Source organism: Tachyglossus aculeatus, chromosome 14, assembly GCF_015852505.1.
Source record: "Tachyglossus aculeatus isolate mTacAcu1 chromosome 14, mTacAcu1.pri, whole genome shotgun sequence".
NCBI classification, from domain to species: domain Eukaryota; kingdom Metazoa; phylum Chordata; class Mammalia; order Monotremata; family Tachyglossidae; genus Tachyglossus; species Tachyglossus aculeatus.
The window spans coordinates 53,732,326-53,789,860 of NC_052079.1; the positions used below are offsets into that span (position 1 = coordinate 53,732,326).

At 47.3% G+C, this 57,535-nt stretch overlaps 1 protein-coding gene across 1 annotated transcript; it reads right to left on the reverse strand.

Moving 5' to 3' along the window:
• Positions 1-896: 896 nt before the first annotated feature.
• Positions 897-18,232, reverse strand: LOC119936630. Its single transcript, XM_038756087.1, has 5 exons — positions 17,545-18,232; positions 16,399-16,523; positions 16,210-16,299; positions 13,784-13,858; positions 897-1,088 (listed from the first exon to the last, which is right to left on the reverse strand). Exons 1-5 carry the CDS (start codon positions 18,230-18,232, stop codon positions 897-899), a joined length of 1,170 nt encoding a protein of 389 aa, XP_038612015.1.
• Between the last annotated feature and the right edge of the window lie 39,303 nt (positions 18,233-57,535).

Sequence of the window (57,535 nt, forward strand, 5' to 3'; positions counted from 1 at the left end):
CAAGGCCACACAGCAGACAAGTGGTGGAGCCGGGATTAGAACCCATGACTTTCTGATTCCCAGGCCCGTGCCCTGCCCATTATGCCATGCTGTTTCCCCTATACTATGCATAGCACCACACTAGGCTCTTGGGAGGGTGCAATATAACAATAAACCAATGTATTCCCTGTCCACAATGAGCTTACGCTCTAGAGTAATAATAATTATGGTATTTGTTAAGCGCTTACTATGTGCCAAGCACTGTTCTAAGCGCTGGGGGAGATTCAAGGTGATCAGTTGGTCCCACTTGGGGCTCACAGTCTTCATCCCCATTTTACAGATGAGGTAACTGACGCACAGAGAAGTGAAGTGACTTACCCAAGGTCACACAGCAGACAAGTGATGGAGCCGGGATTCGAACCCACGACCTCTGACTCCCAAGCCCGGGCTCTTTCCACTAAGTCATGCTGCTTCTCAAGTAGCAGTAGAAGGATAATAATAATAATAAAATAATAATAATAATGGCATTTGTTAAGCGCTTACTGTGTGCTAAGCACTGTTCTAAGCGCTGGGGGAGATACAAGGTGACAAATTGGTCCCACTTGGGGCTCACAGTCTTAATCCCCATTTTCCAAAGGAGGTCACTGAGGCCCAGAGAAGTTAAGTGACTTACCCAAGGTCACACAGCAGACCAGTGATGGAGGCGGGATTAGAACCCACGACCTCTGACTCCCAAGCCCGGGCTCTTTCCACTAAGCCACGCTGCTTCTCAAGTAGCAGTAGAAGGATAACAATAATAATAATAAAATGATAATAATAATGGCATCTGTTAAGCGCTTACTGTGTGCCAAGCACTGTTCTAAGAGCTGGGCACTGATCTAGAGTATCCAGAATGCAGAATTTCAGAATGCAAAGTTTCAGAACGCGAAATTCAGCCTGCAGAACTGCAGACTGCAAACCCGCGGAGGGCAGGGCCCATCCGCAATTTTTTCTCTCCCTTTTCCGATCGCCTCCGCTTCCCGCTTCCTGCACTTCAAGTGCAAGACCACCCCCCGAAATGCCACGGAGCGCGACACCGGAGATGCTGGGTTTGATGGCTGAATTTTTTTCTACTGGAAATCTAGAATTGAATCATGGACATAACCGTCGATTTAAGTCAGAGATAAGCGTCGATCTGAGCCCGATCTCCGCCAAGTCAGGTATTTCTGAGATATCGATCTGGAAGGGAAATTCCGAGATATTCAAGTAGCAGCAAAAACCACACGTTTTGCACAAGCTGAAAGTGAGGGGACCCTGGGTGGAGGATTTGTGGGTTTTCCCTCTGCTAGTGTCTCAACCGGGCCGGGGCTCTTGGGGTGCGGAAGTGCTGTTGGAAGTCGGGGTGCCTGGTAGTAATAATAATAATAATAATAATGGTATTTGTTAAGCGTTTACTATGTGCCAAGCACTGTTCTAAACGCTGGGGGAGATTCAAGGTGATCAGTTGGTCCCACTTGGGGCTCACAGTCTTCATCCCCATTTTACAGATGAGGTAACTGAGGCACAGAGAAGTGAAGTGACTTACCCAAGGTCACACAGCAGACCAGTGATGGAGCCGGGATTAGAACCCACGACCTCTGACTCCCAAGCCTGGGCTCTTTCCACTAAGCCACGCTGCTCCTCAAGTAGCAGTAGAAGGATAATAATAATAATAAAATAAAAATAATAATGGCATTTGTTAAGCGCTTACCAAGCACTGTTCTAAGCGCTGGGGGAGATGCAAGGTGATAAATTGGTCCCACTTGGGGCTCACAGTCTTCATCCCCATTTTACAGATGAGGTCACTGAGGCACAGAGAAGTGAAGTGACTTACCCAAAGTCACACAGCAGACCAGTGATGGAGGTGGGATTAGAACCCACAACCTCTGACTCCCAAGCCCGGGCTCTTTCCACTAAGCCACGCTGCTTCTCAAGTAGCAGTAGAAGGATAATAATAATAATAAAATAATAATAATAATGATGGCATTTGTTAAGCGCTTACTGTGTGCCAAGCACGGTTCTAAGTGCTGGGGGAGATACAAGGAGATAAATTGGTCCCACCTGGGGCTCACAGTCTTCATCCCCATTTTACAGATGAGGTAACTGAGGCACAGAGAAGTGAAGTGACTTACCCAAAGTCACACAGCCGACCAGTGATGGAGGTGGGATTAGAACCCACGACCTCTGACTCCCAAGCCCGGGCTCTTTCCACTAAGCCACGCTGCTTCTCAAGTAGCAGTAGAAGGATAATAATAATAATAAAATAATAATAATAATGGCATTTGTTAAGTGTTTACTTGGTGCCAAACACTGTTCTAAGCGCTGGGGGAGATTCAACTTGATCAGTTGGTCCCACTTGGGGCTCACAGTCTTCATCCCCATTTTACAGATGAGGTAACTGACGCACAGAGAAGTGAAGTGACTTACCCAAGGTCACACAGCAGACCAGTGATGGAGGCGGGATTAGAACCCACGACCTCTGACTCCCAAGCCCGGGCTCTTTCCACTAAGCCACGCTGCTTCTCAAGTAGCAGTAGAAGGATAATAATAATAATAATAATAAAATAATAATGGCATTTGTTAAGCGCTTACTGTGTGCCAAGCACGGTTCTAAGTGCTGGGGGAGATACAAGGAGATAAATTGGTCCCACCTGGGGCTCACAGTCTTAATCCCCATTTTCCAGATGAGGTCACTGAGGCCCAGAGAAGATAAGTGACTTGCCCAGTCACACAGCTGACAAGTGGCAGAGCCAGGATTAGAGCCCATGACCTATGCCTCCCAAGCCCGGGCTCTTTCATTCATTCATTCATTCATTCATTCAATCGTATTTATTGAGCGCTTACTGTGTGCAGAGCACTGTACTAAGCGCTGGGGAAGTCCAAGTTGGCAACATGTAGAGACGGTCCCTACCCAACAGCGGGCTCACAGTCTAGAAGGGGGAGATAGACGACAAAACAAGACATAGTAACAAAAGAAAATCAATAGAATAAATATGTGGAAATAAAATAAATATAAATAAATAGAGTATTTAGTCTACTGAGTCTCTATTCACTGAGCCACGCTGCTTCTCTAAGCAGGATGCTCCTGGAGGGTGGGGAAAAGGTCAAGTGTCCCTCCCGTCATGGACCATGGCACAGTCCCAACCTGGTTCCTAAGAAAGTGGGAAGGGGAGGGGAGATAATAATAATAATAATAATAATGGCATTTATTAAGCGCTTACTATGAGCAAAGCACTGTTCTAAGCGCTGGGGAGGTTACAAGGTGATCAGGTTGTCCCACACGGGGCTCACAGTCTTAGTCCCCATTTTACAGATGAGGTAACTGAGGAGAAGGAGAACAGGGATTTGGGGACTGGGAGGGTGGAGAAGGTTGCCCCGTGTGAATGTGTGGGAATAGCTCAGCGCTTAGAACGGTGCTTGGCACATAGTAAATGCTTAACAAATACCATTATTATTAATAGTTGTACTCTCAATCCATCGATCAAATATTTACATACCTCTCTTCAAGGCCCTACTGAGAGCTCACCTCCTCCAGGAGGCCTTCCCAGACTGAGCCCCTTCCTTCCTCTCCCCCTCGTGCCCCTCTCCATCCCCCCTATCTTACCTCCTTCCCTTCCCCACAGCACCTATATATATGTATATATGTTTGTACGTATTTGTTACTCTATTTATTTATTTTACTTGTACATATCTATTCTATTTATTTTATTTCGTTAGTATGTTTGGTTTTGTTCTCCGTCTCCCCCTTTTAGACTGTGAGCCCACTGTTGGGTAGGGACTGTCTCTATATGTTGCCAACTTGGACTTCCCAAGCACTTAGTAAAGTGCTCTGCAATCGCTCAATAAATACGACTGATTGATTGATTAATATCTGCAATTTACTGCTTTTTATTAATGTCTGTCTCCCCCTGAAGACTGTAAGCTCATTGTGGGCAGGGGATGGGTCTTCTTATTGTTGGATTGTACTCTCCCAAGCGCTTAGTACAATGCTCTGCACACGGTAAGTGCCCAATAAATATGATTGAATGAATGAATGAATGTTACTTTGTATTCTCCCAATGCTTAGTACAGTGCTCTGCGCATAGTAAGCGCTCAATAAATATTATTGAATGAATGATTCCTTCACTGTATTCTCCCAAGCACTTAGTACAGTGCTCTGCACACAGTAAGTGCTCAATAAATACATTTCAATGAATGAATATTATATTGTACTCATCCAAGCACTTCGTAAAGTCCTCTGCACACACTAAATGCTCAATAAATACGATTGAATGAATGAATAATAATAATAATGATGGCATTTATTAAGCGCTTACTATGGGCAAAGCACTGTTCTAAGCGCTGGGGAGGTTACAAGGTGATCAGGTTGTCCCACAGGGGGCTCACAGTCTTAATCCCCATTTTACAGATGAGGTCACTGAGGTACAGAGAAGTGCCCAAAGTCAAGTGGCAGAGCCGGTATTTCAACCCATGAACTCTGACTCCAAAGCCTGGGCTCTTTCCACTGAGCCACGCTGCTTCTCTAATGAATAGTTATTGAGCACTTACTGTGTACAGAGCACTGCACGAAGCGCTTGGGAGAGCACACGGACCCGGGGGAGGAGTCGCAACGGCTCCAACCAGGTGTGGGGGCCACGGAGGAAATTCAGAGAAACCCAGAGGGAGAGTCTGGGTGGGGACAGATTGGGCTGGAGTTTGGCATCGGGTGACATCGTCATGATACCCCTCATGGAGGGTGAACCTCAGGGTCCCGCCGACCATCGCTGACCACCCTAACGTCGAGCAGAGGCCGGCTCCGGCCTGGGTGGCTGGATCGTACCCGCCACGGCCTGGAGGTCCTACGTGACCGTTCTCCATCGTCTGCAGCCTTCAGAAATCACGCGTTTCCTCTAAAATACCGAAGTAATTTCATCCTCTTCTCCTCAGACCTCGACCGGTTCCATGAATAGCTCGAGCTTGACTTCCTTTCACCATAAGGTCACAGGAAGTGAGCGCAGAGGAATAGGTAACCGAAGCCAAGTCAGCGTTCTCTTAATTCTCTGCTTAAAACCACAGCCTCGGCTGATTTCCCCGCCTCCTTCGGGCAGGAAGGGGCACGGAGGAGGCCAAGGTAGGAGAACCTGGTTCTCGATGCCCAGTTCAGATCGATCCGAGGGAAACAACTGATTTAGCCTGATCCTCTAGCAATCTTTTCGGTCCATTCGGTCACTCGCTACCATGTCTGCAGATGCATCCTCTCCATCATTCCAGCCTTTTCACGCCCTTCAGCTCCCGGAGCTTTATTTGCCAATAAAGCTGTCGCTTGGTATCGCTGAGAGGAGAAATCATTTTATCAATCAATCAATCAATCAATCAATCGTATTTATTGAGCGCTTACTATGTGCAGAGCACTGTACTAAGCGCTTGGGAAGTACAAATTGGCAACACATAGAGACAGTCCCTACCCAACAGAGGGCTCACAGTCTAAAAGGGGGCCGAACACTTATCTGCTGGCCGAACACTAATTGGCCTTTTCTCAGTTTCATCGCGGCTCAGGATTCCTGGATTTTTTCTCTTCCCCGCCTTGGGTCTACGTGATTATGAACAATCAACCAATGGCATTTCTTGAGTACCTACTGAGTGCCGGGCACTGTAGTACGCGCTTGGGAGAGTATGACAGCAGCGTGTTCCCCGCCCTCAGGGAGTTTACAGTCTAATGGAGCTGACGGTTAAAAATGATTTACAGACAGTGAAAGATAGAGGAAGGACCAGTATGAAGCAGGAAGCAGGAGGAATACATCAGGGGGAAATAGCTGAACGGATAATTGAATTGTCAGATGAAGAGACAAATAATCTTGGCAATGAGAGGGAAAGAGGGAAATCCAATCGGAGAAGGAGAGTGGTGGCCTAGTGGAAAGAGCGTGGGCCTGGGAATCAGAGGACCTGGGTTCTAATTCCAGTTCCACCTCTTGTCTGCAGTGTGACCTTGAACAAGTCACTTCACTTCTCTGGGCCTCAGTTACCTCATCTGTAGAGAAGCAGTGTGGCTCAATGGAAAGAGCCCGGGCTTTGGAGTCAGGGGTCACGGGTTCAAGTCCCGGCTCCGCCAATTGTGTGACTCTAGGCAAGTCACTTAACTTCTCTGTGCCTCAGTGACCTCATCTGTAAAATGGGAATTAAGACTGTGAGCCCCCGTGGGACAACCTGATCACCTTGTAACCTCCCGAGCGCTTAGAACAGTGCTTTGCACATAGTAAGCACTTAATAAATGCCCTTATTATTATTAGTCTTCTAGACTGTGAGCCCACTGTTGGGTAGGGACCGTCTCTATATGTTGCCAACTTGTACTTCCCAAGCGCTTAGTACAATACTCTGCACACAGTAAGCACTCAATAAATATGATTGAATGAATGAATGAATGAATTATTATTCTCTGGGCCTCACTTACCGCATCTGTAAAATGGGGATTAAGATTGTGACCCCATGTGGGACATGGACTAGGCCCACTCTGAGTGGTTGTGAGCCCACTGTTGGGTAGGGACTGTCTCTATGTGTTGCCAACTTGTACTTCCCAAGCGCTTAGTACAGTGCTCTGCACACAGTAAGCGCTCAATAAATACGATTGATTGATTGATTGTATCTAACCCAGTGCTTAGTACAGTGCTTAGCATATAGTAAGTGCTTAACGAATATCATAAAAAAATCAGAGACCTAAGATAGGAGGGAGTTAAGATATTGAGGGCTTTAAAGCCAATGGCAAGCAGTTTCTGTCTGATGCAGAGGTGGATGGGCAACCACTAGAGTTTCTTGAGGAGCGGGGAAAAATGGGCTGAATATTTTGTTAGAAAAATGATCCAGGCAGCAGAGCGAAGCATGGACTGGAGTGGGGAGAGACAGGAGGCTGGGAGGTCAGTGAGGAGGCTGATGCAATAATCAAGGCGGGATAGGATACATGCTTGGATCGGTGTGGTAGCAGTGTGAATGGAGAGGAAAAGGCGGATTTTAGCGATGCTGTGGAGATAGAACCGACGGGATTTTGTGCCAGGTGGAATATGTGGGTTGAATGAGAGAGACGAGTGGAGGATGATGCCACGTTTACGGGCTTGTGAAACAGGGAGGTTGGTGGTGTGGTCTACAGTGATGGGAAAGTCAAGGAGAGGACAGGGTTTGGGTGGGAAGATGAGGGGTTCTGTTTTGGATGTGTTGAGTTTTGAGGTGACAGCAGGACATTTAAACAGAGATATCCTGAAGGCAGGGGAAGATATGACACTATGGAGACAAAGCGAGATGGAGCACCTTAATAATAATAATAATAATAATAATGATGGCATTTGTTAAGTGCTTATTATGTGCAAAGCACTGTTCTAAGTGCTGGGGAGGTTACAAGGTGATCAGGTTGTCCCAGGGGGGTGGGTGGGTGCTCACAGTTTTAATCCTTAGTTTACAGATGAGGTAACTGAGGCCCAGAGAAGTTAAGTGACTTGCTCAAAGCCACACAGCTGATAATTGGCAAAACCAGGATTCGAACCCAGGACCTCTGACTCCAAAGCCCGGGCTCTTTCCACTAAGCCACGCTGCTTCTCTGCACCTTGAAGTGACCGCCTCACTCATTTGACATCTGGAGCTGCCCCTCTTACTACAGTGATCTGATGATCTTGTATCTACCCCAACGCTTAACACAGCACTCGGCACATAAGAAATGCTTAACAAATACCACAGTTGCAGTGTTTTGCTCTCAGAAGTTGCTCATTAAATACTACCGGTTGGGCGAGAAGCAGCATGACTTAGTGGAAAGAGCACGGGGCTTGGGAATCAGAGGACGTGGATTCTAATCCCAGCTCCACCACTTGTCTGCTGTGTGACCTTGGGCAAGCCACCTAACTTCTCTGTGCCCCAGTTTGTTCATCTGTAAAATGGGGATTGAGACTGTGAGCCCCACGTGGGACAACCTTGAATCTACCCCAGTGCTTAGGACAGTGCTTGGCTTAACAAATACAACAGTTATTATTATTATATTAACCCCTTCCTTCCTCTCCCCTTCGTCCCCCTCTCCTTCCCCCCCATTTTACCCCCTTCCCTTCCCCACAGCCCCTGTATATATGTATATATGTTTGTACATATTTATTACTCTATTTATTATTTATTTATTTTACTTGTACATACCTATTCTATTTATTTTATTTTGTTAGTGTGTTTGGTTTTGTTCTCTGTCTCCCCCTTTTAGACTGTGAGCCCACTGTTGGGTAGGGACTGTCTCTATATGTTGCCAATTTGTACTTCCCAAGCACTTAGTACAGTGCTCTGCACATAGTAAGCGCTCAATAAATACGATTGATGATGATGATGATGATGATTATTAAGAGGTCTCCTCTTGGTTCCGAGGTTGTGGTTTCAAGCAGGCACTGTGGGTCACCCCTCTCCCACCCTGCCCCGATTTCTTCTTCTTGGGGGATAGGGGACGGGGCCTTCATGGGGGACTTTGTCCAAGGTGCCTGGCAGAGGGATGGCGGCCAAAGTGGCCGCAGCTGTCACATTTATTAATGATAATAATAATAATGTTGGTATTTGTTAAGCGCTTACCATGTGCCAAGCACTGTCCTAAGCACTGGGGCGATTACAAGGTAATCAAGGTTGGCCCACGCAGGGATCACAGTCTTTATCCCCATTTTGCAGATGAGGGAACTGAGGCACAGAGAAGTTGATGGCTTGCCCAAAGTCACACAGCTGACAAGTGGCGGAGGTGGGATTAGAACCCATGACCTCTGACTCCCAAGCCTGGGCTCTTACCACTGAGCCATGCTGCCAAGCAAATGATGTGTCTATAACTATAATTCTATTTATTCTGATGGTAATGTCACCTGTCTTCTTGTTTTGTTGTCCGTCTCCCCCTTCTAGACTGTGAGCCCATTGTTGAGTAGGGACCATCTCTATATGTGGCTGACTTGTACTTCCCAAGTGCTTAGTACAGTGTTCTGCACACAGTAAGCGCTCAATAAATACGATTGAAGGAATGAATGAATGAATGAATGAATGTGTGAATGTTGTGGTCACCTGTCCGGCACCCCCGATTTCCTACCTTCCTGTGTCTGCCAGAGCAAATGATCGTCTTAACGCCTTGATGAAACAGTGTCCATACTCCAGTTTATTATTATTAATAATAATGAAAATAATAATAATAGTGGTATTTGTTAAGTGCTTACTCTATGCCAGGCACTGTACTAAGTGCCGGTGTGGATACAAGCAAGTCAGTTTGGACACAGTCCATGTTCCCCATGGGGCTCACAGTCTTCATCCCCATTTTATAGATGAGGGAACTGAGGCCCAGAGAAGTAAAGTGATGATGATGATGACTATGGTATTTGTTAAGTGCTTACTATGTGTCAAGCACTGTTCTAACTTCCGGGGTAGATACAAGCTAATCAGGTTGTCCCACACGGGGCTCACAGTCTTAATCCCCATTTTCCAGATGAGGGAGCTGAGGCCCAGAGAAGTGAAGTGATGATGATGATGACGATGGTATTTGTTAAGCGCTTACTATGTGCCAAGCACTGTTCTAAGTGCTGGGGTAGATACAAAATAATCAGATTGTCCCACGCAGGGCTCACAGTCTTAATCCCCATTTTCCAGATGAGGTAACTGAGGCTCAGAAAAGTGAAGAGACTTGCTCAAGGTCACACAACAGACAAGTGGTGGAGCAGGGATTAGAACCCATGACCGTCTGACTCCCAGGTGACAGGCATTCTCCCTCGCCCGGAGCCGGCCTCTGTCTAAGCCTGGCCTGATTTCTTTAATAACAATAATAATGGCATTTAGAGCAGTGCTTTGCACATAGTAAGCGCTTAATAAATGCCATCATTATTATTCATTCATTCAATCGCATTTATTGAGCGCTTACTGTGTGCAGAGCACTGTACTAAGCGCTTCACTGTACTATTATTATTATTTCTTTCCTACCCAGGGACGTCGGGCTAAGGGGGCTAGCTGATGAACGTCCCTCCTGGCCCGTCAGTCTCTCCGAGAGTGTGTGGGGCCTGCTTGGCTCACCTTGGCTCGGCTCTGAGTTCCTCCTCACGCCCGGTGCCTTTGGGGTCCCTGCCCGTTTGTGGTTTGACCATTGTTTGAGTCCTTTCTAGGAACAGATAAGGATCTCAGTTACCCAGAATCTAAAACCTCAAGTACAGAAGCTTGAAGTGTGGTCAGGGTCTGCCCTAATTTCATTGACTCAAAATGAAAGCGAAGCCCGGAGGAGTGGGATGCGAAGGAGAAGGTGGCAGGCCAGCAGGCTGAACGGCCCCCACCGAGGCCCTTCCTCAGACAGATGCCCAGCCCGTTCTCAGCCTGCCGCCGAACAGCACTTTCAATCAATCAATCGTATTTATTGAGCGCTTACTGTGTGCAGAGCACTGTACTAAGTGCTTGGGACGTACAAGCTGGCAACATATAGAGACAGTCCCTACCCAACAGTGGGCTCACAGTCTAAAAGGGGGAGACAGAGAACAAAACCAAACATACTAACAAAATAAAATAAATAGAATAGATATGTACAAGTAAAATAAATAAATAAATAGAGTAATAAATACGTACAAACATATATACATGTATGCAGGTGCTGTGGGGAAGGGAAGGAGGTAAGATGAGGGGGATGGAGAGGGGGACGAGGGGGAGAGGAAGGAAGGGGCTGAGTGTGGGAAGGCCTCCTGGAAGAGGTGAGCTCTCAGTAGGGCCTTGAAGGGAGGAAGAGAGCTAGCTTGGCAGGTGGGCAGAGGGAGGGCATTCCGGGCCCGGGGGATGACGTGGGCCGGGGGTCGACGGCGGGACGGGTGAGAACAAGGCAGAGGAGCGGAGGGTGCGGGCTGGGCTGGAGAAGGAGAGAAGGGAGGTGAGGTAGGAGGGGGCGAGGTGATGGACAGCCTTTCAGTCGTATTTATTGAGCACTTACTGTGTGCGGAGCATTGCACTGAGCGCTTGGGAGAGTACAATATAGCGCTAACAATAACTGTGCCATTTGTTAAGCACTTACTATGTGCCAGGCACTATATTAAGGCGTTGGGAGAGTACAATACAACAATAATCACATATTCCCTGCCCACGACGAGTTTACGGTCTAGAGGGAGCTTGTCTGTTTTCCCGCCTACACTGGAAGGTCTTTGTGGGCAGGACTTGTGTCTACCACCTCTGTTGTATTGCACTTTCCCAACCGCTTAGTACAGTGCTCTGCACACAGTCGTTGCTCAATAAATGTCATTGATTGACTGATGAAAAGCTGCCTGCCGAATGGCACAGAAATCCCTTTAACTTTAGTTAAGCTGGGAATGAGATTCTAGAAAATGCAGCATGAATTTAAGGTTTGAGGACAGAGTATAAAATGGGAGGGCAGGGGATTAAGAGACCTAGTAAGACAGCCTCCTTCTCCCATCCCTTGCGAGCCAAGAACATCCAGGATTTGGGACTAAATCTTAAATTGTCTGCTCCATCTCTGGGCCCTTATGCTCGTTATGGGCAGGGAATGTTTCCACAAATCCTGTTGTAGCGTACTCTCCCAAACATTCAGTACAGAGTTCTGCACACAGTAAGCACTCAATAAATACCACTGATTGATTGACTGAGGGACTAATAATTCTGTTTTCCACAGCCATCCTTTTATGATTTTGTAGATTTCAACTGTGTTCCCTCTCAGCCTTTGCCTTTCTAGAATGAAAGATGGACTCTTTTAAGTCCATCCTTATTCAAGGACTTCTCTGTCCCCTGATCATCATCCCTAGCTTCAGGAGACAGTGTTTTAGGACAACTGGCTACCTTGCAATCTTTTTTGGGCAGCATGTGGCAGCAGGAGCAGTAGTGGTAGTAGTAGTGATAATGATGGCATTTGTTAAGCGCTTACTACATGCCAAGCACTGTTCTAAGCACTGGGGTAGATACAAGTTAAGCAAGCCGGACACAATCATCTGGGTCTCACAGTCTAAAGAGGAGGGAGACCAGGTATTGGATCCTCATTTTCCAATTGAGGAAACTGAGGCACTGAGAAGTGACTTGACCAAGGTCACACAGCAGACCAGTGGTAGAGCTGGGATTGGAACCCAGGTCCACTGATTCCCAGGCCCAGACTCTTTCCACTAGGCCAGGTTGCTTCTCTAGCAGTAGCACTACTAGTAATGAGAGTTCACTGAGTACGTATGCCTGTACTAAATGCTTAGGAAAGTTTAACAGAGGCACAAATTCCCTACCCACAAGGACCTTGTAGTCTAACGGGAGAGGCGGCTGTAATAATATTTGCAAACAGTAGAACCGGACTAATTGTATGTCAAAGTGCTACTGAATAGACCTAGCATTCTCTCTAGAGAACAAGTACTGAAGACAGATCTTGATGAATGTGTTGCTTCTATCTGGGGCTGGTAGGTTGTTACAACTGGGAATGTTGGGAATGAATTAGGAAAGGCTTGTTGGAGCAAGGCGGGATTTTAGGAAGGCTTTGAAGGAGGAGAGGGGCTGAGGTCCGGCAGATCTGGGGGCAGGGGAGCAGTTCAGAACTGGGGGGAATCGTGGGAACGAGGGGTCGGAGGCGGCTGAGACAACGGCTGTCTCCCCCTCTAGACTGGAAGCTCACTGAGGGCTGGGGATGTGTCTGTTTATTGTTCTGTTGTACTCTCCCAAGCGCTTAGTACAATGCTCTGCACACGGTAAACGATCCAGAAATACAACTGAGTGAATGAATGAATTGAATGAGATCTGGGTCCGTGAAGAGGTGAGTTCGGGAGGAGTGGGTGGAATCTGCAAAATGGAGGGAGCAGGTGAAGAGTGAGTAAGTCAGCTGCATAAAGAATTCATACCTCCATGTATAAGTCACTAATTTCCTTAGTAGGCGGGTGGAAACCTAGAGTATTCAACCCTCGCCAGAAGCATGATTTTCTCCTCCCCACGAATGTGGTGCCTCAAGAGTAGGAGGGAAGGAAACGGATTTGACAAGCACCAGCCATGCGAGAGGCCCTTGGGAGCATTCTGGGAAAGGCCTCTCCCTCCCCACAGGGCCGGTGAAGTATGTTCAAAATGTCTCTGGTTTCCCATCACGCTTCCACTGAAAAGTGGTAAAGAGAAGTCCCTTTGCCGAGGGCAGAAAAGAAAGTCATCACACTTCTAGCCCCAGAACCCCACGCCCTTTCATTTCATTTCACAGCTTAGCCAGTATGCAAAGTTTGCTTTCTGCTGAAGGAGAGAGAAAGAAAGTGCTCATGTTCAAATGATATCCTAAAAGGCGGTGTGGCCTTAGTGGAAAGAGCACTGACTTCGGAGTCAGAGGAGCTGGATTCTCATTCTGGCTCTGCCAATTGTTTGGGCAAGTCACTTCACTTCTCTGTGCCTCTGTTTCCTCAACTGAAAATGGGGATTCAATCCCATTCCCTCCTATGAAGACTATGAGCCCTATGTGGGACAGGGACCGAATCTACCCCAGTGCTTAGAACAGTGCTTGACACACAGTGAGTGGTTAACAAGTATAATGAAAATAATAATAATAATAATAATAATGATGATCTCTCCTACTTAGAGTGAGAGTCCCATGTGGGACAGGGACTGTGTCCAACTTGATAAAACTTGTATCTACCCCAGTGTACAGAACAGTGCCTTGAGATAGCAAGTGCTCAACAAAATTTCATGAATAAAAAAACCTCAAGGCCATTTTCACGATAAATCGTGCCTATCTCTGTTCTTTGGAAAGGCCTGAGACCCTCCTTAGACACCCAAAGTGAGGCAGGAGGGCATCGGGATTGGGGGTTGTTTTCCTTGGGGAAAACCTCGACTGTTCCACTCTGACCCAGGAGCTGCAGACCGGCTGGGTCGGAATGCCGAACCAAGTCCGCCGGTGGCAGTCCTGGATCTGTTTGTCTCCCTGGTTTACAAACTCACCACCGGTAATAAAGCCAGGGAGTCCAGGAACGATGCCTGCTTCTGTCCAAGCCTTAGGATAACTCCTTATGATGTTTACTATGCTTATTAAGCACTTCCTACTGGCGCAAGCACTGTGTTGAGCGCTGGGGTAGATACAGATATTCAGATCGGACGCAGTCCCTGCTCCATTCGGGGCTTACAGTCTATGAGGCTGGAAGAATAGGTATCTTAGCTCCATTATCCAGATGAGGAATCTGAAGCTCAGAGAGGTTAATTGACTTACCCAGGGTCATGCGGCAGGTCGGTGAGAGCTGCGATTTGAACCCAGGTCTCCTGACTCTCAGGCCTGTATTCTTTCCTTTAGGCCTCCCCGCCTCCCCAGATGGAGAATCAATCAATCAAGAGTATGGATTGAACGCTTACTCCATGCACAACACTGTTCTACGAGCTAGGGAGAGTACAACAGAGGTGTTAGACCAACATAGAAGACACTTATTTGTTTTAAACAAAGGCCTGACACGCAGCTACAAGAATTATTTTTATTGAAATCCAGCGTCTTTCCTTCTTTCTATCAGAATGATTTCCAAAATATGACAGTACGAGGAAGATCAGAATGAAATTAGTGCCAACACTTTAGGGAGGAGTGGGGGAGTTTTGTTGCAGGGAACCTGGCTTTTCTCCCACTGCCCGGGCTGGTCGGGGGTGCGGGAGGCAGGGAGGATGTTTTCCCCCAATTTTTGCTCTGAGCTTTTCCCATCCCCGTTGCCCACCCACCCCGTTTCTGGAGGGTGGGCTGACCAGGGATGGTGGGCAGAGGAGAGGAGCATGTGCCAAGTACCAAGTGCTAAGTGCGGTCCTCCCCGGATGGGAGGATGGAGAAATGGGAAACAGGTTGGGAGGATGGGGAGACCAGCTCCCGCTGAAGGAAGACCCTGTTTTTCTCGGTTTCATAGCCGGGAAAATGAAAAAGAAGCGGGTGTGACAAAGAGTGCAGGGAAGGGGGCTCTGGAAACAAGAGTGCCCTTTTCCAGCCGGAAAAACTGAGTCCTCTTTTTCATCAAAGCCCTCTCGGGTTGGGGCTTTCGGTCTGTGCCTCCGAGAGGAGCTGGGCAGCACCGTTTTGCTGATGCAAAATTAACCTTCCACCCCCGGGCTGGCCCTCACCAAAACCCAGGGGCGCCCCAGGGCTCCCCACTATGAATACCGTGCAAAATGTATCTGCTAACCACAGCTGAGGGAAAATCCCAAATCCCCAGGCACATTGAGTCAGAAACAAACAACCTATTCTGTACACGTGGGCTTTAAATACTCACTCACACTCACTCACTCCCTCTCTTTCTCACACACACACTCAAACACACATGTGCACATTTGTACACACGCCCAACCCCACATGAGTGCATATGCATGTGTGCACATACATACACTCACAAACGTCCCATTCCCCTCTCCCCACAGAACACACACATTTTCCAAAGTTCATTTCCTCTCTGTCATGACAAGGCAGGGTTGTGGCCTGACAGCTTTCAACAGCATAAGAGTCTAGGCTAGAGCTGGGCCTGAGCTTCCATAGTCAACTGAAACTCTGGCTTAATAATGAAGGGATGGTTCTTGCCCCACTGAGCTTAGCAGGGTTACAGGCTGGATGTGCGGAGCTTGGAAAATAGGTATCCACCCTCCCAGGAGTCCTGAAATGCTCCTGCTAACCAAGGGGGGAAGGAAGAGGGGCAGATGGACACTGAAGCCCCACCCCACGCAGGCCTTGGGAGCGCCCAGATCAGGACCTGTGAGCTCTTTCTTCCCTGCCCCCAGCCTTGGGGTCAGTGGGTCAATCGTATTTATGGAGCACTTACTGTGTGCAGAGCACTGTACCAAGCGCTTGGGAGAATACAGTAAACAGACATATCCCTTTCCCACAATGAACTTGCAAGCTCACTACCTCCCTGGGTACCCACGCACCTGACTTCGAGGTGCAAATGCTTTCAATCCCCCCCTACACACATACATGTTCTCCTGACACCGTCCTTCTCCCCATCTAGACCAGGAGCTTGCTGTGGGCAGGGAATGTGTCTACCAACTCTGTTACGCTGTCCTCTCCCGAGTGCTTAGTATGTGCTCTGCACCCAGTAAGCGCTCATTAAGTACCCCCGACTGAATGAACGCGGCGAGATGTCGGAGTAAGCTCCTTGTGGGCAGGGAATGTGTTTGTTTATTGTGCACTGCACTGGACTCCCCCAAGCTCTCGGTCCAGTGCTTTGTGCACAGTAAGCGCTCAATAAATACGACAGAATGAATGAAAGAGTCGGCTGTGCATGCCCAGGGTTGGCTGGGTTTAGCCACGTGGACTGTCACCACAAAGGGCATCCCGGGCATAAACCTCGAGGCCCAAGAGGGCCGGGTGTCACCAACGACGGCAGCTTCTTCTGGGGGGAAGTAGCAAAACTGAAATGCGATGGAAAGGAAAATTGCCCTTTTTCCCCCGACCCGATGACTGTCTGGTTTGTTTACATCGGGCATTTCTGTCGGTGAAACCAACCGCACCGGTTTCGCTTTTGGTTTGCCGGAAGCCTCGTCTCGCGGGATTCTGCTGGCAGCGGCGTCCCCAGGCCCGGCCTTGCTGTGGTTGGCACCTCTCCAGCGGGTGAGGGGGGTTTGGGGGAAGGGGGCTGTTGAGTGCATTCAAAGCTACAATCTGAGCTCGCTTTTGCTCGCCTTCCATGTGCTTTCCCCACCTTTCCTGAGCTGTTCGTCCTGGCTGTCAATTCCTCTGGGGGCCCGATGGTCTCTCGCAGAGGCCGCTCAGCTTGGCCAGAGATGGAGGGAAGGAGGGAGAGGGTGAGAGAGAGATTGAGATGGAGAGTGAGAGGGCTGGGAGCAGCTGTAGTGCTAGCTAAGCCGGAGAGGGATGGCCCCACTTCAGTCGGTCAGTCAGTCCATCATATTTATTGAGCGCTCACTGTGGGCAGGGCACTGTACTAAGTGCTTGGCCTCCGCTGACCCCACAGGACCAATGGAAAACTGATGCTCTGGCAAAGAGCCGGCCGTCGAGCCATCACCTGGTTTGTTCTGGTTACCCAGACAAGCGTAAAGTGGTAGCTGAATGCCTCGAGAAGCTGTCTTTATTCCTGGCGCGGGTGACCGACGGTCACCCGTGTCTTGGGGTGGTGGGAATCTCCCAATTCATTTAGCGATACCCCTATTGGTGGGGTGGGGAGGGGGCGGTAGGGTGGGCTGGAAACGGGCTCCCACCCACGGAAATCTCAAACGCTATCTCCCCCGTGCCGCCACCGCTCGAGTTGGGTGGGCTGGACAAAGCCCACCCTCCGACTACACACAAGCGATTTACCCAAGGTCATAGGGCAGGCAAAGTGGAGGAGCCAGAATTAGAAACCAGGTCCTTCTGATTCCCAGGCCCCTGCTCTCTCCCCTCTGCCACGTGTGGAACCGGAATCCATTTCCGAAAATGGCCTTTCAGAAGGCCCCCTGTCCACCTGGGGCCTTCGGGGTGGGGCTGGACAGGAAGGGCAGAAATGGGGGGGTGTCTTCTCCTCTGCTTTCCCAAACACTGCAGTGGTCACCACCCTACACCCCGGGACCCAGAAGCCCAGGGCGAGATGGCAAGCCACGGCCCAGGGTCCGAGGGGGAACGGCCAGGCCTGGGGGGAAGAGGGGGCGGCGAGGCTGTGCGGTCTCGGGTCCGGGACGGCTCAAGCTGTCGGTGGGGAAGCGAGTCCTGGGCAGGGGGAGGCGGTCCCCCTCCCTGCTCTGGCCGAAAGACAACTCTGCTGTCCTCGGTTGGGTCCTCGACCCTGAGCCCCGTCCCCGGCCTAGCACCCTGGGGCCAGTCCAGGCCCGGCAGGCGAGGCGGGTGGCCACCGGTCCTCCTGAGGGGCGAGGAGAAGACCAGGGCGAAGCCTCCATCGCAGCGGAAGGAGCCGGCCCGGGTGGCCTCCACCACCATGTCCAGCAGGCCGACCACACAGTCCGAGCACCAACTCCCCAGCCAGAAGCGGCCCTTCTGGAAGGCGATCCGGAGGCTGACGGGGCCCGGGGGGGCCCGGACGCTCAGGCTGAACAGGCAGTTGACCTGGCAGCTGTCGCGCAGCAGGTAGGTGCCCACGGGCTCGGCCTCCAGCCGGGCGTGCGCCTCGCCAACGGGCAGAGGGCCCCAGTAGAAGTCGACGGTCCGCAGGAGGCTCAGCGACCGCTCCACCGCCTTCCACTCGCGGGACCGGAAGGCCCGGTAGTGAGTCGGGGCCGAGCGGGGGGCTGGCTGCCGTGGAGGAAGAGGAGGAGGAGGAAGAGGAGGAAGAGGAGGAGGAGGGAGGCTCTCGGGGACGTGATGAGGTGCCTCACCTGCCCTCCCTCCGACCATCTCTCACAGGGCCCATGAGTCCGAAAAAGAAGCCATCCTCAGCCCATGGCCTTGCTGACCCTTGACCTGCGGGAGAGATGGAGGGACAGACCTAGCTCAATAACTCATTCATTCATTAGGTCGTACTTATTGAGCGTTTACTGTGTGCAGAGCACTGTACGATGTGTTTGGAAAGTACAATTCAGCAATAAAGAGAGACAATCCCTGCCCACAACAGACTTACGGCCTAGAAGAGGCAGCAGCCTAGTCCCGGCACCACCGCTTGTCTGCTGGGTCACCTTGGGCAAGTCACTTCGCTTCTCTGGGCCTCAGTTCCCTCATCTGGAAAATGGGGATTGAGACCCGGAGCCCCACGTGGGACAGGGGCTGTGTTCGACCGGATTAGCTTATATCTACCCCACTGCTTAGATCAGTGCTTGGCACACAGTAAATGCTCAACAAGTACCATAATAACAATTATTATTATTATTACTATTTTCACTCAGACTCTACCGCTTGCAGCTCCGAGCAGGGAACACAAAGCAAGTGTTAGATAAGGCCCATTCATTCATTCAATCATATTTATTGAGCGCTTACTGTGTGCAGAGCACTGGACTAAGCGTTTGGGAAGTACAGGTCGGCAACATATAGAGACGGTCCCTATCCAACAAAGGGCTCACCGTCTAGAAGGGGAAGATGGACAACAAAACAAAACATGTGGACAGGTGTTAAAATCGTCAGAACAAATAGAATTAAAGCCATATGCATATCATTAATAAAATAAATAGTAAATATGTACAAGTAAAATAGAGTAATAAATCTGTACAAATATATATACGGGTGCTGTGGGGAGGGAAAGGAGGTAGGGAGGAGTGGGTGGGGAGGAGGAGAGGAAAAAGGGGGCTGAGTGTGGGAAGGCCTCCTGGAGGAGGTGAGGTCTCAGTAGGGTTTTGAAGGGAGGAAGAGAGCTAGCTTGGCGGGTGTGTGGAGGGAGGGCATTCCAGGCCAGGGGAAGGACGTGGGCCCATTCATTCACTGAGTGATTTCAGCCCTTCCCACTCACCCTGGTTCTACCTACGCTCCTCAGAAAACATCACCCGTCCTGGCCCCACCACCCCCAATGTTCACTCCCTGCAACTCCTCCCACAACACCCCCATCCCGGCCCTGGAGCCGTGGGGGGAGGGTGGGAAAAGGGGGTGGTCACCATCTCAGCAACCAAAAATAAAACCTACTTAACCGGGGTTCAACCACTTTAGTGATCCCTGTAGGAGAGGAGGCCCCAAGCCAGAGAGAGGGAATAATAATAATGTTGGTACATGTTAAGCGCTTACTATATGCCAAGCAATGTTCTAAGCACTGGTGTAGATACAAGGTAATCAGATTGTTCCACGTAGGGCTCACAGTCTTTATCCCCGTTTTACAGATGAGGTAACTGAGGCCAAGGGAAGTTAAGTGATTTGCCTAAAGTCACACAGCTGATAAGCAGCAGAGTTGGGATTCGAACCCATGGCTTCTAACTCCCAAGCCTGTGCTCTTTCCACTAAGCCATGCTGCTTCCCAAGCTTCCCTTCCCAGGGAAGGGGAGGAAGGGATGGGAAAGAGTTTTTTTTAAATCTCCCTTACCACTACTGTCCTGCACCTGGGCTTTGGGGTTCCCCTTCTTAACAATAATAATAATAATGGTATTTGTTAAGAGCTTAACTATGTGCTAGGCACTGTACTAAGTGCTATAGTGGATACAAGCAGATCAGGTTGGACATAGTCCCTGTCCCCCATAGGGCTCACAGTCTCAATCCCCATTTTGCAGATGAGGTAACTGAGGCCCAGAGAAGTGAAGTGACTTGCCCAAGGTCACACAGCAGACAAGTGGTGGAGGCAGAATTAGAATCCGTGACCTTCTAACTCCCAGGCTTGTGATCTATCCACTAGGCCATGTTGATCTGTCAAGTCCTGGTCCACCACTGGCTAGTCAACCTCTCATTTTCTAGCCAGAGTGACTATCCAGTGGCTTCCAAATTCCTCCCACCACTGACTGTCTATGGTAACGGGAAGAGTCGCCAACAATGCGGCCCCGACGCCGGATACAAAGTCAAGCTGGGCTACGACCAGTAACCGCTTGGACAGACATTGTGATTTGGGATGGTGGGTAGATGGCGGAGGAGGAACTGGCGGGGTGGAGCGACGGACTGGATGTGGGAGTTGAAAGAGAGGGAGAAGTCAAGACTGATGCCAAGGTTATGAGCTTGGGAGACGTCGGCGGCGGCGAGCGTAGCAGCAAAGTTCGGCAGAGGGAGAGATTTGGGAGGGAAGATGAGGGGATCCGTTTGGGATGCGGTGAACTGGAGGTGCTGGCGGGGCATCCACGTAAATATGCCCCGGACGCAGGAGGAAATGGGAGATTGCGGAGAAAGAGAGAGACGGAGGTCGTTGGAGCAATGTACGTGGGGAGAGTCGTCCTCCCCCTCTAGACTGGAAGCTTGTTATGGGCAGGGAATGGTTCTGCTAATTCTGTTGGATTGGAGTCTCCCGAGTGCTTAGTACAGTGCTCTGTGCAGAGTAAGCGCTCAATAAATACGATCGAGTGTTAGAGGGGCTAGTTAAAGCCAGGGACAAGGGTAGGCTCCCCGAGGGAGTTACTGTAAACTTAGAAGGGAAGAGGTCTCCTAAAAGAGTCCTGAGGGTTAACCTGATGACTTTGTAAATTCCCCAGCACTTAGAACAGTGCTTTGCTCATAGTAACCGCTTAATAAATGCCATCATCATCATCATCATCACCACTGCAGACTGAAAGGCAGCAGAAGAGCCAGGGCAGATGAAGGGTAAATTCCCGCTGCCCACGTTCTGCCTCTGGCCTAGACTACACACTCTCTCCTAGTCCTGGCTCCACCACTTGTCTGCTGTGGGACCTCGGGCAAGTCACTTAACTTCTCTGTGCCTCAATTCCTTATCTGTAAAATAGAGATTAAGACTGTGGGCCCTACACGGGATGGGACTGTGTCCAAACTGATTTGCTTGTATTCACCCCAGGGCTTCGAACAGTGTCTGGCAAATAGTAAGCGCCTAACAAATTCCACAATTATTATTATTATTATATCCTACAGACCACTGCTGTCCTCCACCTTCGAAGTTTTATTAAAATCCCATCCCCTTCTAGAGTCCTTCCCCGACTAAGCCCTTATTTCCCCTACTCCCTCTCCCTTCTGCATTGCCAATGTACTTGTATCTGTACAATATAAGCAACTGATATTCACCGCACTCTCAGCCCCACAGCCTACATGTACATACCCATAAATGATTTAAATGTCTGTCTCCCCCTCTAGACTGTTAGCTCCTGGAGGACAGGGAATGTATCTACCAACTCTGCTGCATTGCACTCTCCCAAGCGCTTAGTTCAGTGCTCTGTACAAAGAAAACATTCCAAAAATTTCATCGAATGACTGATGGATTCCCAGGAAACAGTATTCTTTTGGCAGGAATTCTGAGGATAAGCAGTCAGAAAGCAACATGCCCTAGTGGGAAAGAACCCAGGACTGGGAAACAGGAGACCTGGATCTAGTCCAGCTCTTCAGGGGCCTGTTTGCCAGAGAAGCAGCGTGGCTCAGTGAAAAGAGCACGGGCTTTGGAGTCAGAGGTCATGGGCTTGAATCCCGCTCTGCCAATTGTCAGCTGGGTGACTTTGGGCAAGTCACTTCACTTCTCTGGGCCTCAGTTCCCTCATCGGTAAAATGGGGATTAAGACTGTGAGCCCCACGTTGGGCAACCTGATCACCTTGTAACCTCCCCAGTGCTTAGAACAGTGCTTTGCACATAGTAAGTACTTAATAAATGCCATCATTATTTTTATTATTATTTTTTTATTTGTGACTTTGGGCAAGTCACTTAACCACTCTGGAAAATGGCGATAAGATACCCGCCTCTTCCTTATCAATCCTGGCCCCACCACTTGTCTGCTGTGTGACCTTGGGCAAGTCTCTTTGCTTCTCTGGGCCGCAGCTACCTCATCCGTCAAATGGGGATTAAGACTGTGAGCTCCACGTGGGACATGGCCTGTGTCCAACTTTGTATTTACCTCAGCGCTTGGTACAGTGCCTGGCACAAAGTAACCACTTAACAAATGCCATAAAAAAAATGGAGCAATCCTCAATACAGAGGAAGACAAGGATCTGGGACACCTATATTGTCATGGGGTTCGAATCCTGGCTCAGCCACTTGTCAGCTGTGTGACCTATTTTACTTCTCTGTGCCTCAGTTACCTCATCTGTAAAATGGGGATTAAGACTGTGAGCCCCACGTGGAACAACCTGATCATCTTGTATTCCCCCCAGTGCTTAGAACAGTGCTTCACACATAGTAAGCGCTTAACAAATTCCAACACTATTATTATTATTATATTCTTGGATTGGTGAGGACTGCCAAGCAAGCCCCTGCTCTCTCCTCGCCCTCCCTGCCAGAGGGGTGGCTGGGATGGCCCTTTAGAAAGGCAGTGTGGCCAAATGGCGAGAGCATGGGCCGGGAGTTAGAAAGACCTGGGTTCTAACCCTGGCTCTGCCACCTGTCTGCTGTGTGACCTTCGGCAATTCACTTCACTTCTCTAGGCCTCCATGATCTCATCTGTAAAATGGGGATTAAGACTGTGAGCCTTATGTGGGACAGGACTGTGTCCGATCTGACCAACATGTATCTACTGTAGCGCCTGCCACATAGTAAGTGCTTAACAAATATCATTTTTTAAAAAATTGGTGGGCCACTCTTGTTCACAGCCAACTGGACAGGCCAGTAGAACCCTAGCCTTGGGCCCTCGTGGCCTTTAGGAATCCCAGCTGGGCAGCAGCGCCCTGCTGACCCTCCTGGAAATTACCTGATCGAGAATCCTCTCTCACTGAGAAAAGATGATCAAGGTCTTCGGGGAAGCCTAGTTCAGAGGGTTGGAGCAGGTGAGAATCTCCCCGTCAGTGGCCTTTTGCGGTCTGGCTCTCTCCCCCGAGCCCCCGCCGGGCCGGCCTGGAGTTCTGTTGGCAAAAGGAAACAAAGACCCCCACTTAGACGGGATGTCTGACCCCCGGAAGATCCCCAAAAAATCCCACGGCATGGGACGCGTTCCCTGACCCTTACACCCCCAGATTGGATGAAGGCGGTTGCTTCTAGAGAAGAAGGAGGCAGCTACCAGAAAGCTTCCCAGCCCCATAGCTGGCCAGGATTACCAGGAGCAGATCCCAGAACAGCCCTTCTGCACAAGGGGGGCTGGCGTGGGGTTAGCCCACCCCCTAAGAAAACAGCTTGAAATGCAAATTGGCAGTGGATCGGGTCACCTTATCCGCATCTATGAAAAGGCCGGGTCGATGTATCCCGGGGGGTTCACTTTCTTTCCTTCGAGCGACAGAAGAGGATGAATACACAGTGCTGAGAGAAGCCAACTTTATAAAAGAAGCCAATGCTCTGAGCTCTGGCAAAACTCTGGCTCGTCCCGCCTCGGCTAGAAGCCCGGACCTTGGAGCGTGGTGGTTGACAGAGAAAAAAGGGAAAGAAAGGAAAGGCGAAAGCTTTCTCGTTTGGGTTTATCTCTACTTATGTGTGGATGTAAATTATGCGTGCGTCAGTGAAAGAGTGAGAGCCAGAGAGACTAGAGAGGCTAGAAGCAGGGGGAGGGAGACTAGAGAGGCTAGAAGCAGGGGCAGGTGAGCGAGACCCATTTATGTGACCAAAATATCTTGAGAACAGTTCTTGGAAATGTGCAGTCTGCGCCCTTGTATTAAACACTAACTTCCTGTGAAGTACATAAAGACCGTTTCATCTCCTCGCCCAGAGGAAGGAAAATTTACTCACATAAGTCTCAAACTTCTGGGGACAGAATCGATTTTGCTTTTAAAATAAACGCGCCCAATATTTTTTGTTATCAAATGGGCCTCTCGCTCACTGTCAGGATACTTTGCAGGTGAAAAAAACCCATCATAATCCTGACCCAAAACTGGCCATCACTTCAGCCTCATCAGAGTTAATACACTGTGCATCCTGGCAGGGACCTCTGAAAAGTTTGGAGTCAAACCTGCTTGAATTTTCAAGGATAAATACTTCTAAAGGTATATAGACGTCATCCAACTTAGTCACTCCTGAACTAATGCAGAACACAGAACTAGTAGGAAAAAAAATGACCCAGCTGAAAGTTTCAAATCAAGCAGAACCCGATCTCAGAAGAGACTGAAAACAAATCCAGATGGCCATCTTGTCTGAGCCAAGCCGCGGCCCATCTTCTAGAAAGAGACAAGATTTTCCCTCTCTGTCCGGGACCCTGCTTAAATCAGTGGCAGGGACATAAATAGACTAAGGAGAACTTAGTGACTGTCTTCTAGGTTAGAATGCAAGCTGTTTGTGGGCAGGGAGCATGTCTTGCTAGTGTTTCACTATAGACAATCAATCAGTGGTATTTACGGAACGCCTACTGTGTGTAGACTACTTCGCTAAGCGCTAGGGAGAGAAGCAGCGTGGCTCAGTGGAAAGAGCCCGGGCTTTGGAGTCAGAGGTCATGGGTTCAAACCCCGGCTCGGCCACTTGTCAGCTGGGTGACTTTGGGCAAGTCACTTAACTTCCCTGTGCCTCAGTTCCCTCATCCGTAAAATGGGGATTAAGACTGTGAGCCCTCCGTGGGACAACCTGATCTCCTTGTAACTTCCCCAGTGCAGTGCTTTGAACATAGTAAGCGCTTAATAAATGCCATCCTTACAATACAGCAGAGTGGATCGACGTGTTCCCTGCCCCCAGCAAGCATACAGTCTGGAGAAGGAGTCAGGCATTGTTTCAACTACCATTAGTGCTACTCAAATTCAGCAATATAGGAAGCGGGTAGGCAGGTCTTTCCACTGCAAGTTGTATCTTAAGAAATGATCTCTCAGAAACGATAGCAACCAGACAATCTGCCGACCTTTACAGGAGTTTGCAAAAAATCATGCACCTAATTTCAACGGACTCTTCATCCAAATAAACCTAGCAGCAAGAGAGAATTCAGTTAGGCAGCAGGAAGAACATCCTGACACGTAGGGTGATTAAGTTCTGCAATGTCACTCTTTATTGTTGTACGGTACTTTCCCAAGCATTTAGTACAGTGTTCCGCACACAGTAAGCGCTCAATAAATATGGCTGAATGAATGAATGTTGGAGAGATTAGAATTTCCATCCCTGGAGAGCGTTATAAAGAGAAGTGGCAGACAGCAGGGGGGTTGGTCAGTTGGCCTCTTGTGAGGCTGAACTAATAGTAATAGTGATATTAATTAACTAGTGATATTAATCATGGTAGTTTGTTAAACATTATGTGCCAAGCGTTGTTCTCAACACTAGGTAGATATAAGAGCCCACATGGGGCTCACACTTGAAGTAGGAGGAAGAACTGGCACTGAATCCACATTTGGCAGATGAGGGAACTGAGGCCCAGAGAAGTGAAGCGACTTGCCCAAGGTCACCCAGCAGACAGCTGGCGAGTCCAGGATCGGAACCCAGGTCCTTCTGACTCCTGGGCCTGTGCTCTTTCCACTCTTTCCAGGTGATTCTGTAAAAGGTTCGTAAAGTTAAAAGGATTTGTGAGCCCACTGTTGGGTAGGGACCGTCTCTATATGTTGCCAACTTGTACTTCCCAAGCGCTTAGTACAGTGGTCTGCACACAGTAAGCACTCAATAAATATGATTGAATGAATTTAATGCCAAGATTTGGAGATTAAATTTTAAACCAGGAAATTCCTAATTAGTGGTAGCAATAGTATTTATTGAGCACTGACTAGATGCAGCAAGGGTTTGGGAAGTACCAAACAAAGAATAATAATAATAATAATGATGGCATTTGTTAAGTGCTTACTATGTGCAAAGCACTGTTCTAAGTGCTGGGGAGGTTACAAGGTGATCAGGTTGTCCCACGGGGGGCTCACAGCTTTAATCCCCATTTTACAGATGAGGTAACTGAGGCACAGAGAAGTTAAGTGGCTGGCCCAAAGTCACACAGCTGAAAGTGGGCAGAGCCGGGATTTGAACCCATGACCTCTGACTCCAAAGCTCGGGCTCTTTCCACTGAGCCACACTGCTTCTCGAAGTCACCTGTTTTCCTGCCCAGCCGGAGCTTACACTGTAGCAGGGGAGACTGCCCCAAAAACATTTATATTTTGCGTCTGGCAGAAGAATTTGTGTACACAAATCCCCCCAAGTAAGACATCTGTGAAATCAATGTGAAGTGATGGCATTACAAGAATAATCCTAACAATGATGTTTATAAATCACTTACTGTGTGTCAAAGCACTGGGCCAAGCTAAATCAGATGGGACACAGACCCTGACCCATACTGGGCTCATGATCCCTACTCACCCTCCCCTCTGCATCAACTAGGCACTTTTTTAAAAATGGTATTTGTTAAACGCTTACTTAACAGGCACTGTACGAAGTGTTGGGGTAGATACAGGATAATCATGTTGAACCCCATCTCTGTCCCACGTGGGGCTCACCGTCTTAATCCTCATTTTCTCCTATCTATAATTTATTTCAATGTTCGTCTCCCCTCGTACACTGGAAGTTCCTTGTGGGCAGGAATCACCTCTACCAACTCTCTTACAGTGTAACTTTCCCAACGACTTAATAATAATAATAATAATAATCTTGGCATTTGTTAAGCGCTTACTATGTGCAAAGCACTGTTCTAAGCACTGGGGGGGATACAAAGTGATCAGGTTGTCCCATGTGGGGTTCACAGTCTTAATCCCCATTTTACAGATGAGGTAACTGGCTCAGAGAAGTTAAGTGACTTGCCCAAGGTCACACAGCAGACATGTGGCGGAGCTAGGATTCGAACCCATGACCTCTGACTCCAAAGCCCGTGCTCTTTCCACTGAGCCACGCTGCTTCTCTAATACTTAATACAGCGTGGCCTAGTGGATAGTGCACAGGCCCGGGAGTCCAGAGGACCTAAGTTCTAATTCTGGCTCCTCCATTTATCTGCTGTGTGACCTTGGCCATGTCACTTCACTTCTCTGTGTCTCATTTGCCTCATCTGTAAAATGGGGATTAAGACTACGAGCCCCACGTGGGACAGAGACTCTGTCTCATCTGACTAACCTTAGAACGTAGAACGGTGCTTGGCATATAGTAAGAACTTAACAAGTACCATTATTATTATTATTATTTATAGTGCACTGCACACAGTAAGTGCTTAATAAATGCCATTGATTGATTGACTGCTCTATCTTATCCCTATTTTACAGATGAGGAAACTAAGACCCACTGAATAGTAAGTAGCCTGCCCAGAGTCACCCAAAAGGCCTGAGAAAGAGAGAGTCAGTGAGTCAATTGTATTTACTGGCTGCTTACTGTGTGCAGAGCAGCATGCTAAGTGCTTGGGAGAGTACATTATAACAATAAACAGACACAATCCCTGCCCACAATGAGCTCACAATCTAGATAAGCAGCGTGGCTCAGTGGAAAGAGCACAGGCTTTGGAGTCAGAGGTCATGGGTTCAAACCCCGGCTCCGCCAATCATCAGCTGTGTGACTTTGGGGAAGTCACTTAACTTCTCTGGGCCTCAGTTACCTCATCTGTAAAATGGAGATTAAGACTGTGAGCCCCCCGCATGGGACAACCTGATCACCTTGTAACCTCCCCAGCCTTTAGAATAGTGCTTTGTACATAGTAAGCACTTAATAAATGCCATCATTATTTATTATTATTATTAGAGGGGTAGAGGGGATTAGAACCCAGGTCGTTTGCCTTTACATATTGACAGAAGTTTTTCGGTTGTTTTCATTTTGGGGTTTTTTTGCAGAGCGGCGTGGTGGGGGTTGTTTTTTTGTTTGTAACCATGAGCAGAGAAGAGATTTAGCAGATGGGAACAATTCTGAAGTTTAACTGGGTTCCCAGTCTATACCTAGTTTCTCAACTCACTTTGGAACAAACTGTGCTCTAACCGCCCCGAAACCTCCCTCTCCTGAAATCTGCTTCATTTCAGAACGCTTCTGGGAAAGAAACGCATTCTTCCGAATTATAAACAGCTGAGACCACCCCCGCCCCCTAATCAGGCCGATACCCAATTTGATCAGCCAGGACCTGGCGGAGGAGGTGGTTTCAAGAAATGATTTCATTCCAGCCAGGAGAGTTCCAGAGAGTGACTGCTGGAAAAGGAATGGAGAGGTTCATTCAATCGTATTTATTATGCGCTTACTGGAGCGCTGTATTAAGCGCTTGGGAAAATGCAAGGCAACAATAAAGAGTGACAATCCCTGCCCACCACGAGCTCACAGTCAGAGAACCCCTACCCCCATCCCCGAAAGAGGAAAATGACCCATCACCCTGTTTACTTGAGGCTGTCAATAGTAAGTTCAAGCTATCTATGATTCATTGCATTTTAAATATCAAATCAAAATGATCAATTGCTAGCACAATTAGCCCATCCCTCGGGATCACCGTCTAAGTAATAGTAATAAAATAATGATGGTGTTTTTTAAGCACTTACTATGTGTCAAGCACCGTTCTAAGCGCTGGGGTAGGTATAAGCTAATCGGGTTGCACACAGCCCCGTCCCACATGGGGCTCACAGTTTTAGTCCCATTTTACAGATGAGGCAATTGAAGCACGGAGCAGCTTGTCCAAGATCGCACAGCAGGCAATGGGCGGAGCCAGGATTAGAACCCAGGTCCCTCTGACTCCCAGTTCTGGGCTCTATCCACTAGGCCACACCGCCTCTTTAAAGCGGAAAAGGCTGGTCATTATTCCAGCGGAGACCTCAGCCCGTCCCGCCGGTTAAGGAGATGAACTTTTACTTGTACATATCTATTCTATTTATTTTATTTTGTCAGTATGTTTGGTTTTGTTCTCTGTCTCCCCCTTTTAGACTGTGAGCCCACTATTGGGTAGGGACTGTCTCTGTATGTTGCCAACTTGTACTTCCCAAGCACTTAGTACAGTGCTCTGCACACAGTAAGCGCTCAATAAATACGATTGATGATGATGATGTACAAAATGAACACAACCACCTGGGAACACTTTAACTTCACAAACGCTATATGGAAAAGCATCCCCAGGGATGGTTATAAACACGCTAACTTGGGAATCTAAGGGCTCAGGCGTTTCTGAGTAACTGACTGCCGGCAAACGGCAAGAAGTGTTTGAAGGGAAGTACTGCTCCCGGCCTCACACCTTGGTGCCTTTCCCATAACTGGCATGGAGAGAGGCATTTTCCTCTGATTTACTCCTAAAAGGGCAGCGCTTGGCTGATGCGAAGCATGGAAAACCTTATCCAAAGAGGAGATCGCGAGCAAGTTATGATAAAAAGGCTATCTGTTCAGCCACCCGTCTGTGACTTGCGGCAGACAGGGAAGAGGAGACACCCTGTGAGAGGCTTCCCACACCATCATCATCATAGCATTTGTTAAGCTCTCGCTATGTGCCAGGCACTGTTCTAAGCGCTGGGATGAATGCAAGAAAATCGTGTTGGACACCGTCCATGCCCCCCATGGGGGTCATTCATTCATCTATTCAATCATATTTATTGAGCACAGAGCACTGTACTAAGCACTTGGGAGGTACAAGTCGGCAACATGTGGAGACTGTCCCTCTCCAACAACGGGCTCACAGTCTTAAGACACGGTCTTAACCCGCATTTTACAGCTGCGGTAACTGAGGCAGAGGATCAAAGTGATTCGTCCAAAATCGCACAGCAGACATGAGGCAGAGCTGGGATTCGAACCTAGGTCCTTCTGATTCCCAGGCCTGTGGTTTTATCCACTAGGCCGCACAGCTTCTCGTTATGTTTACATGTGTATATGCTGGGCTCCAGGCTGTGATTGAGATTTGGGCCCCGGTGGCCCCCCTGACACTGAAAAACCACTTCAGCCTGGCCCTACTTTGAGAAAATCCAAGGTTCCTTACAGTCTGCCAGTTTGGGAATTTTTTTTTATGGTATTTTGTTAAGTGTTTACTATGTGCCAGCCACTGTACTAAGCATTGAGGTAGATAATTGAGTTGGACACAGTCCCTGTCCCACAGTTATAATGATTATTATTATCATATTATTATTAATTATTCTAATATACAAGCTTACATAATTGATATTATATATTTATGTATTGATAAGTAATTCTATAATTGTATATTAATATCGTGGTCATTATTATTAATAATGATAATAATAATGGTATTTGTTAAGCAATTACTATGTGCCAAGCACTGTTCTAAGCACTGAGGTGGGTGCAAGATAATCAGGTTGTCTCACGTGGGGCTCACAGTGTTCATCCCCATTTTACAGATGAGGGAACTGAGGCGCAGAGAAGCTAAGTGACTTGCCCAGAGTCACACGGCTGACAGTGGCGGAGGCGGGATTAGAACCCACAACCTCAGACTCCCAAGCCCGGGCTCTTTCCACTAAACCATGCTGCTTCTCTATCCCCATTTTACAGATGAGGGAACTGAGATCCAGAGAAGTGACTGGTCCAAGGTCCCACAGCAGGCAAGTATAGGAGTCAGGATTAGAACCCAGGTCCTCTGTCTCCTAAGCCCATACTCTTTCCAGGAGGCCATGCTGCTTCATTCCAGGTATTACAAAGCATCCAAAACCCCAACTGACAACCTTGCCAGAGCCAAATGGGGCTCTGAGTTCTTACATGAGGAAAATAACAATAATAATAATAATAAGTATGGTATTTGTTAAGCGCTTTCTATGTGTCAGGCACTGTTCTAAGCGCTGAGGTGGGGCCCCAGATGGGGAAAACAGTAAAACCAGGGGGGCCAGAGGGAATCAGGGAGGAACTGGAGGACCCCAGTCACGCCTCAATTAATCAATCAATCAATCAGTGGTATTTACTAAGCCTGGGTTGTTTTTGGAGCACTATACTAAGCGCTTGGGAGAGTACAACAGAGTCATTTGACAGGATTCCTTCCCATAAGGAGTTTACCATCCTGCTACCTCCCTCTGTATTCCCCAGGACCCACACCTGAGAGACCCAGAGACAATCACCTGGCCTACCCTCCTACCATTTCCGCAGTGAACAGCGCAACTTGAAAGCAGAGTGGCCTAGTGGATACAGCCCAGGTTCTAATCCCAGCTCCGCCACTTGTCTGCTGTGTGACCTTGGGCCAGTCACTTCACTTCTCTGGGCCTCGGTTGCCTCACCTGTAAAATGGGGATTAAGACTGGGAGCCCCACGTGGGCCAGGGGCTGTGTCCAATCCGATTAACTCGAATCTACCCCAGTGCTTAGAACAGGGCTTGGCACATAGTAAGCATTAATGAGAACCATAAGTATTATTATTATTATGGCATTTGTTAAGCGCTTACTATTCTTCTAGACTGTGAGCCCGCTGTTGGGTAGGGACCGTCTCTATATGTTGCCAACTTGTACTTCCCAAGCACTTAGTACAGTGCTCTGCACACAGTAAGCGCTCAATAAATATGATTAAATGAATGAATGAATATGTGCAAAGCATTGTTCTAAGCGCTGGCGGGGGGATACAAGGTGATCAGGTTGTCCCTCGCGGGGCTCATGGTCTTCATCCTCATTTTACAGATGAGGGAACTGAGGCCCAGAGAAGTGAAGTGATTTGCCCAAAGTCACACAGCTGACAAGTGGCAGAGCTGGAATTAGAACCCACAACCTCTGGTTCCCAAGCCCGGGCTCTTTCCACTGAGCCACGCTACTTCTCTATTATTAATCAATCAATCAATCAATCGTATTTATTGAGCGCTTACTGTGTGCAGAGCACTGTACTAAGGGCTTGGGAAGTACAAGTTGGCAACATATAGAGACAGTCCCTACCCAACAGTGGGCTCACAGTCTATTATTGCTTTATGAAAGCCCAAGGGAAACTCAAGAGGGCTCGAAGGAATAGGTTTAGCCAGTGAGTGGGCAGAGGCAGGCCTGGGGATTTCTGCCACTGGACAGATCTCTGCCCTCTTGGCAACCCCACGTCCTCCCAAGCACTTGGTATAGTGTTCTGCACATAGTAAGCACTCAATAAATACCACCGGTGATGATGATTTATTTATTATTTATTTATTCCATTTATTTTATTTTGTTAATATGTTTTGTTCCCTGTCTCCCCCTTCTAGACTGTGAGCCCACTGTTGGGTAGGGACCGTCTCTAGATGTTGCCAGCTTGTACTTCCCAAGCGCTTAGTACAGTGCTCTGCACACAGTAAGTGCTCAATAAATACGATTGATTGATTGATTGATTGATGATGATGATAATGGACCGCCCTGTCCAAGGGTAGGAAATCAGTCTGGAGCCCGGCATGAACCTGGCCCGGTGGAAACAGCACAGGCTTGGGAATCAGAGGTCATGGGTTCACAACTCCGCCGCTTGTGAGCTGTATGACCTTGGGCAAGTCACTTCACTTCTCCGGGCCTCAGTTCCCTCATCTGTAAAACGGCGATGAAGACTGTGAGCCCCACATGGGACAACCCGATCACCTTGTATCCTCCCCAGCGCTTAGAACAGTGCTTGGCACATAGTAAGCGCTTAACAAATACCAAAATTATTATTATTATTTGCCTGAAGAGGAATCTGAAAAATCTGAAGAGACACCAAAGGTTTTCCTTTCTAATAGAGGGTTAGGAAATAGGGTAAGGGGAGAAAATTTTAAGGCACTGGCACGTTTTTGGCCTGGAAAAGGCTAGGCGTGACCTAATCGTTTTCAAGAAAGGCTCTGGATTCCATCTCACGCATTCATCTCAACAATGAGCGATGGGAGTGTAATCTTGAGTCGTCTGACTGTCGGGTGGGAGAGGAGCCGACACTGAGAGGGGCCCCCAGAGTTATCAATAGCTCGGGATCAACCTGAGAGCCGTTTCAACATCAACTTGCACTTCCCAAGCGCTTAGTACAGTGCTCTGCACACAGTAAGCGCTCAATAAATACGATCGAATGAATGAATGAATGAATCTTCATCAGCGACCTGGTTGACAGAATGGACTGCAGGCGTGTCTCCTATGCAAATGATAAAAAGCAGCATGGCCTAGCTGATAGAACACAAGTCTGGGAGTCGGAAGGTCATGGGTTCTAATCCTGGCTCCGCCACTTGTCTGCCATGTGACCGTGGGCAATTCACTTCACTTCTTTGGGCCTCAGTTCCTCATCTGGAAAATGGGGATTGAGACTGCGAGCCCCAGTGGGGGCAGGGACTGTGTCCAACCCGATTTACTTGTATCCATTCCAGAGCTTAGTGCAGTGCGTGGCACACAGTAAGCGCTTAACAAATAGCACAATTATTGTTACGATTAGAAAAAAAGAAATAGGGGGACTGCTAAAGCCTTGGGAGACAGTAATCGTACCAATCAATGATCAAAAATATTTATTGAGCACCTGCTGTAGGCCCAGCACTCTGCTAAGCATTTGGGAGAGTTCGACAGAACGATCAGGGGTGACCGCAAGGAATTTACGATCTAACAGAGGGGCCGGGGGCTGATCAGCTCCAGGTAGGAATTCAAAGTGATGTGATGCATTGACGATGTTGATGGTATTTGTTAAGCGCTTACTGCGTGCCAGGCACTGTTCTAAGCTGGGAAAGGGGGTCCTCCAAAGACAGAATAAAGCTCAGTAGGACAGGCGCAAAATAGTTTACTTTAGATCTAAAAACAAACAACACAAATACAGGATGTGGAAAGATTGGCTAAGCATAAGAACAGCAGAAAAAGACCTGTAGGTCATAGTCAACCACAAGGTGACTTTGAGTCGGCAATGGTGGTGGTACCATTATTTTAAAAAGCCAACGTCGAACTGGAGGCATTAACAGGAGGACGATTCGACAACATTTGCCCCCGCCCTGCCTCTGGCCTGGGACGCCCTTCCCCTTCCTATCTGACAGACCACTATTCTCCCCACCTTTAAAGTCCTTCTAAAAAGTCACATCTCCTCCAAGAAGCCTTCCCTGACCCGTCTCCCTCTCCCTTCTGCATCACCTATGCACTTGGGCCTTTATTCATTCATTCATTCATTCATTCATTCAATCGTATTTATTGAGCACTTACTGTGCGCAGAGCACTGTACTATGCGCTTGGGAAGTCCAAGTTGGCAACATATAGAGACGGTCCCTACCCAACAACGGGCTCACAGTCTAGAAGGGGGAGACAGACAACAAAACAAAACATATTAACAAAATAAAATGAATAGAATAGTCAATATGTACAAGTAAAATAAATAGAGTAATAAATCTGTACAAACATATATACAGGTGTTGTGGGGAGGGGAAGGAGGTAGGGTCTGGGGGAGGGGGAGAGGGAGGAGGGGGCTTAGTCTGGGAAGGCCTCCTAATTCATTCATTCATTCAATCGTATTTATTGAGCGCTTACTGGGTGCAGAGTACTGTACTAAACACTTGGGAAGTACAAGTTACCCTTTAGGCACTCGATAGTAATATTAACGATGATGGTATTTGGTAAGTGATTACTATGTGCCAAGCACTGTTCTAAACACTGGGTAGTCACCCCACTCGGCATCTCACAGCCCTGTCAGCTGTGTGACTTTGGGCAAGTCACTACACTTCTCTGGGCCTCAGTTGCCTCATCTGGAAAATGGGGGGTAAAACTGTGAGCCCCCCGTGGGACAACCTGATCACTTTGTAACCTCCCCAGCGCTTAGAACAGTGCTTCGCACATAGTAAGCGCTTAACAAATACCATCATTATTATTATTATATTTTTATTATATCCAGTGCTCTGCACACAGTAAGCGATCAATAAATACGATTGAATGAATGAATGACTATCTGGTGTTTATTTTAATGTCTGTCGTCCCCCGCTAGACTGGAAGATCCTTTGGGAAGGGAATGCGTCCACCGACTCTGTCAATAATAATGATGATGGCATTTGTTAAGTGCTTACGATATGCCAAGCACTGTTCTAAGTGCAGCTATATTGTACTTTCCAAAGCTCTTAGTACGGTATTCTGCATGCAGCAAGTGCTCAATAAATATCACTGCTTGAGTCCTGGTGAGACCTTCAGCAGAACCCTCCGTTCATTTTCGTTACTGCCCTAGTGGAAAATAGATCCTATGAGGGAAAGTTCAGGAATTGAGATCATTATTGCCTAGGGAAACGAATCCTGAGAGGCTGATAACTATTGGCAAGTAAATAAAAGGTTTCTCCAGGGAATATGCGTTCTTGTGTTCCCTCTGTCTTCTAGGAAGGAAATAAAGAACCAGAGGAAATGGTCTTAGGGACAACAGGTGAGAGCTTGTTGAGCCTGAGAACCAGTGTGGTCTAGCGGAAAGAGAATGGCCCTGGGAGTCAGAGGACCTGGGTTCCGATCCCGACTTTGCCACTTATCTGCTGAGTGACCGTGGGCAAGTCACCTGACTTCTCTGGGCCTCAGTTGCCTCATCGGTAAGAATAATAATAATAATAATAATTGCCGTATGTGTTAAACTCTTACTATGTGCCAGGCGCTGTTCTAAGTGTTGGCGGGGATACAAGCAAATCGGATAGGACGCAGTCCCTGTCCCAAACGGGGCTCACCATCTTAATCCCCATTTTACAGATGAGGGAACTAAGGCACAGAGACGTGAAGTGAATTTGCCCAGGTCACACAGCAGACGTGTGGTCGTGCTGGGATTAGAACCCAGATCCTGCTGACTCCTAGGCTCATCAATCAACCAATCAATCGTATTTATTGAGCGCTTACTGTGTGCAGAGCACTGTACTAAGCGCTTGGGAAGTACAAGCTGGCAACATATAGAGACAGTCCCTACCCAACGGTGGGCTCACAGTCTAAAAGGGGGAGACAGAGAACAAAACCAAACATACTAACAAAATAAAATAAATAGAATAGATATGTACAAGTAAAATAAATAAATAAATAAATAGAGTAATAAATATGTACGAACATATATACATATATACAGGTGCTGTGGGGAAGGGAAGGAGGTAAGATGCGGGGGATGGAGAGGGGGACGAGGGGGAGAGGAAGGAAGGGGCTCAGTGTGGGAAGGCCTCCTGGAGGAGGTGAGCTCTCAGCAGGGCCTTGAAGGGAGGAAGAGAGCTAGCTTGGCGGATGGGCAGAGGGACTGGGGGCATTCCAGGCCCGGGGGATGACGTGGGCCGGGGGTCGATGGCGGGACAGGCGAGAACGAGGTACGGGGAGGGGATTAGCGGCAGAGGAGCGGAGATTAGAGGAGATTAGCTCATGCTCTACCCACTAGCCCATCCCGTTTCTTTGTAAAATGGGGACAAAGACTGTGAGCCCCATGTGGGACAGGGACTGTGTCCAACCCGATTATCTTATAATAATAATAATTATTATGGTATTTGTTAAGTGCTTACTTTGTGCCAAGTACTGTTCTAAGCCCTGGGGTAAATACAAGGTAATCAGGTTGTCCCACGTGGGGCTCACAGTCTTCACCCCATTTTGCAGATGAGGTAACTGAGGCATAGAGAAGTTAAGTGGCTTGCCCAAGGTCACACAGCAGACAAGTGGCAGAGCCGGAATTAGAACCCACATCCTCTGACTCCCAAGTCCGGGCTCTTTCCACTAAGACACGCTGATTCCTACCCCAGCACTTAGAACATCATCATCATCATCATCAATCATTTATTGAGCGCTTACTGTGTGCAGAGCACTGTACTAAGCGCTTGGGAAGTACAAGTTGGCAACTTATGGAGACGGTCCCTACCCAACAGTGGGCTCACAGTCTAAAAGGGGGAGAACAGTAGCTAGTATATAATAAGTGCTTAACAAATACCACAATTATTATTGTTATTATTCTTATTATTATGATTCTTGGACAGAGTCCCCTTCTAACCTAGGCTGGATATTCCTGCACACGGGTTGTGAGTATTATTGATCTCAAATAACTACAGCATGACTGCTATAGGGAGAGAATTACTATTCAAATCGGCCTCTAGCATGACCGAAATGTAAAACCAAACCAAATAGCTTTGGTTTACAATAAAGCAGAAGTTGACTTTGGCGGGGTTCACTCATTCATTCATTCAATCATATTTATTGAGCGCTTACTGTGTGCAGAGCACTGTACTAAGCGCTTGGGAAGTACGAGTCAGCAACCTATAGGGACGGTCCCTACCCAACAAGGGGCTCGCAGTCTAGAAGGGGGAGACAGACAACAAAACATGTAGACAGGTGTCAAAATCGTCAGAACAAATAGAATTATAGCTATATGCACATCATGAACAAAATAAATAGAATAGTAAATATGTACAAGTAAAATAAATAGAGTAATAAATCTGTACAAATATATACAAGTGCTGTGGGGAGGGGAAGGAGTAGGGCAGCGGGCGGATGGAGAGGAGGAGAGGAAAAAGGGGTTCACCTTCCCTGGACAGCAGAGAGTACCCTGGGGAGTAAAAAGAGAATAATAATAATAATAATAATAGCATTTATTAAATGCTTACTATGTGCAAAGCACTGTTCTAAGCACTGGGGAGGTTACAAGGTGATCAGGTTGTCCCAGGAGGGCTCACAGTCTTAATCCTCATTGCTCACAGTCTTAATCCCCATTTTACAGATGAGGTAACCGAGGCCCAGAAAAGTGAAGTGACTTGCCCAAAATCACACAGTTGACAGTTGGTGGAGGTGGGATTTGAACCCATGACCTCTGACTCCGAAGCCCGGGCTCTGAGAAGCAGCCTGGCTCAGTAGAAAGAGCCCGGGCTTAGGAGTCAGAGGTCATGGGTTCTAATCCCGGCTCCGCCACTTAGCTGTGGACTTTGGGCAAGTTACTTCACTTCTCTGGGCCTCAGTTCCTTCATCTGTAAAATGGGGATTAAGACTGTGAGCCCCACGTGGGACAGTCTGGTCACCTTGTATCCCCCCCAGCGCTTAGAAGAGTGCTTTGCACATAGTAAGTGCTTAATACCATCATTGTCATTATTATTATTATTATTATTATTATTATTATTATTATTATTATTATTATTATTAAAAGCTCTTCCCAACTCCTCCAGTGTCCCTAGTAGGATTAACTGGCTTCAACTTGAAGTAGCAGAACAGAGAGTCACAGGACCTGGGTTCATGGATAGAGCACCAGCCCGGGAGTCAGAAGGTCATGAGTTCTAATCCCGGCTCTGCCACTTGTCAGCTGTGTGACCTTGGGCAAGTCACTTCACTTCTCTGGGCCTCAGTTCCCTCATCTGGAAAATGGGGATTGAGACTGTGAGCCCCACGTGGGACAGGGATTGTGTCCAACCCGATTTGCTTGTATCCACCCCAGCGCTTAGTGCAGTGCCTGGCACATAGTAAGCGCTTAACAAATGCCATCATTACTAGTATTCTAATCCCGGCTCCGCCGCTTGTCTGCTGTGTGACCTTGGGTGAATCACTTAACTTCTCTGTCTTGTTTCCTCATCTGCAAAATTGAGGTTCAATACCAGTTCTTGCTCCTACTCAGACTGTGAGCCCCATTTGCAACCTGCTCTTCCTCACCCTACCCCAGCTCTTAGTATTCATTCATTAATTCAGTCAATCAATCAATCAATCGTATTTATTGAGCGCTTACTGTGTGCAGAGCACTGTACTAAGTGCTTGGGAAGTCCAAGTTGGCAACATATAGAGACAGTCCCTACCCAACAGTGGGCTCACAGTCTATAAGGGGGAGACAGAGAACAAAACCAAATATACTAACAAAATAAAATAAATAGAATAGATCTGTACAAGTAAAATAAATAAATAAATAGAGTAATAAATAGGTACAAACATATAAACATATATACAGGTGCTGTGGGGAAGGGAAGGAGGTAAGATGGGGGGATGGAGAGGGGGACGAGGGGGAGAGGAAGGAAGGGGCTGAGTGTGGGAAGGCCTCCTGGAGGAGGTGAGCTCTCAGTAGGGCCTTGAAGGGAGGACGAGAGTTGTATTTATTCAGTCGTATTCAGTCGCATTTATTGAGCACTTACTGTGTGCAGAACACTGTGCTAAGCGCTTGGTGTGAGCCCCGTGTGGGACAGGGACTGTGTCCAACCTGATTAACTTGTATCTACCCCAGTGCTTAGAAAGCACTTACCACATAGTAAGCACTTTTCAAGAACCATTGTTATTACAGTGTCCAGCACATAGTAAGCACTTTACAAGTACCGTTATTATTATTACTTTATTATTACAGTGCTTGACATATAGTAAGAGGTTAACAAATACCACTGTGATTATTAGTGGTATTCTTCCTTCTAGTGCAAAACCCCTTTCCTTCCCCAGTTTACTCCAGTCCAAACCAGCTCCCAGAAGCAACCCGGTATATTCAAGGCGGACGGAGCCGTTCGGGGAGATTGGGTTGGTGGATGAACCTCCCAGCCTCCTGGCCGGGACCCTCTGGGCCTCCAGCAGGAATGAGACCCTCAGCCTGGCGTGCCTTAGTGGAATTCATTCATTCATTCAATCATATTTGTTGAGCGCTTACCGTTCATTCACTCAATCCTATTTATTGAGCGCTTACTGTGTGCAGAGCACTGTATTAAGTGCTTGGGAAGTACAAGTTGGCAACGTATAGAGACAGTCCTTACCCAACAGTGGGCTCACCATCTAGAAGAGGGAGACAGAGAACAAAACAGAACATACTAACAAAATAAAATAAATAGAATAAGCATAGTAATAATAATAATAATAATGGCATTTGTTAAGCGCTTACTATGTGCAAAGCACTGTTCTAAGCGCTGGAGGGGATACAAGATGATCAGGTTGTCCCACGTGGGGCTCACAGTCAATCCCCATTTTACAGATTAGGTAACTACTGTGTGCAGAGCACTGTACTAAGCGCTTCGGAAGTACAAGTTGGCAACATATAGAGACGGTCCCTACCCAACAGTGGGCTCACAGTCTAGAAGAGGGAGACAGAGAACAAAACAGAATATATTAACAAAATAAAATAAATGGAATAAACATAGTAATAATAATAATAATAATGATGGCATTTGTTAAGCGCTTACTATGTGCAAAGCACTGTTCTAAGTGCTGGAGGGGATACAAGATGATCAGGTTGTCCCACGTGGGGCTCACAGTCAATCCCCATTTTACAGATGAGGTAACTACTGTGTGCAGAGCACTGTACTAAGCGCTTCGGAAGTACAAGTTGGCAACATATAGAGACGGTCCCTACCCAACAATGGGCTCACAGTCTAGAAGGGCCCGGTCTTGGGAGCCAGAGGATGTGGGTTCTAATCCCGCCTCCGCCACTCATCTGTTGTGTGATCTTGGGCAAGCAACTTAACTTCTGTGTGCCTCATTTGTTCCCCTTCTAAACTGTGAGCCCATTGTTGGGTAAGGACCGTCTCTATATGTTGCCGACTTGTACTTCCCAAGCACTTAGTACAGTGCCTTGCACACAGTAAGCGCACAATAAATACGATTGAATGAATACAATGGGGATTAAAACTGTGAGCCCCATGTGGGACAGCCTGATTACCTTGTCTCTACCCCAGCGCTTAGAACAGCGCTTGGCACATAGTAAGCGCTTAACAAATACCGAGCAGCATGGCCTAGTGGATAAAGCACGGGCCTGGGAGCCAGAAAGTCACAGGTTCTAATCCCGGCTCTGCCACTTGTCTGCTGTGTGACCTTGGGCAAGCCACTTCACTCCTCTAGGCCTCAGTTCCTTCATTTATAAAATGGGGATTAAGACTGTGAGTCCCATGTGGGACCAGGACTGAGTCCAATCTGATTTGCTTGCATCTACCCCAGCGCTTAGAACAGTGCCTGGCACATAGTAAGCGCTTAACAAATACGATCATCATTATTATTATTATTATTATTATGACCTGGAGGAAGCAGAGAGCCATAAGAGGAAAACTTAAGGGAAGAGGCAGGAGGATCTCCGCCTGAGGAAGGTGGTAAGAAGCAGGTAGGGGGAAGCCAAGTTTCTCAGAAGCAAAAGCCCAGACCAGAGGCCGTTGAGAAGTCCGCGGGCATCTTGGCCACGCAGAAAAACTTTTCATTTCCCCCTTTTCCCGTCTCCTTTAACCGCCCTCAAACCCTCTTGGTTACTAACTGAAAGCTCCTTCTGCCTCCTTCCCTCCCCAGGCCCAGAGGCAGGGAACCCAAGAAGCGGAAATCCAAGACGCCAAGAAGCCCCTGTGTGTGTGCCACAATGGCGTGGCTTAGTGGAAAGAGCCCGGGCTTGGGAGTCAGAGGTCGTGGGTTCTAATCCCAGCTTTGCCACTTGCCTGCTGTGTGACTTTGGGCAAGTCACTTTGCTTCTCTGTGCCTCAATTCCCTCATTTGGGAAATGGGGATTGAGACTGTGAGCCCCACATGGGACAACCTCATTACCTTGTATCAACTCCAGCGCTTAGAACAGTGCTCAGCACATACTAAGCATCTAACAAGCACCATAATTATTATCAGCTGCGTGACTTCGGGCAAGTCACTTCACTTCTGTGCCTCAGTTCCCTCATCTGTCAAATGGGGATGAAGACTGTGAGCCCTACGAGGGACAACCTGATGACTTGACACCTGTCCACGTTTTGCTTTGTTGTCTGTCTCCCCCTTCTAGACTGTGAGCCTGTTGTTGGGTAGGGACCCGTCTCTATATGTTGCCAACTTGGACTTCCCAAGCGCTTAGCACAGTGCTCTGCACACAGTAAGCGCTCAATAAATACAATTGAGTTGAATGAATGAATGAACCTGATGGCCTTGTATCTACCCCAGCGCTTAGAACATAGGGATTGTCTCCATTTCTCTGTGCCTCGATTCCCTCATCTGTAAAATGGGGATTAGGACTGTGAGCCCCATGTGGGACAACCTGATCACCTTGTAACCTCCCCGGCGCTTAGACCAGTGCTTTGCACATAGTAAGCACTTAATAAATGCCATCATCATCATCTTGGAGGAGATGGGCCTTCGATAAGGCTTTGAAGGCAAAGAGAGTGAGGGCCCCGTCCCTGTTCGCTTTCCTCTGAGCTGGGGGGGGCTTCTACCTGCTGAGGAGGCCGGGAGCCCTCCGTCTTCCCGCCTCACTCCCGCATCCCGAGGGAAGGAGAACTAGAACCAGGAAGCAGCACAGCCAGAGCCCGGGTCTTGGATCAGAAGGACCTGGGTTCTAATCCCAGCTCCGCCACTTGTCTGCAGGGTGACCTTGAGCAAGTAATATTGGTACTCGTTAAGCGCTACTAGGTGCCAAACACTGTTCTAAGCAGTGGGGTAGATAACAAGTTAATCAGGTTGGACACAGTCCCTGTCCCACGTGGGGCTCAAGGTCTTAATCCCCACTTTATAGATGAGGGAACTGAGGCCCGGAGAAGTGAAGTGACTCACCCCAGGTCACACAGTAGACATATGGCAGAGCCGGAATAAGAACCCAGGTCCTCTGACTCCCAGGCCTGGGCTCTGAAGCAGCGTGGCTTCAGACAACCTGATGAATAATAATAATAATAATAATAATGATAGCATTTATTAAGCACTTACTAGGTGCAAAGCACTGTTCTAAGCACCGGGGAGGTTACAAGGTGATCAGGTTGTCCCATGGGGGGCTCACAGTCTTCATCCCCATTTTACAGATGACGTAACTGAGGCCCAGAGAAGTGAAGTGACTTGCCCAAAGTCACACAGCTGGCAATTGGCAGAGTCGGGATTTGAACCCATGACCTCTGATTCCAAAGCCTGCACTCTTTCCACTGAGCCATGCTGTTTCTCTAATTGATTACCTTGTATCTACTCCAGTGCTTAGAACCCCAGTGCTTGGCACATAGTGAGTGCTTAACAAATACTGTCATTATTATTATTATTATTTCCATGAGGCCACGCTTCACTTCTCTGTGACTCAGTTACCTGATCTGCAAAATGGAGATGAAGACTATGAGCCCCTTCTGGAACAGGGACTGTGTCCAACCTGATTAGTTTGTACATGCCCCAGTGCTTAGGACAGTGCTTGACCCATAGAAAGCACTTCAAAGATATGATTATTATTATTATAATCCCAGCTCTGCCCTTTGTCTGCTGTGTGACGTTGGGCAAGTCACTTCACTTCTCTGTGCCTCCGTTACCTCTTCTGTAAAATGGGGATTCAGTACCTGTTCTCTCTCCTACTTCGAGTGTGAGTCCCATGTGGGACAGAGACTGTGTCCAACCTGATAATCTTGTATCTACTCCAGTTCTTAGAACAGTGTTTGGCACATAGTAAGTGCTTAACAGTGCTTTGCACATAGTAAGCACTTAATAAACGCTATTATTATTATTATTATTATTATTATTATTATTATTATTATTATTATTATTATTAACAAATACCATAATAGAACCAGGCACGAGCCTCAGCACTTGCTGCCCCTTCCTGGGTGACGTGGGAAGTGAGGAGGAAGTCACCTGGAGAGGTGGGCCTCAGTTTCCCAATCTGCAAAACGGGGGTGGTAATCTTTTTTTTATTTCGGTATTACAAAAATCAAACTGAAAACCAGTCAGTAGAATTAAAGTGACACAAATAAATCCCACTATCCCTCTGGACTGTAAGCTCCCTGTGGGCAGGGAATGTGTCTACCAACTCTATTGTACTCTCCCAAACTCTTAGTATATAATAAGTGCTCAGTAAATGCCTTCGATACTGCTACTACCACTACCAACTGCTATTTCTGGGAAGTCAGGATATATAGGGAACATTATGTTCACTAGGCATTTTCCTTATTTTTCAGTAGTAGCTGTCGTTAAGAGAAGCAACGTGGCTCAGTGGAAAGAGCCCGGGCTTTGGAGTCGGAGGTCATGGGTCTGAATCCCTGCTCTGCCGATTGTCAGCTGTGTGACTTTCGGCGAGTCACTTAACTTCTCTGTGCCTCAGTTTCCTCATTTGTAAAATGGGCATGAAGACTGTGAGCCCCCTGTGGGACAACCTGATCACCTTGTAACCTCCCCAGCACTTAGAACAGTGCTTTGCACCTACCAAGCGCTTAACAAATGCCATGATTATTACTATTATTAATTAATGCTACTGCTAGTCTGCAAATAAGTCTAATTTCCTGTCCCACAAGGGGCTCACAACCTGAATGGAAGTAAACAGACACATGGAACACTCACTGTGAAATACAAATCAAAAATGCAAGTAGCAGTGTAAAACAAAGTAGCTGTATCTATATCATCATCATCGTCATCAGTGGAATTTATAGCTTGGCACATAGCGCTTAACAAATACCATCATTATCATTATTATTTATTGAACACTTACTGTGTACAGAGTACTGTACTAAGCTCTTGGGAGAATACAATACAACGGAGTTGGTAGATATGTTCCTTGCTTTGGGGAGAGAGGGAATTCCTGGTAATCAGCTGGAAGTGAAGGTATTTCCAAATACACTACATAAAAAACCTACAGCTACTATTTTCCAGGCTTTCTGTAAGCCCCTTGTGGGAATGTGTCTACCAACTCTATTATATTGTCGTCTCCCAAGTGCTTAGTACAGTGTTCTGCTCAATAAATACCACTGATTAGGTCTTTATCTGGTCTTCATTTCTTCAAAGTGAAAGCCCCTCTATTACTGTGTAATTCCATTATTAATATTATTATGATAAACTGTGGCATGTGTTGTGTGACAAATGTGCCACATGGGACTGACAATCTCGGGGCCAGAGGGAACTGGTATTTCATCCCCATTTTACAGATGAGTCAATCGGTCGGACAGTCACTTTTACTGAGTGTTTACTGTATGCAAACTACTGTACTGAGCACTTGGGAGGGTACAATATAACTGACCCATTCCCTGTCCACAACAAACTTTCAGTCTTAAGGAGGAAACCAGTGAGAAGCCATGTGGCCAAGAGAGAAGCAGCATGGCCCAGTGGCAACGGCATGGGTTTGGGAGAAAGAGGACGTGGGTTCTAATCCCAGCTCCGCCTCTCATCTGCTGTGACCTCGGGCAAATCACTCAACTTCTCTGTGCCTCAGTTCCCTCATCTGTAAAATGGAGATAAGAATAATGGCATTTATTAAGGGCTTACTATGTGCAAAGCACTGTTCTAAGCGCTGGGGAGGTTACAAGGTGATCAGGTTGTCCCAATCAGGTTGTCCCACAGGGGGCTCACAGTCTTAATCCCCATTTTACAGATGAGGTAACTGAAGCCCAGAGAAGTTAAGTGACTTGCCCAAAGTCACACAGCTGACAATTGGCAGAGCCGGCATTTGAACCCATCACCTCTGACTCCAAAGCCCGTGTTCTTTCCACTGAGCCATGCTGCTTCTCTAAGATGAAGACTGTGAGCCCCATGTGGGACAGGGACCGCGTCCAACCTGATTAACTTGCATCCACCCCAATGCTCAGAGCAGTTCCTGGCATGTAGTAAGCGCTTAACGAATACCCGTAGTATTAAGAAGTGAAGTGACTTAGCCAAGGTCACCCAGCAGGGAAGTGGCAGTCCTCTGACCCCCGGGCTTGCTGCTTTGTATTATTGGTGAAAAGGAGGTAGGTCGGCCCAAATCCTTAGGGGAGGGGCAGCCAGTTGGTTTCCTCTGCAAGCCCCAGGGCAGGGCCCTTCTCAGTAATAAAAAGAGATGTTCTCTCCAGGAAAGGGGAGACCACAGGGCCACCCACATTGAGGGGAGGGGAGGGGACGAGCAAGGACGTTGCAAGGACGAGCTCCGGTCCTCAGCAAGCAGGCCGGAGGGCTGTTGTCAGTCTCAAGAAGCAACATGGCCTAGTGGACAGAGCACGGGCCCCAGGACCTGGGTTCTAATTCCGGCTCTGCCACTTGTCTGCTCTGTGACCTTGGGCAAAGTCACTTCACTTCTCTGGGTTCCCTCAACTGTAAAATGGGTATGAAGACTGTGAGCACCACGTGGGATAGGAACTGCGTCCAACCTGATTTGCCCATCAGGCAGAAACTCCTCACCCTGGGCTTCAAGGCTGTCCATCACCTTGCCCCCTCCTACCTCACCTCCCTTCTCTCCTTCTATAGCCCAGCCCGCACCCTCGCTCCTCTGCCGCTAATCTCCTCACCGTACCTCGTTCTCGCCTGTCCCACCATCGACCCCCGGCTCACTTCATCCCCCGGGCCTGGAATGCCCTCCCTCTGCCCATCCGCCAAGCTAGCTCTCTTCCTCCCTTCAAGGCTCTACTGAGAGCTCACCTCCTCCAGGAGGCCTTCCCACACTGAGCCCCTTCCCTCCTCTCCCCCTCGTCCCCCTCTCCATCCCCTCATCTTACCTCCTTCCCTTCCCCACAGCACCTGTATAGATGTATATATGTTTATACATATTTATTACTCTATTTATTTATTTATTTATTTTACTTGTACCTATCTATTCTATTTATTTTATTTTGTTAGTATGTTTGGTTTTGTTCTCTGTCTCCCCTTTTAGACTGTGAGCCCACTGTTGGGCAGGGGCTGTCTCTATATGTTGCCAATTTGTACTTCCCAAGCGCTTAGTACAGTGCTCTGCACACAGTAAGCACTCAATAAATATGATTGATGATGATGATAAAGACTGTGAGCCCCCGGTGGGACAACCTGATCACCTTGTAACCTCCCCAGGTTAAAGCTTAGAACAGTGCTTTGCACCTAGTAAGTGCTTAATACTAGGTGCTTTGCACCTAGTAAGTGCTTAGGAGGCCTTCCCAGACTGAGCCCCCTCCTTCCTCTCCCTCTTGTCCCCCTCTCCATCCACCTCGTCTTGCCTCCTTCCCTTCCCCACAGCACCTGAATATATGTATATATGATTGTACATATTTATTACTCTATTTATTTATTTTACTTGTACACATCTATTCTATTCATTTTATTTTATTAATATGTTTGGTTTTGTTCTCTGTCTCCCCCTTCTAGACTGTGAGCCCACTGTTGGGTAGGGACCATCTCTACATGTTGCCAACTTGTACTTCCCAAGTGCTTAGTACAGTGCTCTGCACACAGTAAGTGCTCAATAAATATGATTGATTGATTGATTGATTAATAAATGCCATTATTATTATTATCATGTAATAATAATAATGGTGGTATTTGTTAAGCACTTCCTGTGGGCAAGGTACCTTATTAAGTGCTGGGGTGGATACAAACAAATCGAGTTGGACAGACTCACAGTCTCAATCCCCATTTTACAAATGTGGTAACTGAAGAACAGAGAGGTGAAGTGACTTGCCCAGGATCACACAGCAGACAAGTAGCAGAGTTGGAATTAGAACCCATGACCTTCTGGCCCCCAGGCCTGTGCTCTATCCACTTATATCTACCCCAGCTCTTAGAATAGTACTTGGCACATAGTAAATGCTTAGCAAATATTATCATCATCATCATCATCATCACCATCACCATGGATCTACCCTGTTGCTTAGAACAGTGTCTGGCACATAGTAAGTGTTAGAGAAGCAGCGTACCTTAGTGGAAAGAGCCCGGACTTGAGAGTCAGAGGTTGTGGGTTCCAATCCTGACTCCACCACTTAGCTGTGTGACTTTGGGCAAGTCACTTCACTTCTCTGGGCTTCAGTTACCTCATCTGTAAAATGGGGATTAAGACTGTGAGCCCCCCGTGGGGCAACCTGACCACCTTGTCACCTCCCCAGCGTTTAGAACGGTGCTTTGTACATAGTAAGCGCTTAATAAATGCCATCATTATTATTGTATCCACCCCAGTGCTTAGAATAGTGCTTGGCACAGAGTAAGCACTTAACAAATACTATCATCATTAATGCAGCACTTAGAACAGTGCTTTGCACATAGTAAGCGCTTAACAAATACTATCATCATTAATGCAGCACTTAGAACAGTGCTTTGCACATAGTAAGCGCTTAACAAATACTATCATCATTAATGCAGGACTTAGAACAGTGCTTTGCACATAGTAAGCACTTAACAAAGGCCATCGTTATTATTACTATTTTTAACAAATAGCATCATTATTATTGTCAATCTCACTCATACCAGAGGAACACAGTAGGCGCTCAATAAATACGATTGAATGAATGAATGAAGGAAGGAGCACCAGCAGCTCTGAACTGCAGGAGCCTTAAACCACATTCGCTGAGGAACCTCACTGCCACAGGTTCTTTAGAATCAGAGAAGCGGTCATTCTTCCATGGGCAGGTTCCTTTTCTTTCGGCCGGCGTTCCTTACGCTGCTGTTTCCAGTTCCTGGACTCCCTGGAGAAGCAGCGTGGACTTAGTGGAAAGGGCATGAGCCTAGGAATCCAAGAACCCGGGTTCTAATCCTGGCTCTGCCGCTTGTCAGCCGTGTGTGGCCTCTGCTGAGCTTCCGTTTCCTCAGCTGTAAAAAGAGGGTGCAATACTTGTTCTCCCTCCTACTTTGAGTGTGAGCCCCCTGAGGGACAAGGCCTGGATCCAACCTGATTGTCTTGTAGCTATCCCAGCACTTAGTACAGTGCTTGGCACTTAGTAAGCCCTTAACAAATGCCTCAGTTATTATTAATATTATTCCTGGCAGAAGGTGCATTTCCCAGGACCTTTCTCCCACCCAGCGTGAGCCCAGGCCTGGGAGTGAGAGGACCTGGATTCTGATCAATCAATCGATCGTATTTATTGAGACCTTACTGTGTGCAGAGCACCGTACTAAGCACTTGGGAAGTACAAGTTGTCCTGGCTCCACGACTTGTCAAGTCGCTTAACTTCTCTGTGCCTCAGTTGCCTCACCTGTAAAGTGGGGATTAAGACCGTGAGCCCCAAGTGGGACGTGGCCTGTGTCCAACCTGATTAGCTTATATCTCCCCCAGCACTTAGTACAGTGCCTGGCACATAGTCAGCGCTTACTACTAAAAACAGAAACAAAAACAAAACACCCAAGAAAAGGAAAAGATATACAGAAAGGGTCGTGGATCTGTGAAACACCACACATTTTAAGCGTTGAAGGACGATCTCATCAAGGACCTAATAAAATCTGCCTTATAATAATAACAATAAGAATGTGTCTGTTTATTCTACCGTTATAATAATTGTGGTATTTATTAAGTGCTTACTATGTGCCAGGCACTGTACTAAGTGCTGGGGTGGACACAAGTAAGTCGGGTCGGACACAGTCCCTGTCCCTCATGGGGCTCACAATCTCTATCTCCATTTTAATCTTAATCTCTATTTTACAGATGAGGAAACTGAGGCCCAGAGAAGTTAATAATAATAATAATAATAATAATTATGGCATTCATTAAGCACTTACTTAAAAGCAAAGCACTGTTCTAAGCGCTGGAGCTTAGCTGTTTAAGCGCTTTACAGTGCTCTGCACACAGTAAGCGCTCAATAAATACGATTGACGATGGAGAGGTTACAAGGTGATCAGGTTGTCCCACGGGGGGCTCACAGTCTTAATCCCCATTTTGCAGATGAGGGAACTGAGGCTCAGAGAAGTTGTGACTTGCCCAAGGTCACACAGCAGACATGTGGCAGAGCGGGATTAGAACCCATGACCTCTGACTCCCAAGCCCGGGCTCTTTCCACTGAGCCGCGCTGCTTCTTTATCAAAGACTACCTCCACCTCTTGGAAGCAAATCCCAGGGACCTGCTGTGATAGAAATCAGCGTGACCAGCTGGGTAGACATAATCAGGAATTAGAGTTATCTTGGGCTGGGGCTAGAGGCCTGGCAGAGAGGAGGGTCCACATTTTTCCCATTTCCAAAAATTTGAATGATTGTCCAGTCTACGAAGCAAACGTCCCAGTGCTCCAGGGAAGGAAAGCCCACCAAATGGAAGGAAAACGGGCCTAGGAATCTGAACGCTTATGTTCTAATCCCAGCTCCACAAATGGCCTCTTTGGGGATCTTGGGGAAATCACTTAACTCTCCTCTGCTTCAGTTTCCTCATATGCGAGAAGGGAATGAAATACCCGGTTTGGGATTTTTTTATAGTATTTGTTAAGCACTTCCTGTGTGGCAAAAACAGTTGAGGAAACTGAGGCACAGAGAAGTTGAGTAATCGGCAGAGCAATTGAGAGAGCTGGGATTAGAGCCTAGGTCCTCTGTCTCCCAGGACCGTGCTCTTTCCTCTAGGCCACACTGCTTCTCCCTCTCCCACTTGGGTTGCGAGCCCCAAGTGGGACAAGGTTGGCACAAGATCATCTTGTACTTACCCTAAAGTAGTGTGGCCTAATGGAAAGAGCACAGCTGGGAGTCAGAGGACGTGAGTTCTAATCCCAGCTCTGCCACATTGTTCTCTGTCTCCCCCTTTTAGACTGTGAGCCCACTGTTGGGTAGGGACTGTCTCTATATGTTGCCAATTTGTACTTCCCAAGCGCTTAGTACATTGCTCTGCACATATTAAGCGCTCAATAAATACAATTGATGATGATGATGATGATGATGTCTGCTGGGTGACCTTGGAAAAGTCACTTCCCTTCTCTGTGTCTCGGTGACCTCATCTGTAAAAAGGGGATTAAGACTGTGAGCACCACGTGGGACAACCTGATTACCTTGTACCTTCCCCAGCACTTAGAACAGTGCTTGGCACATAGTAAGTGCTTAACAAATAGAGAAGCAACATGGTTTAGTGAGAAGAGCATGGGCTTGGAAGTCAAATGTCATGGGTTTGAATCCTGGCTCTGCCAACTGTCAGCTGTGTGACTTTGGGCAAGACACTTCACGTCTCTGTGCCTCAGTTACCTCATCTGTAAAATGGGGATTAAGACTGTGAGCCCCCTGTGGGACAACCTGATCACCTTGTAACCTCCCCAGTGCTTAGAACAGTGCTTTGCACATAGTAAGCACTTAATGAATGCCATCATTATTATTATTATTATTATTAACTTCTCTGGGCCTCAGTTACCTCATCTGTAAAATGGAGATTAAGATTAAACTGGAGATTGAGATTGTGAGCCCCATGAGGGACAGGGACTGTGTCCAACCCAACTTACTTGTGTCCACCCCAGCACTTAGTACAGTGCCTGGCACATAGTAAGCACTTAATAAATACCACAATTAATGTAACAGTGGAATAAACAGGCACATTCCCTGCCCATAACGAGCTTTCAGTCTAGAGGGGAAGGCAGACATTTATATAGATAAATTAATGACAGATATGGACATCAGTGCTGTGGAGCTGGGAGGGAGGATGAATAAAGGGAGCAAGTCAGGGTTATGAGAGCTGCAGCGGTGGTAATTCAGAGCAAAAATCTGCCTGGGGGTGGGGGGAAGCAAAAGGACACCACTCCCCACATCACAAATTTCTTCAAGGCCCAAATGCCTCCGGCCTCATTTTGAACCCTGCTTAATCCCAGCTCTGCCATTCGTCTGTTTGTCTACAATAATAATAATAATAATAATAATAATATAATAATAATATTGAGAAGTAGAGTTGCCTAGGGGATAGAATACGGGCCGGGAGTCAGCAGGCCCTGGGTTCTAATGCCTGCTCTGCCACTTGTCTGCTTCTATTATTATTATTATTATTTGTGGCATTTAGTAATAATAATAATGTTGGCATTTGTTAAGCGCTTACTATGTGCCAAGCACTGTTCTAAGTACTGGAGTAGATACAAGGTCATCAAGTTGTCCCACATGGGGCTCACAATCTCAATCTCCATTTTACAGACGAGGTAACTGAGGCCCAGAGAAGTGAAGTGACTTGCTCAAGGTCACACAGCAGACAATTGATGGGGCAGGGATTAGAACACAGGACCTTCTGACTCCTAGGCCCGTGCTCTATCCACTCCCCCATGCTGTTCCTCAAGTGCTTATTACTCTCCCAAGTGCTTAGTACAGTGCTCTGCATACAATTAATACAAGTGATTGACTGAATGACAGAGCTAATTTCTAGAGGGCTGCATGAGGAAAACTCTTAGTAACTGGTAAAGTGCTGCATATCCTAAAGAAGGCAGCACAACTTTGCCATATGGAAACCTCCAAAGAAAGAAACACACCGATTCTCAAAAATGCCTGAAGATCACATTATTTTTCCTCTAAAAACCCAGACCGAATAGTCAAGAGATAAAGTAACCAAAGTGGTTGGTGGTAGCTGATGAAATTTGTTTGTGTTTACATTCCAGTTTAAGAGAAATTCCTGAACGACTTACCTGCTGTGCAACTTGGGGCAAGTCACTTAACTTTTCTGGGCCTCAGTTTCCTCAACTACAAAAATGTGGGATTCAGTGCCTCTTCTCCCTCCTACGGAGATTGTGAGCTCCAAGTGGGACAGGGACTATATTCCTTGGAGAACTCATTCGCACCCAAAGCTTCAACTACCATCTCTACGCAGATCATCATCATCATCATCAATCATATTTATTGAGCACTTACTGTGTGCAGAGCACTGTATTAAGCGCTTGGGAAGTACAAGTTGGCAACATATAGAGACAGTCCCTACCCAACAGTGGGCTCACAGTCTAAAAGCAGATGGTTCCCAAATCGACATTTCCAGTCCTGATCTCTCAGGTCTGTCTCACATCTCCTCCTGCCTTCAAGACATTTCTACTTGGATATCCTGCCTTCACCTCAATCTTAATGTGTCCAAAACAGAACTCTTTATGTCCTCACCCAAACCCTGTCCTCCCCCTGACTTTCCCATCATTGTAGACAGCATCACAATCCTTTCTGTCTCACAAGCCCATAACCTTGGCCTTATCCTTGATTCCTCTCTCTCATTCAGTCCTAATATTCAATCTATCACTAAATGCTGTCAGTTCAACCTTCACAGCATCACTAAAATCTGTCCTTTCCGCTCCAGGTCATGGGTTCCAATCCCGGCTCCACCAACTGTCAGATGTGTGACTTTGGGCAAGTCACTTAACTTCTCTGGGCCTCAGTTCCCTCATCTGTAAAATGGGGATTAAAACTGTGAGCCCCCCGTGGGACAATCTGATCATGTTGTAACCTCCCCAGCACTTAGAACAGTGCTTTTCACATAGTAAGTGCTTTTTAATAAATGCCATTATTATTATTATTATTAATCCAATCACTCACCCTAGCCTGCCTTGATTACTCTACCAACCTTCTCGCTGACCTCCCAGCCTCCTGTCTCTCCCCACTCCAGTCCATACTTCACTCTGCTGCCCAGGTCATTCTTCTCCAAAAACGTTCAGTCCATGCTTCCCCGCTCCTCAAGAATCTCCCGTGGTTGTCCTCCCACCCTCCTACCTCACCTCGCTACTCTTCTATTATAACCCAACACACAAACTTCGCTCCTCCAATGCCAACCTACTCTCTGTACCTCGGTCTCATCCATCTCGCCGCCAACCTCTCACCTCTGACCAGGAATGCCCTCCCTTTTCATTTCCGACGGACAATTACTCTTCCCCCCTTCCAAGCCTTATTGAAAGCACATCTCATTCATTCATTCATATTTATTGAGGGCTCTCTCTGTGCGGAGCACTGTACGAAGCATTTGGGAAAGTATTACACAACAATAAACAGACATATTCCCTGCCCGCAACGAGTTTTCAGTCCATCACCTCCAATGGGCCTTCCTGAGTCCTCATTCCCTCTTTTTCCACTCCTTCTGAGACAGTAAAGCTCCCTTTATTCACCACTCCCACCCCCAGCCAGCACCCAGGTCATATCTGTATTTTATTTATTTATAATAACATCCATCTCCCCCTCTAGACTCTAAGCTCATTGTGGGCAGTGAATGGTCTCTTATATTGTTGTTTGTACTCTCCCAAGTGCTTAGTACAGTGCCCTGCACACAATAAACGCTTCTAGACTGTGAGCCCACTGTTGGGTAGGGACCGTCTCTATATGTTGCCAACTTGTACTTCCTAAGCGCTTAGTACAGTGCTCTGCACACAGTAAGCACTCAATAAATACGATTGAATGAATGAATGAATGAATAAGTACACTGATTGAGCCGGCCTGATTAATTTGTGTCTACATCATCATCAATTGTATATATTGAGCACTTCCTATGTGCAGAGCACTGTACTAAGTGCTTGAAAGAGGACAATAAAATAGTTGGTAGAACGGTGCTTGACACTTAGTAAGCGCTGAACAGAAATTATTTTTTAAATGGAGCCAGAGCTGTGTGATTGATTTTGTGATTGATTGATTGATTGATTGATTTTGAATACGGTTCTGGGGGACTCATACACAGACACATGCTAATTGGGAAAATATAGAGGGTCTAAAACATTCCACGGAGAAAAAACATTTGCTGTACTAAGGAGCCCTTCAGTTCACCATTTGTTATGAGAATGGAAACTCTGATTAGACTCCGTCCCAACACTGAGGATTTTGGTTTTGATACCAGATAAGAAGCTGACTCTAAAACAAATTTGAGATCATCCTGACTGCTTAGAAAATGTTCACCTCAGCCAGGTCACCTTAAAGAGAGTTGTCCTTAAAACTGTAAATTTTTGACGGGTTGAGAAAGTGGTTTCTGACACCATCAAAAGGAGTAAAGACAATAAGATACTTGTCCCAAGGGGGAAAGATATTCCCAATTTAATAGGGGAGCGATTAAGAGCCCTAGCCGCTCTGCCCTGCTCTGCACATTGTCTTTTAAGGGTGATATTTAAAGTCAATCAATCAATTACTGGCATTTATTGAGTGCTTACTGTGTGCAGAGCACTGTACTAAGCATTTGGGATGGTACAATAGAATAGAGGTTGGTAGATACACTCCCTATGCACAAGGATAAAAATAATAACAATAATTATGGTGATTTGTTCATTCATTCGTTCATTCAGTAGTATTTATTGAGCTCTTTCTGTGTGCAGAGCACCTTGCTAAGTGTTTGGAAAGTACAGTTCAGCCACAGATAGAGACAATCCCTACCCAACAACGGGCTCACAGCCTAGAAGGGGGGAGACAGACAACGAAAGAAAACAAAACAAGTAGACAAGCATCGATGGCATCAATATAAATAAGTAGAATTATAGCTATTTGCACATCATTAATAAAATTAATTGAGTAATAAATAGGTACAAATACACACAAGTGCTGGGAGGCGGGGAGGGGGGTAGAGCAGAGGGAGGGAGTAGGGGTGATGGGGAGGGGAGGAGGAGTAGAGTACAGTACAGTAGTGCTCTGCACACAGTAAGTACTCAATAAATATGATTGATTGATTGATTGAATAGAGGAAAAGGCTGGTGGGGGGGTACTAAATGCTGGGGTGGATACAAGAAAATCGGCTCAGAAACAGTCCCTGTCCCACATGGGGCTCACAGTCTTAATCCCTATTTTACAGATGAGGGAACTGAGGCATAGAGGAAGTGAAGTGACTTGCTCAAGGTCACACAGCAGATTCTGACTCCCATTCCCATATGATTACTATTATTATAACCTCATATCTACCCCAATGCTTAGTACAGCGCTTGGCACATAGTAAGCGCTTAACAAATACTACAATTGTTACCATTAATTATTAGATATGGCTGAGTCTTACTGGAATAGAAGTGAAGTCAGATCAATGGACTTTTGGTTAAGAGTGTCCGTCACACCGCCAATCCTCCATTCATTCATTCATTCATTCAATCGTACTTATTGAGCGCTTACTGTGTGCAGAGCACTGGACTAAGCGCTTGGGAAGTCCAAGTTGGCAACATATAGAGATGGTCCCTACCCAACAACGGGCTCACAGTCTAGAAGGGGGAGGCAGGCAACAAAACAAAACAGAAAGAGGACTTTGTAGCTGTTTCCCCTTGAATCAATCGATCAGCGATATTTATTTAGGGCTTACTGTGTGCAGAGAAGGTGGCTCGCCTCAGAATTCCAGAACTCCAGAAGTTCAGTATTCCAGGGTTGGTACAAGCAGTCCGGAGGCTGGGAAGACTCTCCAGGGATCTGCCCCCAGCTTTCTGTCACAGTGGGATACAGGTTGGATCATTCCCCTGCCTCTACCCCAGTCTGTCTTGGGGAAGCCCAGCCCCTCTAGGCCGTAAGCCCGTTGTGGGCAGGGAACGTAATCTACCCGCTCTGTTGTACTATCCCCTCCTAAGCGCTTAATCAAGTGCACCCAATAAGTGCTCGCGAACTCCGGCTGATGTCGATGGTGATGATGATGGAGCTCGGAAGAACTGCTGCCTCTGCAGAGCGAGCCCCACCCCCAGCCCCTTCGCCCTCCAACTTGGGGGGGAAGTGGTTTCCTTGAGGAAGGATGTGAACGGACATGCAAGCAGCCAATTGTTTATTCAAGTCACTGTGGGTTACCCAAACGCTGAGATACCTCTGACAGGGGATTTCCCAGGCCCGACCACAACCCTAGTCTTCAGGTGCGGTGGGTATCGGGATGGCTCCTTAAGTGCCCCCGAAGTAGCTATTCACCCGAGAAAAGGCAGGTGCCCATCTCTTGGCTCTCTGATCTACTGACATTCCATGGTGAGTCAAAGCTGCCCGCAAATAGAATGGATTTTGGAAAAGAAATCACCGACGAGGTTAGCTCGTCTCTTTTCCTGCATCATCATCATCATCAATCGTATTTATTGAGCGCTTACTGTGTGCAGAGCGCTGTACTAGGCGCTTGGGAAGTACAAATTGGCAACCTATAGAGACAGTCCCTACCCAACAGTGGGCTCACAGTCTAAAAGGGGGAGACAGAAAACAAAACCAAACATACTAACAAAATAAAATAAATAGAATAGATATGTAGCATGTCGTAGTAATAATAATAGTGGTACTTGTTTAACGCTTACCACGTGGCAAGCACTGTTCTAAGCACTGGGAAGAAACAAGTTAATCAGGTTGGACACAGTCCCCGTCCCACATAGAGCTCGCGCTCTAAATCCCCATTTTACGAATGAGGTAACTGAGGCCCAGAGAAGCGAAGTGACTTGCCCAAGGTCTTAGAGCAGACATGTGACAGAGCCAGGATTAGAAATCAATCAATCAATCAATCAATTGTATTTATTGAGTGCTTACTGTGTGCAGAGCACTGTACTAAGCGCTTGGGAAGTCCAAGTTGGCAACATATAGAGACAGTCCCTACCCAACAGTGGGCTCACAGTCTAAAAGGGGGAGACAGAGAACAAAACCAAACATACTAACAAAATAAAATAAATAGAATAGATATGTACAAATAGAATAAATAAATAAATAAATAGAGTAACTCAGGACCTTCTGACTCTCAGGCCTATATTTTAATACCAGTGCTTAGAACAGTGCTTTGCACATAGTAAGCCCTTAACAAATGCCATCATTATTATTATTATTATTATTCACGAAGCTATGCTTCACCACTGTGTTTCTGGCACATAGTAAGTGCTTAACAAATGTCATTTTTTAAAAAAAACGGTACTGATTCTTTTGAAAACTAAGCTTCTCAAACAACCAACCTTTTTTTTTGTTTGCTAAGTGTCAGGGACTGTACTAAGCACTGGGGAAGGTGCAAGATAACCAAGCTGGACACAGGTCCCACATGAGGCTCACAATATTAATCCCCATTTTACAGATGAGGTAACTGAGGCACGGAGAAGTGAAGTGACTTGCCCAAAGTCACACAGCAGATAAGTGGCAGAGCTGGGATTAGAATTTAGGGCCTTTTGACTTCCAAGCCACTGCTCTATCCACTAGGAGAAGCAGCGTGGCTCAGT

Bases quoted from the DNA above. Each gene is read 5' to 3' on its own strand.
- LOC119936630 (XM_038756087.1), bottom strand. From the start codon at position 18,232: ATGGTCGGAGGGAGGGCAGGTGAGGCACCTCATCACGTCCCCGAGAGC. The intron at 16,300-16,398 runs GTGCGGTTGGTT...ATCGCATTTCAG, and splicing joins GCAAACCAAAAGCGAAACCG to TTTTGCTACTTCCCCCCAGA. The intron at 1,089-13,783 runs GTCAGAGTGGAA...GATTTCCAGTAG, and splicing joins AGCCGGTCTGCAGCTCCTGG to AAAAAAATTCAGCCATCAAA.